The sequence below is a fragment of the Molothrus aeneus genome, chromosome 1 (assembly GCF_037042795.1).
Source record: "Molothrus aeneus isolate 106 chromosome 1, BPBGC_Maene_1.0, whole genome shotgun sequence".
Lineage (NCBI taxonomy): Eukaryota > Metazoa > Chordata > Aves > Passeriformes > Icteridae > Molothrus > Molothrus aeneus.
In genome coordinates, this window is record NC_089646.1 from 115,177,166 (window position 1) to 115,249,254 (window position 72,089).

The following is a 72,089-nucleotide window of genomic DNA, read 5'->3' on the forward strand; positions in this document are numbered from 1 at the left end:
GCAGTGCCTATTTCAGTCTGTTCTGAAACTGAGCAGTCCATTTCCAATTTTGGGAGGGGGTGGGGGAGATTTGGTGTTGCGGCTTATTTTGTGTGTTTTTTTTAAACATCACTTCATACAAACTGACATATAGCTGTTCTTAAAAGTTGAAACTAAGTTGTCTGGCTGTTTTGTTTTAATCAGCAACTGGTAACACGACCTTCTACTAATTACATGGTAGCTCCGGTGACTGGAAATGATATTGGAATTCGCAGAGCAGAAATTAAGCAAGGCATCCGTGAAGCAATTTTGTGTAAAGATCAAGATGGCAAAATTGGACTTCGCCTTAAGTCTGTTGATAATGTAAGTGTAAAAGTTGCTTTTACCTCTAGAGATCTTACTGCTGGACTATATTAGTAGTGAAGTTAGGATGTGGTCACAAAATAGTCTTCTGTAAAACAATTTCTTATCTGTTACCAGAATATTAAAGTCCTTCATTAGACTTGTGATTAGATTTCCAATTAGATTCCCAGCTCTCTGGACTAGAAACTGAATTTACAGCTGCAGTTTAATGCCTTGTGTTTTGTAAGATCTGAAAAATACATAAAATATTTTTTGTTTCACTTTAGAGTGTGAACTTGTCCTTGCATAGTTGCTGTGATACTTATTATCAGCTCAGGACTGCTTGTCTTTACCTTTGTGCAAATACTGTGCAGTACTTAATGTTCAGCAGTATGTACTCACTGCCCACAGTTTAGAACTATCTCCTTTTTTGTAAAAGGTGCTTAAACCATTTAAGCCATTTAATCTGAATGTTTTACAAAATTTGAACTGCAGGTAGCATATAGGGTTAAAATACTTCTCTGTAGTTCTTCTAATGCAGAAAATGGGCTTTTCTTAGAGTAGTATGGGGTGGTGGTTTTTTTTAACACCCCTCTCTCCCAAGGTATTATTTATCATTTGCTTTGATATGCTTTACTTTGTTTTTAGGTGTAGTTTCACTAGAAATAGTTTTGTAACACCTGTTGGAACAGACAAGTATTCAACCCTTTGCTTAAGACTTTAATGTTACGCTCATTTTTTTTTTATATTTTTAATATTTAGAGATCTAGATAGATTTGCTTGTTTTTGAACTTTGTTCTTGCATTAAGTGTCTGTCAGACTTTTAAATACATCTAGAAACAGACTGAAATTTCAAAATTGCCCCTTATAAAGAGATAATTAGCAGGTCCTTTTGTCTTGTCTGTTTGGCTGATATTGTGTAGAATGGGAAACTTTAGGGGCTGTGTGTTCTGTGACTGGTCTTCATCTTTAAGCAAGAACTTCCCTTTCTCCTCCCCTCCCTTTTTTCCCCCTCTTTTGTAGGGTATATTTGTCCAGTTAGTTCAGGCAAACTCTCCAGCATCCCTTGCTGGTCTGCGGTTTGGGGACCAAGTCCTGCAGATCAATGGCGAAAACTGCGCAGGATGGAGTTCTGATAAAGCACACAAAGTTCTGAAACAGGCTTCTGCAGAAAGGATTTCAATGATCATTCGGGACAGGTAAAGCCAGCTGCAGATACGGATTTGCCATAATCCATCACTGAGTAATTCTGAGGGATATGGGTCTCCCCTTGCTTGTGCAGGTTTAACAAAATCTGCTTGTCCATGTGCTTCAGTAGTAAAGATCTTCAGAAATGTTCCCTTTTGTGGGGAGCAATCAAAATGGTTCCTAAATTGTAAACTTCCTGGGCCTGATGAGGCATAACATTTTTCCAAGATAAACTAGTGAGTGAGAGATGGCAAAAGTTAAATTTAAACTCTGAAGAGTTCTGTGCTTTTTTTCAGATACAATTTTTTAAATTTAGTTTAAGTGAAAGTCAACAATAAAAGTAACAAAATGTTTGCTGTATTAATTAATAGATTTGCATTTTATGTAGCATGATAGCTTTTCTTGTGAACTCTGTTGACTACATAGGAATTAATGCCAATTTTACTAAAAGCATGCTTGATGACCCAATATGTTTTTAAATAATGATCTTGTAGCTAACTGTATGTAGTAACCACAGGTCAGATTCAACATAAGGCTTGTAGGATGCAAGAAGACAGATGATATTTCATGTGACTAAGTGTATGCCTCAGCTTTTTCCATGTTCTTCCTGCTTAAGAACCAAGCCTGACTCAGTGGAGGGCAGCTGCTTTGATTGGGGCAGTTACTTCAAACACTGAATTAAAATACTGTGCCAGTAGATTCCCTGATCTGTCTACCACTTCTGTGCCCAGCATGGCACCCTCTTCCTCTGCCTTTTCAAGACACAATTTAAAGGCTTATTGTCCCCAAAGCAGTTGAAATGTTGTTGGGGAAGCCTTGTGCTCTCAGAATCCTGTAGTCTACCTACAGCTGTTAAAACTGCCTGCGCTATTTTATTGACCTTGTAATGTTTGTAGAGAACTTTAGTGGATGTTTGTTTGGTTGGGGTGATGGGTAGATGTTGTATGGGATTTTTGTATTATTATAATCCAGATGGTGAAATATCTGTAGAACAGGGAAAACATGTAAGGTTTATAAACAAGTATATTTTAATACAACAATATTAACAAAATGAAGTTAAACCAAACAAATTTTCATTATAGAAAATATGAGTCCCTTACAGTACAATTACTTTTTATAAGCTAAAGACGCTAAAATAGAATGTGTTTTTTCCTATGGTTTAGTAGACTGAAGATTTTTATTTAAAATGTCTTTTAGACCTTTTGAACGAATTATTACCATGCATAAGGACAGCACAGGACACGTTGGTTTCATATTCAAGAATGGAAAAATAACCTCAATAGTGAAAGACAGTTCTGCTGCAAGAAATGGACTTCTGACAGAGCACAACATCTGTGAAATTAATGGCCAGAATGTAATTGGGTTGAAGGTAAAATAACTACTATGTGTGGGGTGTGGATAGCTGTGAGCTTTTTATGTTTGTATAGTGTGTTTTGGAGAGACAGAAAATGTTATAATATATTGTTCAGTGTTCATAAAATAAAAACTTCAGTCATGATGTAACTTGACTGGAGAGACATAGATGTTTTAGGCCTCTGTGCAGTTTTGTATTGGTTGTTAGGGCAGCTCATTCTCATTCTCTCTGCTTCTACTTGGCAAGGCTGGCCCTCTCTTTTTATCTGTAGTCCAACCTTGCTGGCAAAACAAAGAGGGGTAAACTTCCTCCTTTCAATATGCATCAAATTTTAGCAGGAATTGTGTATGACATCTGTGTCCCTTTTCTAGTCAGTTCATGCAAGATACTCATAACCAAACATCTATGAAGTGGTATTGCAGTATCAGTGATTTGTCCTGAAGGTTGAGTGCTCCAGACAAGGAGTTGGGAGGGTCTCAAAGCCATGTGAAATGGGTCTAGAAAAAGCTCTTGAACTGCTGCTTTCTTAGTCAGCTTGAGTTGTGTTACTCATGTGACTTCTTGTTTACTGACAGGACTCGCAGGTTGCAGACATCTTGGCAACAGCTGGGAACGTAGTGACCATCACTGTCATGCCTTCTAGTATTTATGACTATATAATAAAGAGGTAGGTAATACAAAGCAGCCACAGTGTTATTTATAATCCAGTGGACAGTGACTAGAAAGTGTACTCATGATAAGACCTAATTACAAACTTTACTTAAGACTGGAGGAGGGGTGGGGATGCCTGAAAATTTGTTTAATCTGATGTTTTGGTCAAATTGGTGTGTGTTGGTACTGTTTTTAACCTATTCTACATTTGTGATGATCCTTTGCCTTTTCCTCTCTGGAAAAAGCCTTTTCTAAACTTCTTTTGACTAAGCCTGAATTTCTAAGAACTGAATACTACAAATATTTGTTACCTTTTAACTAAAATGTTGTTTGTACTGCAAGTAATTCTTGTGGCTTAAAAGTGATTCTGGGCAGGCTAGTTTTGGGTTTCTTCCTAATCCTTTGGAAACAATGGCTTTCTACAACTAAATCTGTCCTGCATAAATACTTTTTGAAGTTGGTAGACATTAATAGTGCTTCAGGTGTAACTGAATCTTTTTTTTGGGTAAAGGAAAAGGATATGCCCTTGGCTTGGTATCCTCTTTCTACAAAGCAGTTTTCAGTCTAACAGCCACCTTTCCCTCTGCTCTCCTTCCCTTGTGCTTGTACTCTGCTTGCACACATGCCCATACCCTGAAAGATACCAACCACACAGCTCAGGTGCTAATAGAAGCATTGAGTATTGTGGGCTTCTCTTCAATCTCAGGGTGCAGTTTTGTGCAGCTGTCTGTAGCAACTTACCAAAAATAGTGGAGTGAAAGTCCAGCTTCGGGTTTGCATTGAAGGACTGGTAGTGACAAAGCTACTGTGAGCAGAGGCTTGAGTGGTCTTCTATAGTTGTCTTACAAACCTGAATGCCTTTTCCTTTTCCTTAGGATGGCAACTAGCATCATGAAGAGCCTGATGGATCACTCTGTTCCTGAAGTCTAAACTTGCACCATGGATGTGTGTGTACATATATATAATGATGATTCCACTAAACTTGGGCTATTATACTCAGTGATCTCTTTCTTCTGCACATGAGCCTTTCTGGAGGCTGAGAGAAGATATGCTGCATCAAGCATTTGCATCTATAATGGCTGGGAATGTCACCGTTCAACATATCTCGTGTATTCACACACTGTAAAACTTGCAGCCTTACATGCTTGACAATGTGAAATTCCAATTGTGTTATGACTTCTTTTTGTAGGTCTTTTATTTAGCTTACTACTACTATAAGCCATTGCAACTAAAGGAACCAGGTATCACTTGCAAAGCTACATGTTGTTACCCAGGGCAATGCTGTGCTTTGTATGTCTAAGACAAATGAGTATTTTTACTGCTTTTTGTTTGCAAGAGTAGATTTGAAATAGCATATTAGAAGTAGGGCTAGTACTAGTTAATTTTTTGTTCTAGTAAATACTGTTTACACAAAAATGCCACTTAGCTGAATATAGCTCAAGGCATCAGTAAGCGTTAATTGAAGTAGTGTACAGATACTCAAATCTTTTTATTACTTGTTATATGAATTGTAACGAATATGCTTCTCTCTCGCCTTAACCATGTTATTTTAAGGATTTAGACATAACCAAATAAATGACCAAAACTTTACATCCTGTGTGTGTACCTACTTAAGGTAAAACAGGCTTATTTTGTTGAGGTCAGTTTCAGCCAACAACTAAGATAGGAAATGCAGTGTAAAATATTTTAAAAATCTTACTCCTTTTAACACTGAAATGTTTTAGAAGGGTAACTCTGGACTACTTTAAGTAAGATGTGTTGAATGGAAAAAAATTTTCACTGTGAGGGTGGTGAGGCACTGGAACAGGTTGCTCAGAGAAGCTGTAGATGCCCCATCCCTCAAAGTGTTTAAGGCCAGGCTGGATGTGACCCCAGCAGCCTGGTCAAGTGGAAGGTGTCCCTGCCCATGGCTGGGAGCTGGGAACTAGGTGATCTTTAAATCCCTACTAACCCAAGCCCTCTTATGATTATAACTCTCTTTCCACATTAAGCTTAACATATGGAATAGCAGCCAGCTGTTGTACTAATTGTAGAGTTGCAATTTCACTGTAAAATTGCCTACAGCTCGCTGGGTGTGCTGGGCCTGGCTGCGTTACTAAAGGTAATGAAGTAGGAGTTCAATTTAATTTTCTTGTAGGAGAAGGTGTGGGGCTGTGTTAGAGGCCTGTGACCAAAGCAGGGCTGATAACACTGCAGGGTGTTTCCTGAGTTGTATGGGCACTGAGTTGTATGTGTTATCAGCCAGATTGCTGGAACTACTGGGGCAATCCAGTGGAAAAAACAGTGGTAGACTGTCAGTCTTTTGTCAAGGCTTTTCCTGCTCCTCAGTCTGTCCCCTGTTCCCAGAGGGAGAGAGGGAGCACAGCTGAGGCCACTGATCCAAACTGACCAAAGGAAAATTCAACACCATTATGCTCAGCAATAATTAGGGGGGAATCTTTCCAAGGCAGTTGTTGGTCTGGGCATCAGTCTGCTGTGGGAATAGGGGTATGATTACCTTTGCATCACTTCTTTTTTCTTCCCCACTTTCTATTGTCCCTTTGCTTAGTTCTCCTATCCATTGCAGTCCGTAAATTCTTGTAGCTTTTGCACTTTTGAGTCTCTTGCCCCTCTTGCTGTGGCACGGGGTGAGCGAGAAGCTGATCATTGGGTTCAGCCCACCACAACAGGTCAGGAGTGTGTTCAACTGAGACTTGAAGTTTAATGATTGCCTTTTTACTATTTTTCCCCCTCTGCTCTGTTCCAGGTTACAGCTATGAAATCTAGGATTACTGAACTTCAGTTTCCCTCATAGTTGGCAGCAGCATGAAGTCAAAGCAAAGAACTTGAGTTCAGTAGAGGTATTATTTTGTAAAGATATATTTAGGGAATCACTTTAGCTATTCCTTCAGAATTTACTTGGATCAAGAATTGGTCTGGGGGTGGTGGTGGCATCCCAATTATTTCTTTCTTTGTCCATTTAAGGGACATATGCAAAAGATTGTAAGAGATCACACCAAAAAGAAAAGCAAACATTTCAGAGCTTGGCAGTCTGCAATAAACAAAGTCTTATCTACCACTTCCTCATTAGCATGTGTAGCTAATTGTAGCTTTTCCTGGGTTGGGAGACCTGCTCTTCCAGGAAGGACTGAAGTTCAGCAGTGAAGAAGTGTCTTGGTATGTAGCTTGCTGTTTCTCAAATGAATTTCTCTGTTATGGTAACCCAGAGAAAACCATTACAGCACTTCAGGCTGGAGAGGTGATCAAATTCATCCTGCAAGCCAATTTAATGGTACTGTTTGGTTACTAAATGATGGTCTCTGGAACCACTGTGGCAAGCCTACACTGGCAGTAATTGGTGGCTTCATGTAGCATTGGTATAATTCAGCCTCATGGGCCTAGCCCTGTGCCTGCAGTTATCTCTAAGGGCTTTGCCAAGCTGCTTTGCTTAGCTGTGAAATCTCTGGAGCCCAGACACTGATCTCTGCTTCTAACCAGTTTTAACTTAGGAGCAGATGAGTCAGCAAGGGCTGATTATAGATGTAATTGGGCTTTAAAACTCTGTTTACAGCTTAACAAGTGGCATTTGGTTACTTAAATCTTGTGACTCCCTAATAAACAAATCATGCTAAAACTAAAACTGAAAAAAAAGAGTAAACCAAGACAACAATATGTTAGGGGAATGTAAGATGACAATACTTATATTTTTTGTTATCAGCCAGATTGCTGGAACTACTGGGGCAATCCACTGGAAAAAACAGTGGTAGACTGTCAGTACAAGAACTTCCAGCTATAGCAGATAGCAACCAGAAGTAAAAGGATAATCAAAAAGTTCCTTTTTTAAGGCAGAAATTAGCTAGCACTGAAGAGTAACTTATGATTAAATGCATATACATAAATTCAGAGAAACTGGAAGGAAGTATCCAGTCAACAGGGCTAACTTGATTTTTCCCCTTTAAAAAGCTATGGGTGCTTTAGGCAATGGAGCAGGGTGAGGGCTCTGTTTTGTGAGCATGCTTTACAGCACAAAGCAACCTCAGCTGCACTCAACAGCTATGCATACCATGCATCCCTATTTAATCAAAAGAGTATAATCTCTCAGTGAGTTTTACCCTGAAGCTTCTGCTTCTTTCTCAGTTCTGAGTTATTTTCATCTGGTTTAGCTCAGCAGGAGGCCCCCTAGTGACAAAGGACAATCCTGAATTCACCCAAGCCATTTCCAGGCAAGTGTACAAAAATCACATGTTTGCATACACACAGATATGTTTGGGAAATAAATAAATTTAAAGGTGAAGAAACAGGGCAGACACCAAACATTCTCCTGCAAGATTAAGACTGGTACAGCAGGCATACATGGTATGGCTTAGCCTTTCACCATGTGTGGCTTCACCACACACACTCATTGATTACATAAAAATAGTTATCTGCTATGCTAAGAGAGAGTGAAATAAATACCACTTTGGTTTAATAGCCTTACCTTACTGAAAAATAAGCTCACACTCTGGCATACTAGAATAGAAGACTGGGGGAATGAGAGAACAGCACCTAACCACAAGCTGATTGTTTCACAATACCAAGAAACAGCTGTGTCTTGGATAGGCATTGGGTGTCAAACCCAAGGCAGGGTATCTGACTGAACACAGTTCAGTAGAACTTCCCCTGGACACAGTGCCAGGACACCTCAACAGCAGCAGAGAAATAAATAGATCCTCAGTCATACTCAGGCAGCATTACAAATGCAAATGCTTATTGCTATAAATAAACCATTAAATACTTCATTTAAATAATTTAAATATTTCAAGTCTTTCACTTCAGAACAGCTCCTCCCAGGAAAAGATACCCTGAAGTCCTACAGAGAAAGTAATCCTTGCGCAACACTGCTTTTGTTCCTGGGTTAAGACAGCTGAGGGATTGGATAAACCCAGGAACTTAGCTCTGTTTAAATGCCATACTGAAATTCCATCCCAAAGGAGATTTGAGTTAAAGAAGGCTGGGAACAGTAAACAAAACATGAAAATGCTGAAGATTACTAAAAGAAAAGAATAGTAATAAAAATGAGGAAAAGAAGGAGCGATAGTCTTTTATGCTCCAACTTCAGGCACAGGATTAGAGGAATATTTATCATCTCAACACATGTATGTGTATGTGTATCTGGTCCGTTAGAAGATCAATTTTATGCTTGTCTTCTTTTCAGACCAATACATTAGTGCTGGTTTTGAGTAAGAAAAAGCAAGAGAGAATTTGTTCTTACTGTGCTGTATGCCTTTGCAAATAGCCACAGCTAAGGACTGTCAGGAGCCCAGACTGGGGACAGCTGCTGCAGTGTTCAAAGCAGGATTTACAATCTCATGCATCTCCACTAAGAAGAAATGTTGACTGCACATGACAGACAGCATTAAGCTCCACACACCCTAAAAGGCTTAAATTAAGAATGCAAATGCTTCTTTCAAAGCAGTTTCAACAGCAAGCTATGATACATTCCATGTAAATCCAGCAATGACTGCAAGTTACGACCTCTTTAATTACAGAAAAATAAGTCTTTTATTTCATATCATTTTACACAAGCAATTTCAATATGATAGTCCATGAAAAACAAATGCATACTCTATGGAAGTTAAGAGCTCTCAGTGAAGTCAACATAACATAGAAAGTTGTGGTTGAACAAAGCTTCCTATCTGGTTGAACTTCAGCAGCCATCATTGCACAGATTTAAGTTCCTTTAAAAGGTTTGGTTTAAAATTAGAGTTCATTTAAATGACTGGAGGGAAAGGCACTTAATATTGCAGTTTCCAGAACATGATTTGTTTGTCTTCCCCTCCTGTAATAACACTGTTGCACTGTTCATTCATCCACATGGACATTACAGCACCTGGGAAACAAAATCACAAACAAGTAAATCCAAATGCAAGTAAGTGTGGTACTCGAGATGACAGAACAGATCTTTCTTTGAGAGAGTTTAGCATAGTCTGAGCATTGGATTACACTGACACCATATATGCTAAGAGGAATTTTAGTCAGGTCCTAGGTAGCTGCTCTTATTCATAGTAAGGATCTCATGCTCCATTCCCTCAGCTGACTTTTGGTACTAGAGGGACATCATTGCTATGTAGAATGCAGATGGCAACTATGGAAAGCATTCATGGAGAATGAGCTTTTTCACTGACATTTGGAATTTTCATGGTAAAAGTGTATTCACATCTTGTAGCATATGCCTCAGAAGCCCACTTCTGAAAAATCCCCAACTACAGAATGATCTCTCCACAGGTCAAGTTCCAGTGTAAAACTTACAGTAGGGAAGTTTGAAACAACTGTTCTTAGTTAAATAACCTTAAAAACTTGACTTACTAAAACTTAGGTAGTTTTTCCCCACACATCCTGGTTGCTGATAGATTATATAGATACATTTAATATGCCTATAAATCCCCATCCAAAACAAGGTTACTAGAGAACTTTACCTAACATTGTTAGACTCAGCCTGGACAGACTGTGGCAAAGAATACAGTAAAGTCTATACTATATTTGAGGGCCAAGAGGTAGAAAAATGTTGACTTTTGCAATGTTGTGGTAATTAGAAAAATTGAAAGTCATTTCCCTTTGGCCAGTCTTCTACAAAGCAATATTCCTCCATTCTAACTTGATTTCCTAGGAGGCTTACATGGACCTACTTCTAATTCTGGTGTTTCAGGTAAAGCTGACATCAGGAACAGCAAGCTGGGTGAGCAGATGACTCTCAAACTTTTCAGTACTAGAAGAGCTGGAAAATAGGAATCTCACATTCAGTTTGAGAATAGGAATAGTTCAGGCATACCTGTATGTCCTTTGATTCTTTCAGTAATTTTTCCTCCAAGAAGGTCCCAAACCAGTAATTCGCCAGACTGAGATCCTGATAAGATGGTATTTCCATCCCATTTGAAGCACCTGCAAGTAAATCTGAAATTAGTTCATGTCAGGCTTTTGCATGATGACAGCCAGACATTTCCAAACTAGGTCAAAAAAGAACTGGAAATAAATTATGAAACCAAAGGAAACTACTTTTTAACACAGTCTTTCTTGAAAGATTATTCCCAAATTATTTTAAAGATCCATGGCCCAGACTTGGTTCTGTGACTGCCCTAGACCCAGCCAGGCCTTCCCCTGGCAGAGTGTGAAACAATCCCGTAACAGAAGAGGGCCCAGTCAGCTATGCATGTGTGTGATATCCCAGTGCTCTCATGAGCCACCACTTTCACTTCTGCCACTTCATATTCCTGAAACCATCACTTAAAAAGCAAAGATGACTTTCAGGTAAATAACTAGTGAAAATATATGTGAACATGCATATATAATTATGTATACCCACTAAAAAAATGAAGTGTATTCCATGTATACCTGCTATATTTTTACTCTAGTAACTGAGTAAGCATTCCATCTGTTTATCTGATAAACCATAAATAACTGTATATTTTTCAGTTGGTGGAAAAAGGTGATTGGTCTTTGATTTTAAAAGCCAGTCTTTTTTTAAGACTATCAAAAAAAGAAAACATTGAAACAAAACCTCCACAACAAACCCTAAAAAATCAGTATTAGTGACAGAGATTATTTAAATAAGAAAACTCAACTCGTTAGACATTTCAGTAGCTCAGCTGCTGGAAGAGCTGGTTAGCTACAGCTGTCATCATCTTTAAGGGACCTGACAGTTGTTGAAAAGTTGTTTACTCAGAGAGCTGTTTGATTTTGCCCCAGTTTGGAAAGCTTGATCATAATGCTAGAATGCTAGAATGTCAGTCTTTTCACTCTAAAAAGTGATTCAATAAAACAAAGTTCCCAGTAGTCTGGCCCTTCCCACTCTGCTGTCACCAACCATCTCCACCCAGCTCCATAACCTGCTTATTCTCAGCATTACCTCTGTGGCTCTTCAGTGGTCACAGAAGATACAAGCATTCCAGTTTGTACATCTATTACTTTAAAACAACAGTCCTCCCCTGTGCTCAGTAGATGTCTGCTGTCTGTACAAAAGAAGGAAGCAAATAAAAGAAACAACAAGAAAAATCATGTTCAGACATTCAGTTCCAATTGTCAAAGCACTCTGTGATCAGCATGTTGGATGTGACGTTACCTGACCTACGTATCTATAAATAATTTACTGGAAATTAAGTCTCTAAGCAAGCAAAGATAAACAAGATTGGTTTAGAGTCTAGATCGCTGGTCTACAGCCTAGCATGGCCTTGTGTACAATTAAATTCTTTACAGAGGAGATGAGTGACAATCCAAAACATCTCACCATCCCCCTTAAAGCAGTAATTCCAATAAGAAAGATATATTATATGGTATTAAGAATAAGATTCCCTCTGAAACTCCCAACAGTGCACATTAAAAACTGAAATCCAACGTACCAGGACTAAAAGCAGCATGAAATACAGTCCCAGAATGATGTGGCAACTGATGCAACACTGTTGCTGTAGTAACATCCCAAACACTAATGGTACCCTCTTTGGTTCCAGATGCCAGGATGGTATTTGCAGCATTAAGATCCATTGTATTTACCTAGGAAGTTAAACATCCCATGACTCCTCCTCTTCTTTCATGTGAGCCATCTTGAGACAGGTTTTAAACATACACAAAACAAGCCCATTATCCCTAAGAGGACATTTTATTTATGAAAAGCTTTGAATTTAATTCTCAACATCCTTTATTAGGTACAAGTATGAAAAATCCAAACTATAAGAGGAAAAAATAGGTCACTTTAAAGACCTTTTAAAAAGCTTTTGCTTTGCAGAATCAGAAATGCTAAGTGACATTTCAGATTGCTTTTAGTACCAATATTCTCCATCTAACTGCTAGACTCTACCCTTAAGGGTAAAATTTTTAACTTTTAAAAAACTTCCTACCCATCAGCTGTTTCCAGTTCTCTTGGGTACAGTTCTTAAATGTTATCAGAACCATTTCAGTATTTGCCAACGTTGTGATCTATTAAAAAACTAACTCTTAGGAAGGTTTAGAACATAGTAATTTTAAATATCTTCACAGACTGATATTAGAGGCCATAAACAAAAGTATGCAGTTACACATTTCTGATGCATTGCACACAATGTGTTTGTATATTTACAGTGAAATTCACTAAGATATTTACCATGACAGCATGGTAAACAATTGAGGATTTCTTTTTCATTTGCTTGCCTTACATTAAGAGGAAACTGTAACAATCAAAACACTTGAAAAAAGATTAATCTGTTTTTAAAAGCAAAGAGGCAAACATAACCACCCAATCTTTCCTGCCCCCCATAGGAATTCTGTCCATTCAAGTTGAGCAAGACAAATTAAGAAACCTCTGTTTACACTGGTGCTTCAGTCCCAAGAAATGGACCTTTCAACCCAGGAAGCCTGGGAACACTGGTGCAGAACCATCAGACAGTGAAAACCCCAAACAAAACAAAAAGGCCCTACACACATATCCCAAAATACACCCCTCAGCCCCTAACCCAATCTTTGTGCTTTACCACTAGATCATGATTTAAATCATCAATTAATTTTCTTGTTCTCAGACACTGCATCAACATACTTACACTGACATCATGTTCTAAGTGTGCAAGCAGTTCAAAGTGGTGTTTTTTATTGCTCAAGGTCTCTCCAGGAACACAGTGCCACACCTACAACACAGATAGTTAAGTTTGTTCAAGGAAGCAGTAATATAACCCCAGATGAGTTCCTTCAGTGCTGAACTCTCACATTACAAGGGGGGGCTGCTTGTGTTCACTGTGGGCCTTGCCTACATGGCAGAGTACAGCAATGGCACCTGAACTCCTTTACCCTAAGCACAGCCACATGGTGAACACAAGTCTGCTCTCTCCAGATGGCCTACAGAGCCTACCTAAGAGCGGGTATATCACTGCACTAAATGTGTACTTACCAAAACAATCATACACAGCAGGCTTCAGGAAAGTTTTTCCTGTCTCTAGCTTCCAAATTATCTTTCCACCTAACTGTAGGCATGCTCTTTAGATTAGCAAGTTTCTGCTTCTCTTAGCTGAAGAATGTAAACTACAAAATTATTAAAAACATTTTAGAAATCTATTCCACCCAAGAAACAGAATTGCCAAAGTCACAAAACATTCCAGTTTCTCCAACAAATACAGTTTGTCTTCAGAATCCTCATTTTTTACAGTAAGTTATAATGAATGAAATTTCCCCAAAAAAAACACTTTAGCTTTGAAACAGTTGAGCTAAAGCTAAATGAAGAATAAGCTCTGGAAATAAACTTACTGTGATACTAGCCTGGTTATTCCTCTAGTACAACAGGTACAAACATCTCAAAGCATTTGGCAGGCTGAGTATTACAAACTGCTGGCTGTAAATAGTCATGCAACTCTAACAGTCCCATCTACAAACCTTCACAGTGGAATCCCAAGATGCAGAAAATAAGCGCCCATCACGCCAACAGATCTTACTGACTGCATCATCATGGCCCAACAGGACATCTTGCTGTCTTCCAAATGCAATTGAATAAAAATATCTAACAGAGAAAGGTTATAAAATCATTACATTTTGTAAAACTTAAGGGTTTTTCTTTTAAATAAAGTAACTTTGTTTCTGTGGTTTCTAACAGAAATCTAGTGGGAAAAAACAGAAATACAGACACTGTGTTTTTAAAATGTGATGGTTTTCTGTATCATTATCTAAAACCATAAACATAGCAACCAAGGCACTCCATGAAATTCAATAAAGTCAACAGGAAGTAAATACACACATATGATTGTCCCATGAAGAACTTATGACAGTGGTATCTCCTGGTAAGATTAAACAAGATGATAAAGCCTGCAAGAAAGAAAAAAAAATACTCAATTTCTTACCCCAAATCCAGTTCAAGTACATTAACGTGCTTTTGGAGAACAAGAAGCATTTTAATCTTCTATAAAAATAACATGCAGATGTTATATGAACACTGATCAAGAAAAACCTTAGAGGCTGGACACTGAACATCAAGAATACTTAATCTCTATTAAATAAAGGTAGCAAAAACATTCAGAAATACATGCAGAACTGATAAATCTTTTCAAATAAACTGGTATTTCAAGTACATGTATGTAATTCCTCACTCAGAAGTAAGTGGGTCAGCTCTTCATCTTGTAAGCTGCTCTAAATTCTAGACACAAATAGCTAACAGAAACTAAAAATGCAGATTCTTCTGATGTTTGTTCTCCATCACAGGTACTTATCAGCTCAGGTCTTTCAAAGAAGAAATACAACTGTCTGATTCCTACTACTCTCAACAAGAAACATTATTTACAGGTACCTGCTCAGTTACATTACAGTCACTAGGAATGGCAAGGAAAAAAACAACAATCAGCCCAGTGCTTCTACCTGCTGTCATTACTGGTCATGTTTTAGGTCTGTCTGAAAAACAATAAGCTGCTGGACTGTAACACCACTCCTTTTAGCATTGCTTGAAGTGTTTAGGTCAGCACTAAAACTACAGGGGAAAAGAATAAGAGTATACGAAGCCTCCTCATGAAAAACAGACTTTTGGCTTAGGAGTCAAAGAGCTCCCTTTTCACAGTGCCAAGAGGCAATGTTCCCAAATTTCCCTTTGCTGAAGATTAGGAATTGATGTATATAGATTCACCTGCTCATGTGCCCCATGGCAGACCATAGGGTCTTGATCCTGCAACTTACTTGGGGATCAGTCAGAGCATGTTATGGCTTCTGTCTGGGCAACACATTTGCCATTCTTGTTCCCCCTAGAGATGGTGATAGAGAGAAAACTGATGTATCTTGGTGTCTTGCACCAATAAAAGACTGAATATGGCAACTGGGAGTGTATTTTTATAACCCAGGTCTGGCCTCAGTGCTCAAGCACAGAAAATCAAATTCAGAATCCCTTTCCCAGCTCTTTAAGGAGCAGGGGGAAAGTGTTGTTCACAAGTTGCTGAGATCATTGCTCATGGAAGAAGGATGGCTCATTTTCACCCAGCACATTCCACTCCCTGTGCTTGGTTTTTCTCTGCTGGCTGACTCATAGGCTTCAAACACTTGGGTGCAGTAAGGCAATGCTGGTGTGAGCATGTGGTGGAATTTAAACTTTGAAATTCTGGTCCCAATGGCAGTTCAAGGTTGCTCAGGAAGATATCCCTGCTCATGCCAGACTGTCTACCACAAGCTCTTCCCTGGATAGCAGGGCAACTCAGAACAGAGACAGTGTAACCATTTAATGCTTCTTCCCCATATTTGCAGAATGTGCTCTGTCTCTCTGGTGGCCTGAGAGAGTCTCAATTCACTCTGCTAAATTATTCACACACAATACAACTGAGTAGGCAGGGGAAAGAAAAGATGCATTGATGGATGCTAAGAGCCATCTAACTGAGCAGCTTTCAGAAGATTCCCAAACATCTCATTCTTATTTTGACAGCAGCCTACCATGTTTGAAAAGGACACACTTCTCTGGATGGTTTTCGAGTCTCTGGAAAACATCTTCAAAGTTGAATCTGGGGATAAGGGACAAAATAGAAAATAAAAAGACTATTTTATCTAGAAGCTAATAATTTTGCTCCTGCTTGAATATCTTAGTATGAAAAGCAGACACAGGTTTCTCATAGTCTCTGAAAAACTCTTTATAAGGCTTGTGACTTGGGCCTGGAACTACCCAGTTTTGTACCAGTTACAGATGGACTACCACATGCTCATCAAAGTGTAAGAGAACTCTGGTATGTAAATGGACAAACTTCCATTATTGTTATCACTGAAATTATCTCCCTAGCCTAGATAATATTGAAATGCTTGACTCAAAATCATCTAAAACTGAGCAAATTGATATAGTTAAGCTATTCAATTACATCAGATATATATTTCAGTTTCATGCCATTTTGTTAAAAAAACAACATTAACCTGCATTTACCCTGCAGGTTGTGGTAAATACCTGTGCAATACTTACCCTGGGATGTAGTGAAAACAGAAGACCCATTGCAAGTGACTGCTATTCCAGTAATTGCCCTGTTTAATACAAGTAAGCTTGTGGGTGACTTCATAGATTTTGAAACTGAACCACCATACTGTAAATAGACTACAGCTGAAATCTGTTATTTGAGCTCTGTAAGAGCTAAGACATTCAAGGAGATTAAAAACACTACAGTGGTGTGTTATCTGCCTAGAGACAAAAATATACCTTGACATAAAATGTGAAACACCAGGACAGGATCCCTATAGTGTTCTGTAAGAACTCCATCTTCATCAGAAGGGACTTGCCCGTCTGAGAAGATAAATGGTTTCACATTTAGTTTTTCCAATTCTGGATTAGCTACAAATAATCAGGAAGCTGCCTACAAGCAGATACTGAAAACCTCAAGTGTCGGGAATTGGAACTTGCACATTTTTTTCTCTTTTAATTTGACACTGGCAAAGTCACTATAGGAAGAAATTTAGACAAAGCTTATGTCAGGGAATTAGGAAGCACAGAGCATACTGCACAGCCAAAGTTCTGTTACACAGCTCTGCGTCTCATTATTTCTCAGCAGTCTTCAGGAAAAAAAAGTAATAAAAATAATCTGAAGCTGAAATTTGAGTCTCTTTTCAGGATCAAGATTTTTTTAATGCTAACAATCTGGTAACAGATTTCTCACTACAAATATTACCTTGTTTAAGGGACAGGATAATGTTTTCCTAGATTCAATTACAGTCACCAAGAAAGTAGCTGGATTCAAGGTAGTAAGAAATCCTCCTAACCAGCCCAGTCACTAGGACAAGAGATGGGGGCAAAGGAAAACCTGTTCTTTAACACATAGCTGACGTTGTTCATTATTAGGTATTTTCAAAGTTCACCTGAAAAGAGCCCCTACTGACCCTTGAATCCCTAGGAATCCACCAGAACAGCGGTTTGGTACCCAGATAAACTAAAAACCTATAGCTGGAGACTTGGCAAACTGCTCATGCAGCAACAGCTTGAGGTGTACAGTGGAACAACTTAAGTGTTTAACCTTTCAAATCTGATGGGATGAAGTTGTGTGCTCCTGACATTATAAAAAAAAAATAAATTGGAGTCTTTATCTGGCTGCTATTATCAGTTTTAGAGAAGAGTAATCAATATCTGCTTCAGGTACTAAAATGATAATGAACTTATATAGATCTAGAGCTAAGGAAAAACAATAGCAAAAATCAAGCTGACAAATACCTTCTCTGGATTCATAACCCATCATATACTCAAGTTCATCTTGCATAATCAAATCACTAAGTCATCTCCAAAAGAAAAAGTATTTACCTTAAACCCTAACCCATCATTCAGATTGACACACAGATTTCCCCCCCCCCTCCCAATTCAGTGGAAGAATTTTGACTGGAAAGAATAGTACCTACTCTTTGTGAATTTTACACTGTGTATCTAATTTTAGTTTGGCAATATTGTTCCAGGCAAGTGTTATACTTTCTTCTGTCAAATCTTCAAATGATTCTTCATTTGGAGAAACTGCAATAAAATGCCACAATAAAGTTCCATCACAAATAGAAAATAAAAAGACATATTTCAAATACCTAGGTAGCTGACATAAATATGAAATTACAGAAATCATGCAGAGCTTCAGGAATAAGATTGTTAGACTAATCCAAAGGAAATGGAAAACAAACAAACAAAAAATGGAAACCTAAAAACTCTGCAGCAATGTTTTGATGTCCTTTGAAATGTCAAGGCCTTTCCAGATGGAAAAGAGCTAGAGAAGCCATTTGCTGCTACAATGAAGTATATGCTTTTATTATTCTATTGCATTATGTTAAGAGTGTCACAACTTCATTTCACTTTTGCAAAAGTTAAGGGATTAAAAATGCAACGAAATTGAGATAATTAGATGTCAATTATAAAATGGTCAAACTCAAGAGAAAACATTGATGAATGAAATAATGACTTAGGCAGCAAATCTATTTAATACATGACCATTACTATCACCACATACATCTCTCAAAGCTTCTCTTGCCATTGGATGCTACAGGTTGCCATGCTAAGTAGCACTCATTGTCACTCCTCTGCTTCAAAGTGAAGGCCATCAAATGGTAAGTGAATTGAAGACAATCAAATGAGAAAGATCTTTCCAAGTGATACCTGGGCTGAATCTTCAGCCCAATTTAGAGTTAAATCACTATATAATTTATGAAGACAATAGCATCTTAGGTTTGGAGAAGTGGTTTAAGTCCTGCCTTGAATGGCAACTGTAATGCCTGCGAGGGCATTACAATCCTTTTTTAGAAGAAAGTTACTCAATCAACTCTGTCCCTACAGTATAGGGGGAATATATGGGGAAAAATATGTCCTTTCAGATTTTCATTCAAGTCATGGAAAAGGAGAAAAAATTCAGATGCTTAATTTAAGTTCTTAAGGTTTACTTTGATCAAGCTAATTAACTAATTACCCTCCTAAGACATTCCTGTTAAAAAACCAAACAGATCTTTGCATCATTTAGAATGCCTGCAGATAGGGCCATTGAAACTGCTGTCACATCAGCTTGAATTTAAAGTGCCAGGAAAGGCCAGGGATGATCGCCCTCCCACAGCTTCAGAAGCAGAGGTGCAACAGTTCCAGAGGAGACCACTGGAACAGAAGGCAAAATACAGGGCAACAGCTGTATATTGAAATTTGAAACTGATCTGGTTTTGTTTTTCTTTAAGATTTAGTTCATGGATTTATCTTGAGTTGGCTTACAGGGAAAGTAGCCAAGAGAGTTGTATAATGAGATCCTGTGGGAGAAAGAAACTACTCAAAATTACAAATCTTTCACATTGTTAGTTTATCTATTAAACATTTACCTGGAGACTCAGCTATGGAAGTGCTGTGACTAGATGTTCGAGACAAGCTTTTCAATTTCTGAATTTTCCTTTGAGGATGAGGGGTTGTAAACAACTGTTTTGGCGTCTGTCCAAACTCCAGGATTTGTGTCAGCAGAGCTACTTTTTCATTGGGGTCCATAATACTTTACAAAGCAAGATATATAATTAAGCCATGGAGGCAAGTAGTTTTTTCCCCTCCCCTTCCCCAAAAGCATGGAACTGTGTGTGCAGTTACTACAGCACTGCAGGCCATCACATATTCTTACAGAACTGACTTACTGAAGATTTACAATCACAACAGCTTCATAACTTTGTTTATGTAAAATAACAATATTCTCAATGACTGAAAAAGTGAAGCACTTCCAGAAAAGTCAGACTGAAGAAATGCTTAAGAAACAGTCTTTCAAATGCAAGCTAAAACTGAGAATATGGTGCTGGTTCTCTGCATATTTGGGAGTATAAAATGGAAGAGCAACACCATTCATGTACAGAGCCCTTTTACAGCTGGCAGAGAACCTGGAGAGATACTGAGAAACTTAGCTAACTGCTTTAACAAAAACATTCAGATTCTTGTTAATTACCTGTTTAAATCCACTCCTCCTTCATAAGTTAATGGGTGAAACACTGGAAAAAAAAGTTTATTTGTACAATGTAGATATACAAGGCTCATTTTGTTTGTCTTCCTACAAACAGAGCTGCATTTTTACTCACAAAAAAATAAGCTATTTCAGCAGGCATTAGTTTGAGGTCTTACATTTTAATCCTGTTTTTTTACCTGAAAAAACTTAGGACTTCCAAGAGATTTTCAGAAAGTTTCAGAAAGAATTAGTACTTTCATAGAGGAAGGACTGCTTACTCAAGCTTCATTAAATACCTACCCCCAGTAAATAAATATATAAACAGATAAATAAGAAAGCAAGCACAGTTACATAACTGGATCTTTGGTTAATTTTCAGACAGGGAACAGAAAGTAATAAAGAATGATCAGAAAGATCAGTGTATTCACCTTTCCAGGTGAATTGCCGTGACGCAAATGACTTTGAGACCTCTGCTTAAGAATATTTACTTTGACCAAAGTTCATTCATACCCAAATCCCTTCTGACTCTCTTATCTACTTAAAAGTCTGCAATTCATTATGCTAATAAAAATCCATACTGCATCAGAAGCAGCACATTATGCATAAAAAGTGCTCTCATTAGTGGTCTCTTTTGAGAGGTAAAAATATAGATGCCATAATTTATATGCTGATTTACTGTATTTAAAGTCTGTGGTCCATTGTAATTGACACTTATCCTCACAGTATGACTGAATGCCAAACCCTACAGCTCTAAAATATAGCCAATCATATGTTAAGGACACGTAGAGAAAGTATACTGGAAAGAAATTAACAGCAGGAAAACAACCCGATCCGCCCCCAACCAAACAGCAAAAAAACCCCAAAACCAAACAAACCCCAGCAAAACAATCCTTGCTATCTCAACTATCTTTCCCTGGAATTAGAAATTAGAAACTATCTTTCCCTGGAATTAGTGCCAAGTATCAAAATGTTGCTTATTCCTACTCTCACCACTGTTGTAGGAAGGTTTTCTTTCTAAACTTATTACATCTTTAAATGCAAACTATCTCAACATTTCCTGCTACTAGAAGTCCTTCAAAAGGATCAGGGCTTTTGGAATAAACGCCCTAAAAATCTGATCTGCTACTCTTGTTTTAAAGAGGGCACTTTCTTATTGGGTAGTAACATACACAGCTAAAATACCAGACTGATGAATAAGTTAATCATTGCTAATACTATTAGGTGTAAATAATCACATTTACACAGCAGTAACATAACATCCCCCTTTGTAAGGGCCCATAGTGGCTAGATCCATGTTCAGAGTAAGGTTGCAAACAGCGAAATGTCTCACATGCAGTTATGTGTATGTGTACAAGGACGAACCAACACACACTTTTTCCTTCATTCTTGCTCCAAAGACCTGGAGCCCATCAGCCCATTCTTTCCCTTGCCAATTCTCTCAGGAGGAGGGGGACATTGTATTGAAATTCTCCCACTGAAATTACAGTGGAGGAAGGCTAAATACATGTTTATCTGGAGACCCTGCAGGCTTCCATTTTTAATTGGGAAACACTAATTCCATAATATATTGCCACACCATGATGTGCAAGCAATTCCCAGCAATGCTACAGAATCATCTTGTCCACCCTCTGAAGCACATCTTCAAAGATGCAAATCACCATGAAGGCAATACTGCCTTCATAAGGATCAAGCATTCAAAGCACAGTTATGAACACTCAAAACAAAATAAGCATTACAGATATGTTGTGATTTACCATTCCTGCCTAATTGAAGCATCCTCTATTTTTGCTAGTTCTATAAATGTGTATTTACCATTGTGAGCTGCAACTGCTTCACTTCCTTTCTGCTTGTAGCCAAATATGATGTCAATCCATTCATGAAGATGTTCTGATACATAAGGACTTTCTAAAGCCTCTTGGCACTTCTGAAGAAAGTCATCAGGACCTGATGAGATAAAGGTTAATTAAAGGAGAAAATATCCCTTTCAGTATTGGCATCCATCTCTCTTCCTCCTCATTCTTAAAAAGCCAACAAAACAAAACACCCTACACTAAATGTCAATTTTCTTATAAAAAATTAAAAGCACCTATTAATTATGTTGTGCTTTATAGAAAGAGTTCACTTAGAAGAAACCAGAATGAACATTTTTGAGGAAGAACAATGATTCCAGCAATCTTGAATTAGTTAACAATATAAGAAGTTTGACTATTATTACCTGATGCCCAGGGTGGAAGCTCTACATCTTCAACCATCTTTCCACCTTGCCTTTTTCCCAAGTCCAACTTCAAACTATTTACTAGAAAACTAGAATCATTTTCATAAAATTCTGGAATCAACTGGAATTTTAAAAAACAAACAAACAAAAAAAAAAAACAACCAAGTTTTGATATTAGTTTAGCTTTCATCACTTAAACATATCCAGTGGAAAGAAAGTTATTAAAGTTCATATGTCAAGCCCTAAAGTTGGGCAGGCTTTCCAGGTTTTACCTACAAGACAGTTCTCTGAGCCAAACTGCTAAATTCAAAGTGGCACACATTTTAACAAGTAATGTGTGACATATGAATCCATAACATCTATGAGTATCTTCAGAACTCTTATTGCATAGCTACGTTCTCATTTTTAAGATATCAAGTAAGAGTCAAGACTAAAATCTAGAATAAAACTAAAATTATGACAAATTTCAGAGGTTAAATCAATTATTTAAATATCACCATATCTAACCATTAACTCTAGATTATTTTTTTAAAAGCATCACTGTGTTAATGTTTCTTTGATAAAGGAGTTTAACAGTATTTACTATGTGACAGTTTATTCTTCTCAACACATTCTACAAGTTAAGGTTTCTCAGGGCTCAAAACCCCAAGATACTACTTTACAGTTTCTTCCACAGTTTCTTCATTCTCTGGATGAAGCATTGCAATATAGCCAATCCTTACAACATTCCAGCAGACAATATATAAAATTGTCATTTCAGCCTTAATCTACGCTCTGGTAATTCCCATGTATTTCCATTAACATTCACATTGATACTTCTGTTAAACTAAAAGCCAGAAATCAGGCACAGATGAGCAAACATGGAGTTGATATGGGATTAATATACAGTTAATAAAGGACTCATAAAATGCAGTCAACCAGCCTTACAAAACAACCAAAAAACCAAACCCATACAACTGAAAAGCAGAAACAACAATGAAAAACAACCTAACACACTCCAACCAAACACTCTCAAATCAACAGTACATGAGAAAGTTAAGCACAGATGAGAAGACTTGAATAATTTTCCAGCCATTTATTTACCTCTTTGAAATCTGTTGCACCATCCAAACAGTTTTTCCAGGTTTCTGCAATGCTAGATAAGACAGATCAATCACACATTTGTTAAAAAAAATAAAATTTAAGGCTTTGCACTCCCCATTGATGCATATTTGAAAACAAAACCAGCCTAGTTATAGACAAAATGTAAACAAACCTGTTGAACATTCTGTCAGCATGATCAAACTTTCCATTCTGCAGACAGAGCATGTATTCTGGAGCTAAGGAGAAGGAAAAACAGCATCAGCTTGCTCCAAACCTTGTCTGCTTTGGAGGTGTCTGCTCAGAGAGCATATAAAAGGTGCCTTACCAACTCTAACGAGATAAAACAAAACATAACCCGGAGAAGAATAATGGCTTCCATACATGAACTTGGGCTCTGGCATTTCCTGGTAACGTTTCTGCAGCATAGAAAGAAGAAAGAAACGTCTGTTTCAAATCAGCACTGCTGCTTTCCCTCAATTCTGAATACATACACACCGTTTCTTTTTAAAGGCACAGATTAGGACCACCCACCCTCAATTTTACTTCCAATGATAAAATAAACATTTAAGTTCTAATATCCATGCAGCTTTAATCAGAGCAGTAAATCAATATGGCAAAATAGCTGTCATAACTGATCATCCAGAACTATAGCGTTTTTTTCCTCTCTCACTTTAGCACATAACTGCAGTGACTCAAATTCAAAGAAGTGCAAACAAAGAATTGCTTCCTTTTTGTCTTTCACATAAAGGTTCATGAGAGTACGGAAGAACATAGTGACTTCCATCAACCTGGGAGATTCCTTCCTGTCTGAAGCTCCCATGCATTACTCTAAAATGTAACATAATGCAAACAGAATGACTTTTACTGCAGTAAGCATGAAGCTAATAACAGTTTGAGGGAAGTCAGATCTTAGAAGGGAGACTTTATTTACTGTTACTGTAAACACAATATTGTTCATATTCTCTTGCCTTCCACAATCTTAGGAAACTATATGATTTTGAAATATTTTTATCTTTTTTTTATAAATATAATGGAGTTATTCTGGCAGTATTTTTTTCTTATGTTCCATAAATTATTTTGCAATAATTAACTTTCCATAGAAGACAATAATTTTACACAAATAATTTAAAGCCAAATAACTGAGGACCTTCTAAGTCTCTAAGCTTGTTTGACAGCTTATGAAAGGAAAGCCTGCCTACCTTGAGAAATAGAAAAACTATTATAAATATATAGAATTTTCAAGTTAGTGCTCTGACCTCCATGGATCCAAATTTCCTCCCTTTAAAGTTCTCTCCCTCAAATTCAGTATTTTTCTTAAATGGAAATACTTAAGATTTCTACCACTTTTTCTTATTTCTTTCAAACATGTGTTTTACATTACATACTTAAATCCATGGGTTTTGAAGTTTCATAAATTCATGTATGTTTATAGCATCTCAGTGCCACCATATATACATTAACTGGATTTTGGGATATTATTTTAAAAGTAAGGCAAAATTTTCAAAAGTATATACATATGAAAAGGTAGTAAGAGAGAGGAAATGGATTCAAATAATTTTAAATTAGTACTGACAAAACCAGTTCTGATTAAATTAAGCTGGAAAATAAATGTGGAATGGTTATAGGTATGTTTGCTTCTGTTAAAGTTTATAGCTAACTTTTGATAGAATAACTCCTAAGACATAATTCCCAAAGCTTGCTGGACAAAGCTCCTTTTATTGCCAATATGTACAAGGCACAAAATGTTCAGCATATGAATACCAAGATATACATACCACAAGTCTATCCAGCCTTTCCTTATTCAGGGCACCAATTGGTTTACTAAGGTCACGAAATGTTTCAGGCTTTGTCAGATCTTTAAAAAAAAACCAAACCAAATGCTTGGTTATAGACTCCAAGCATTCTACTAGACTTTAATGTACTCTAATCAATATTTAAAAACAAACCAAAAACCCCCCAGCCTATCCAAGCAGCAACAAAGCAAACAAAAGCCAACACAGAACCCCTCCAGTAGTTTTTTCCCTCCCTACTAACTGCAATCCCATAAAGTCTTACTGTAAATAGCTGCTCATCTTCCTTCCAAGTACGTATAATCTCAAACCTCTTGCTGAAGAACTAATAGTTAATCTATGGGGCACTTATTACAAGTAATACCATCTAATCAAGGTACTGCTACCAAAGGCACAAAAGCAGCTGGTACCATCTTCTTCTACTCACTAGCCACTCTGTCAGGCTACAGTTAAGTCCCACCATACAATCGGATTGAAGTATTTGAGCAGGTGCTGATGAGTACCACAAGATTCCCCTATTCTGGTTCTTGCAGAGGGACACAATCTTCAAAAGGACAAAATCCCAACACAAACTGCACTAAGACCCTTAATCAAGGAGCCTATTCAGGCACAAGCCTTGTCAGCCTCTTGCATTCAATCTGCAATGCTAAGAATCATAAAAGAACACCTGGATTCTACACATCTCAGTGCATCTAACTTGTTAAAAAAAAAAAAGTAATTTTACTGCTTCTTTTCTATTTATAAGAATCACAGTGTCTTTGAATGCTCAGTACTGCTGATCTGCAAAGCAAGCAAGCAGATGTTTGGTACATACTCTGTATCTGAGGAGTGCAATACTTAACAGAAAAAGGTGAGGTATTTTGTCCCCTAAGCTAAAGGGGAAGGGTAAGGCCACAAGAAAACACCCAAGACCACTAATGCCAGGCTCATTTTGATGTAACATGAAGTCTATGCAATGTAAATGCTCCCCCCCCCACAGTTCAGGTTGGTCATGATGCACTAACATGCTTTTTCATATACACATACCTAACACTGAACTAGAGTAGTCTGCTATGATCCAAGGAAATACAGGATACTGGGAGAGATCGTTGCAGCTTCTATCAGCCAGATTGTTGAGATGGAGAAGATACTGGTAATTTGATATATGTCCTCGCTGCCACTGCAACACATAACTTTCAGCTGTGTGCTCTGCAATATGATTTTCTGAAATAAAATAAAACAAAACATTAAGAGTTGGGAGGTTTGGAGTTTAGCCCCCAAGTTATACTGCGATTAACATGATGCAAGAGACTGTAAAACAATTAAGGGCACAGTTTCTTAAAAGAACAAGTCAGAATTAACTGGCAACTTTGTGTTGCCATAGCTACCATACTCCACGCATTTTTTAATATCTCTGCACGTGGGTCTCAATTGCATTTGGCCAAAAAAAAAAATCATAAAGAAGGAGTGCTGAAACCAAACACAGTAAGAATGGATGAATATTTACATAGGAATGGAAAAATATTTGCAGACCATGAACATCTCTCAGCAAGCTGGTAACCTTTAGGATTTCAAATTTCTAGAAGCAGTTCTGCTTGAGTCAAGAAAAAAGTTAAATATATTTTCCTACTGTAACCAAGGACACCCACTATCAGTAACTTGTGGAAAGAAGTCATGTATGTACATGAACAGGATTTAATTTCACATCCACTGAAACAGAGTAGAGGAAAAGAAAATTGGCCCAAACTCAAAAAACTAAGAATTATGCACCTAGAGTTCACTTTGAAGTATAGGCAGGAGCTCAGTACATTCAAACTGCACTACCCTGCTTATTAGCTGTAATGTCAAGGTATGCTGCTGGAAAACTGGGTTATGTATTTACTTTTAAACTTTCTTCCATTGATTCTGTATACAGCACCTGGGCAAGTGCCTGAAATAGAACTGAAGGACTGCATCCATGGCATGATGGAAAGAAAGAAACTTGGATTAGATTATGGCAAGCCTCTATTTTAGCCTCTATTTCAGCATAGGATGGAAAGACATTTTCCCATCTTTCCTTCACTGGAAAGACATAGTCCAATCTTTCCTTCACTTTAGGACTTTAAATTCTAGTAAAGTAAAAAACATTAGCACATTCAAAGAGAGGCTCTTCTGCTGCCAGAGAGATACCGAGGTGCTAAAAACACTTCTAGGGAAAGGGCTCACCATTTTTTAATTCTAAGCTCCAACATCACCAGCATTTTCATCTACATCTTGAAATTTCACCTTAGAAAATTATCCAGAAAAAGTCTGAAGCAGGGTAACAGCATGCAAGTATTTTAACAACAGAGAAAATTATATCAGAATCTATTTCCTTTCCAAAGAAAAATATAAAATACTAAAACAGTTCTAAAATAAAGTTATCATTCCTTTGTGGCCTTTCCATTTTTCTTTGTGAAGCAGGAGGGAAATGTCAACTGATATTTAGGCGAATTCATTGAAACAGAACCAGAGTCCTGGTACAATAATAAAATAGCACAAAATTTACATAAACATTTTCAATATTGGCAGTAAATATATATTTCAATGTTTCAAATTACAGAGAAACTCAGCCTTTTTCTCCCTTTTTTTTCCAGAACACACATGTTTTAGGAAGTTTCTGTTTACAATCTGCAAAAAAATAACCATCACTTTCTAGGAATTAATGTATACAAGATTTAATAGAAATGAGAACTCAACTGTTTCAGAACTGTAATTTTCATCAACCACTCCTAAGACTGAGAAAATTTCAGGTACTTTTGTGTAGACTGGAAATCCACCAGGAAGTTTCTCAATAAGGTCTTAACTGAGTCCTAGGGGGATCCACACACAAGCTAGTCTATATCTTTTCAGCAAAACACAATTTAGCTGAGTGGATCTTATTTATCCCTTACTTTGAAGATAGTGTTTTGTGGGTTTGTTTGTTTCATTTGTTTGATTTTTGGTTTGGTTTGGTTTTTTTTTTGAAGGGGGCAAAGGGGGCTGTTAAATGACAGTGTATATCAAGTTGCAAATTAAAAAAATTAGTTTTGCCTCAATAATGCCTCCTCAGCTTTCACACTCAGCTCTTCAAACACAACCAAACTGGTGCCATTTCACAACATTCATTCTGATCTTTGCTCACTTCTATTAAAACTTGTTACAGCCTATATATCTGTATATTTTTCTCATTCTTCCCACACACCAATAGAGCAAAATCCAGGCAAATTTCCCTTCCCAAGCTACTACAGACTACATTAATAAATAAATACTCCAAACCTATATATTTTGCAATAAGGCGATAGACCTCATCTCGATCCTGACAGTTGTAGAATTTCAAGTAGATGTCAGAACATAGATCATTTTCTGTGCAAAATACTTCAAGTCCCTGAAATGTTAAAGTGGGGGGAAACAAATGAGAGCAATTATTAACAAGCTGTAGTACTTGTAGTTTTTAACAGAATGTTCTATTTACTAATAAGCCTTATGACTCTATACTAGGTAGCAGCTTTGCCCACAAAATCTAACATACTAAATTTTCTATTTCCAGTCATGAGAGCACTCAGTTTACACTGAGCCAGTAGGTAGGTTGTCTCTGTCTGGATTGATTAAGCCTAGTAATAGACATTTAATTCTTTGCATTATTCCATTCACTTAGGTAAAAAAAAAATGTATATTTGGTTTAAATGTGTTTTGAGACAAAAAAATTCTACAAGATTGAAATTTCAGTGCTACCACTGAAAGCACACAACTGAGGCTTCACTGCAGAGCTCTTGACATTCCTCAGTCATGTACAGCAGGAATCATCACTCCACATTAGTCTCAATATGAAGCAGTGACAAAACTTTCTCCATGAATCAATCCAGAGAAAATACACCAAGAGAGAGAAATTCATTCTGTCCCGTGATAGGTGCTTGAGATAAGTGGAATTAATTGCTCCCTAACGGTACTCCCTTCTCCTATGCTGACTGCTTATGAAAGAAGTTTTTCATCCTTGTCAGAATTCATTCTGTTTTCATCTTTTTGACAGCACAGGAAAAGGAAACACTTAAAAAAACCGGAAAGGATCATTGAGTACTGTTCACTATTTAATACAGAGTTTTTAAGAACACATGGCTTTTACCTAATGATGCAGACTGTTACAGCTGGTCTGTTTAAGAAACCATATATACAGCAAGACAATAAAATAAAATAAATACTTGAGCTTACCAGTGGCATCAGCCCATGTCTTCTTTTATAGATGCGACGCACATTTTGCAGTGTAATTTGTACAACTGGTTTCTGTGGAGGGGGAAGAAAAGATGGAGACATTCTAGTAGGTTTATGTTCTTCTACCTAACCCTCCTCAGAAAATCTGAAGTTTTTCTTGACTACAGATATTAGCAATATGAAAATAATACCCATCCATGTTATTGTAGCAGTGGAATAGTGATGCTAAGCAGTTATGTTAGAAAGAGGAAGCTTGTCTTTGCTGTTGGTTTTTGCCTGAGCAGCAGAGCAGTTTAGGAATAGGTAAGCAGCAGCGCATTATCCCGGGTCAGTCCCCAGTAGCAGTGCTCATGCACCAGAGAAGCAGAACAGGACGAACTCTATCCAAGGGAAGCCACTGGGCTGCCGGGCAAACCGTGCCAAGGGTGCCACCTGGCGGGTGGAACCAGAATGGCACCGTTATCCCCCTGAAACTCCTCTCCCTTGCTTGGACTTCCAGCACAGCCGAATCACAGAGTAATTCAGGTAGGAAGGGACCTTTAAAGGCTGCCTAGTCCAACCCCACTGCATTGAGCAGGGACATCTTTAACTAGACCAGGTTACTCTGAGTGTGGTCCCACCTAACCTTGAGTATTTCCAGGGATGGAGCATCCAGCACCTCTCTGGACAACCTGTGCCAGTGTTTTACCACCCCCATTGTAAAAACCTTTTTTTCCCTCTACTTAGTTTAAATCTAGCCTGTTCTAGTTTAAAACTATTAACCTTGGCCTATAGCAAAAGGCCCTGCTATAAAGTCTGTCCCCCAAATTCCTGCTCCTTTGTCAAACATGTTTTCTCCAATCCCCTTTTCCCTTCTCTGTACTAGCTCCAAACATTCCTTCCTCTTGTCACAGACATGATCTTTCTAATTCAGTGTTCCTTTCAGAGCACTCAGAGCTTTCTCTTTATTTTCCCTGTGTCTGAGTCCCCAGACTCTACTGAATCTTCTGCTTGTCTTTTCCTTGTCCTTAGGGCATTCAAATCAGGCAGATTGCTTTCTTTCCCCACAGGGTACCATTGGATGAGAGCACTATAGGAATGCTCCAGCCCTCAGCCCTGGGGAGGGAACTGGCAGTTCAGCATTGGGATTAGAGGATGGATCTAGCTTGGTACATCACCCCTGGCCAGACTGCGCTCCACCAGCCTACAGGCCCAGTCATAGCCAGCTGGAGCAGCACCAGGGCTGCTGATGTAATCTCACATGTTGACAAGCAAATTGGAAAAAAAAATTTAAAAATCTGAGAATTAAAGTTTTCTGGTGATTGTGCTGCTGCCATGTCTACACTAAAGGTATTTCACAATATCATAGCTAAGTCAGTGGCCTGCTGAGACAATCACTTCTGTTTCTATGACAAAGTTCCAAAGCAATAATCCATGTGCAACACACACTCAGTTTTCCTCCAGAGAAAGAAATGGTCAGTTTAATAGAAAACCTAGCTAAGAGCTCCCAAAGTAAACTACATATATATAAAGCTCTCACTAAGTTGGAATGGTATCAGACTAAGATTGAGAAATTTATCTTAAATGAAATGTAACAAATAGTGATCTTCAAATATTAATAGAGAATGAGCAAAGGACATTTTGTGCTTTGTCAGTAGGAGGTAAACTTTAAGCAAGTTAGCACAGAATGAAGCCTCACAGAGAGAGATACACTGAATGCAGCAGAGATCAAAGGAAAACCAATGGCCTTCTAAAAATAATTGAAGATAGTTGCCTTGGAGATGTGCTCTATGTGCATTTGAGAGAAAAAGTACAGAGAATTAAAACTGTCTGCTAGCAGGGCAGCGTGCTCACATTGTAAGCAAGACCATCTATGAGGCACTTACAGGATATCCATTAAGAGGCTGGAAGTACAAGTTAGCATCACTAACGCACACATGCCCTGGATTAGTCACCAGTGGCGTCACCATTTCTGCTTTGCATTCCATATGCAGCGTTTCAGAAATGCTTTGAAATCTACAAGTGAAGAAAAGGAGTAAGTTTACCTCCAGTTCTTACTTTGGTAGAGGCACCCTTAAATTACTTAGAAAGGTTTCAGTCAGTTTATAGCCTTGGGACATCAGAATGGGGACTTCACTAAGCCTATTTTACACAGGAATAAAGTTCTTTTTTGGGACCACCACTTTTACAGACACTCCAGAAAGGAACACTGCTACATTCTGCTCCAGTCTCAGGGCAGTAAGTCAGTTGTCTTCTCTAGAACTATAGTTTTATTTGGCATGAACTGATGCCCAATTGCAACAAATTCACAGAGAAATGAACATTTTTGAGACAAAGTAACACATTCATCTTCTCAACACAGAATTTCCTGCTCTACATTCCAGGCGCTTCAAAATACTGATAAGCTAACTCTCTGAATTAGAGAACTTACACTAACTCAACCAGCCATCTAACTATCAGCGCAGTAGACTAATCAACCAACAAGATGAAAATTATTTCCCAGGAGAAAGTGATTAGAAAAGTACCTGTATTTATCAAATGAAGTTCTAGCCAAGCGTGATTGTAATATAGCAGTTATCTAATGTGGAAGGAAAGAAAAGTTAATATGGTATCTGATTCAAATGCAATGAGAAGTTAATTATTAAACACTGATATCACAATTTCATTATTAAGCAGGGATATTAGAAATAATCAGATACTCACCATGGCAGCTTGATCTCCCATCTTATCTAGACAAGAAGCCCTGTAAAGCTAAACAATGAGCTTTAAGTGAAATTGCACAGAGATGTCCCACACAGCTCAGAAGTCAACAAAACAGGAGGGGCTTTAGCATTCTTGGTGATGGCATACTAAAAGATCTATTACAATTTCTTTTTAAAGTAGGAAATATTTATTCACTTCTACTGCCACGTTACTACTTCGCTTAGCATGACCCTGCATACTGACAGCTACTATGGGACACTTACAACAGCTGTCAGAACTAGATGCTGTGTTCAAGTCCACATTTTAAAAACAGATAATCCAAGGTTTTCACCTTGAGTACAAATAAAACTCTACACTAAAAATCAAAAGATGCTGTCATGAACTATGCAGGGATATCAAATAACCACATACCTGATGTAGAGTTTGCACAACATCTCCTACTTTCCAAGCAACATCCAGTTGGAATAAGTGTTCTGTTCTACCCTAAAATTAAAAGTACATTTACTATGAATTAATTTCAAATAGAACTCAGTGGAAAAAAATAAAATTAAAGTAAACAAAATGAAAGACCCCTAAATAATAAAACTCTAAAACCCAGTAAAACTATGCTATTAAAGATTGTGTTATATGCCAAAGATTGCAAAAGCAGATGTTGATCTTTTTTTCTTTACAAATATATCTTCCCTGGGCAAAGCTCTCTGTGCAGTGTTGTTTAATACAATACACCACAATAGCTCTGAAGTGAATAAGTTAATGTAGTGCAAACATCAATAAATGAAAAGTAGTAGCTGTTTTGCCTATTTTAACATCTATTTTAAACACTTGCAAATATAGAACTAGCAAATGACATGTTACATTTTAAACAGCTACTGTATTTCTTATAGATGAAAGACACCAGCCCATCAAATCTTTAAAGACTAGGCTAAAAAAGTTAGTCACTCTCATCTACATAAGTAGTTTTGAGCTGAAAAGATCCCAAATCCAGTCAACAGTCTATTTTGACTAGTCATTCACAAAAGCCTCACTAACACATCAACCAGCTTATGTGGCACACTCATTTTTCTCCTACGAAGTTTTCCCAGCTTTCTTAAGAGTAGTTTTATAGGAGACATTCCTGCTTTTACTTAAGTATATTAAAAGTGTATGGATCAAGTGGCACTAGCTTTACTCACAACTCATATTTAGCAAAGGTTGTTGAATACTTTCATGACCCCTGAATGCAGTATAAAATTGTATCAACATGTTTCTGTAGCATTTTGTGATTTCTCAGGCTAGACTTTAAAAAAAAGCAGCAAAGTGATCAGTAAGACTAAAGCAAGACATCAGTCAGTAGATACAACTGGATTAATTTTAACTGAAGGAAGGACGACATGAAAATCTAGATGATCTTCAGTGTAATGTATGTGATCTGAGCTGAACTGACAGCAATGCAAGAGGAAAGCATGCTTCGAAAAGCAAATGGAACTGGATTATAGGGAGACATTAAATTGAGCAGTAATTTAGATAAAAGCCCTGCAACATTTCACCCAGAGCATTGTTTTTCTTCAACACGAAAAAAACACAGCTCTAAGAAATCCTAGTGAATGGTCTACAAGTATTGCTTACAGCCAACAATGTGACAGTTTATGTGAGCAGTTTCTGTAGCTCTCCAGCCATATTCAAATACAAGAGCTCAGTATTTTATAATTGATCTGAAACAATCAAAGAAAGACATGGAAGATAAAAAGTATTACTCAATTCCAGCACTCAGTGACATATGGAACTGGCAACAATTCAAGTAGAAGATATCTAGTAGCAACAGAAAAAAAATCAGAAAAGATTGAAGGTGAATTAGATTTCTTGTTTCAAAATGCAGAGAAAAAGCTGCACTTCAGTGGAGTAAATTGTGATGGTTAACTGTCAGAAATGTTTTAGCTGTGGATGAACCATAACTTAGAAGAAAATGGAGAGCTTTCCAAACAACCCTTCTGATTCTTTCCTTTTCCACTGTGTTGGCAATAAGGTATTTGTGTTGGAGATAAGGTATTTGTCTGATACTTAATAAATCTTGCACATGTCTGCAAAGCAGATCATAGAAGGACTACAAGACAAAATAGTTTCAACACATGAAGAATTATCAGAATTACAAAAACAAAGAAAAAAACCTTTTAAGTCCTAGTTCAGAGGCAGATCTAATCACAAAACCAACCCAAAGCCCTTGTTGAGAGAACAGAGATCCTCTCTTGTCCCTTTGCTGTCCACTACAGTAATACGGATTTATAGACTCCATCGTTCTTGAAGTTTCCTACTTAAACAAAAACATTGAGAAATATAATTCTATCTTTTTCAACTCTTGGGCAAAAAGTGAATTAACTCTGAAAAATAAAAGTTTTGCATTTGTGTCTAATCTCACAATTTAAGCAAAGAACCTTTACTTGTATGCCTTGAATCCTCCAGGCTCAGAATTGGAGCAGACCGACCCTCTCAGCAGAAAGCAGCCAGGAGCAAGCTCCAATTTCTGCCGTGAGCAGCCTTATCCACCATTTCTTTGAATTGAGAAACACTCAGCTGGGAAATATCAATTAGCAATCTCTCATCTGAGCAGAATCTCAGCAATCTCAGTCTGAGCAGAACTGAGGAGAAGCCACTTAGCCAGGATGCAGTGTCCACTGTACATGAGCACTCAGCTGACAGCTCTGACTGTTGAGCCCATAGAGCTGCACATCAAGATAAATAGCAAGTGTCAAGTCTGCAGCATGTCCTCCAAGAAGTATCAGAAAGCCATCACAGAAGAATTCAGACATGCTTTTTCAATATTTTTTTTAAATATTTTTTTAAAAATATTTTTTTAAAAGCTTCACTGTTGTATTTCTCAAATGATAATTATCTTAACTCTTTCAGAAATGACAACATAAATCCTTACAAAACTCCAGTTTGCTAAAAGCGGTGAAAAAATATATACTTACTCTTACTGTTTTATAGGGTGCAATAACATTTCTTTCTTTAATGAGAAAAACCTGAAAGAATAACAGACATTACAGATTCACACCTTAAAAAAAAATATAATTAATCAGAAGTACTGGTAAATACTAAGAACACTGTTTAAGCAAGCAAAACACTGAGTTGTAATATTCTGCTTTAACTACCCCAGATAAACTGCAGAAAAACAATGAGCTTTTACATCAGCTAACTGCAAGGAGGGCAAAAGTCCAATTTTGTTCAGAGGCTTACTTATACAGTTCATTAGTGAGCTTTTATCCTAATCATATGATCTTCAAGGAGCTACATTCAGAGGGGCAGATCCTTCCCCTCTTTTAGTGGCTCAAGGTTCTGCCCAAACAGGAATTACTCCAGACTGGCAACACGCAACACACCCTGTGCAAACTTTCTCAAATGAATGCCTTTCTTCTGCTGCTAAACATTTCACTTCCAGCTCCAACCACAACGAACACCAGATTTTCTCCCTCATCCAATACCATGCTTTTGAACAGTTTTATTTCTCTGGTGCTAGCCTCATCTCTGAGAATGTCTTTCCTCTCCAAAACCCACATAAAACTACTCTCCTTCTTCAGAACAGTCTCACAATTCTTATAAAAAGACCTGACTGGTAACACACTAATTTGTACGCTGTGCCTTACTATCCACCATCTAAAAGGCAACAAGCCAGAAATAAGTTATGGTTTTGCTGCCTGTACAGAAGGCTCAAATTTGCTAAATCTCAGGCCTAAGCTCAGGACTGGTTCTGAACTAAACAAAATACACTGGACTGCTGTCCTGGGGTGACAACTGCATAACCTACTGTGTTCTACTCCTGGCCCAAGAAACTTGGATGATCACAGGTCCCTTCCCAGTGCCTCAGTTTCCTTCCTATAGGTAGCACACCTGCGGTTCTACACTCCCAGATTCATTCAGAATCCTTCTGGCTGCTACAGCCAGCCTTCCCCATTCCCATCAGCTGACAACAGAGCCAACCTTCAGCCCATGACCGCTCCAAGAAACATCCAGCTAGAACAAAGCAAGTGGCAGGCTTGGAAGCCCATAGGTTCAGCATGCCTCTATAAGTGCTACATTAAAAACAATGGCAATTAGTGCCTTTCATCTGACATCATCATGTACAGACCTGAATCAGGCCATGGGAGAATCAGAATGAGAAATCTGCTTCACATTCATTGCTCTTCTGCAGGATAACTATACTGAGTACTCTACATTACATAAGAAGTAGACATAATAGTTTGGTTTTCTTTACTTGTAAGCTGAGCAAAAACCTAAGCATACTGTATTAATTTCCTATCTCTGGAGGATTTCCCTCAGTTATATCTCAAGAAAAAAATACTGAAATAATACCAAATTATTATTCCTGTTTACTATATTTTAAAGCCATTAGTTCTAAGTTGTCTGTTACATAAGGAAAAGCTGCTTATCCAGCTATGTACTACCAATTTTTTCTGATTCTAAAAGGCAAAGATGTTTAAGATTTTCCAAGTACTCCCTACGTGTGGTTTCCTACAAGGCTAAAATTCTACTTAAAAAACCCATATTTTTAATTACATCATGATCTGCCATAATTTCAACTAGTGACTACTTGACACTTGGAAGTCCATATGCCTTTTATACAAAATACCAGCATTTATGATGCCATTCAAGTATTTCAGAACGTTTCCTCAGAGATAGGAAGATGACTGGCAAGCTACAAATGGAGGAGTGGGGGGTGCTAACCACACTTGCCATCTTAAAACTTAATTCCTCTTTCCTATAAGATGGTTTTTTATAATCCCTTGTTCTTCAAAACATAGAGTAATGATGTATGTTGGAAGCATTGCCTAGAGGAGTTAGAAATACGTTTTTAAAAAATCACTCAGTACATAGAAATCTGCCGACTCAAAAAATAGATTACACAGTATTTTTCACAGAAGCAGTTTCAAAATGAAATTAAATATACTGGTTACTACAACACAAACCACAAACTTCTCTGGCATAGACAGTATTAAATGCTTGAGTTTGTTTTTGACTGCAACAGGACATAACAAAGTAAGGCTATCAATTTTGGGCATTGGTAAAGACAGATTTTAGAAATAAACGAGGATATTTAAAATTGTATTCCCTGCCTCAACTCTGTTCTATCCTGAAAGAACACATGAACTTTTTTTTTTCTTTTAACTTTTGCAGCTTTGGAACACTTATCAACTGAAACTTACAAAAATTTAAAGTGTATCCCCTTGGTTAACTCTAAGATTGAATACATCCACAATCACAACTCTTGACTGAAACTTTAATATTTCAGGACACCTTCTGAAAACTATTTGGTGGACACACAGCACAGTCCAGAGTTTTCACAAAGGTGAACTGCAGGGACCGAGATGGCTTTGCCATTACCCCAAAATGCTGCAGAAAGTAGATGAAAGCAGTGCAAGAAAATCAAACTAAAGATGATCAATAAAGTTTTATTACAGTCTATTCTCCTTTTTCATTCAATTCCAAGGTTTCCCTAAGCTCCATTATAAAATGCACAGGGCAAAAATGTTCAGTTTATTAAATTAATGAATAAATTAAGTCATTAACAGTTCGCAATTTCCAGCATCAACAGATTCACATTAATGCTAAGTTTTTGACACTAATTAGTTTTGTTTTCAGTTAAATTCCCACTCTTAGATTATAGCTTTGAGGAAAAATACCATTAAGGAACATAAGCTTGCTCATTTATGTAACCTCACCCATTTATACATCAAGAATCTATTATATGCATGTCTTACCTGGCTACATACAACAGAAATTCCCCCAGGTGTATTCCTGAAATGTAAATAAGATATTTGAAATTATGGAAATTTGGGCTTTAAAGGAAGTTAAATACATAGAGTATTCCAGATTTGCCTACCTTGTGAAAGGGTTATTTGCTTCATTATCTTCTGGGGCTTTTATACTACTGCAATCCCGCAATGGTATCTGCAGCAAGTCATAAAAATACATGGTATTTCTTAAAAGCTTTTTAAAGAGAATCTTTAGTTACCAAGAAATTTAAGTTTGCACTGCTTACCTTGATAATAGGCTGGATATTGTCATCTGGTTCAAAAATAATTGACTTAGAACAGATTTTTAGGGAGCCTCTGAATTTTCTAAAAGGAACAACAAAAATAAAAAAAAAGTTGTGCATATGTTCAAGATTCATGAGCCTAGAATCACTCCAAAAGGTGAAAGTATGCAAGACTTTTGTACCTTTCATCTTTGGAATCTTTATTTATAATATGATTAGCTGTGTGCTGCTCAAAGTAATATTCTTCCAAGTTCAGAAGAAGCAGCGAAAACCTACAAATTAAAAATAAAAATATTTTATTCTAAGAGAAAATACCATAACAGTTAGTACTCTTAATAAAACATTTCGGGTGTTCGGAAAGTTTTCTCTGATCTCTTTGCTGCGCTCCACACCCCAATAATGAATTAATTTAACTTTTTAAAATAACAACCTATATGGAAATTTGTGTACATGTGAAGATCAACAAATTCTCTTCCAACATATATAAGGTTAGATATTTGATTCTGATGTCTTAGATGGAAACTATTCTAATATAACCAGGCTTTCTGCTTTAGCCCTGATCAATGTATGCCAGGCAAAATATGCAATGACACAAAAAGGAAGGGCAGGAATTAATCACTTAGAACAGATGGAATTAGATTGTTTTGAAGCAAAGCCAAATTAAACTGGTCTAAAATGTTAAGTGAAAACACTGGCACAGATTTTACAACATGAGTGCGTCACTCAATGGATGCCCTCTGAGGAAGCATTACCCTCCTCACCAACCACATTTTGTACTTCCTCCACACCTCTGTTCAGCCCCCAGGAAGCCTTTTTATGGACTAATGTGATTAACAACAGACCTCATCAACAACAAAACAAAAATAGGAAACTGAAGTCTTTGAAAATATTTAATTGCAGGATCATAGTAATGCCAGTGTTGGTACCAAACAAATGCAAATAGGCCAGATTAGGGGGAACATGGAAATGCCTTCTCTACCAACTTAAGTAAAACCACTGCAAGTGATCAAAACTCAACAATTTTCTAACAGGGTGAACACTCAGTCACTGAGTGTTTCAGTGTAGAGAATGCCAGTGGATATTGGCACAGCAGGAGAAGCAAAAACAACCTCAGTTGGAAGTACAACTTGTTTGTGTGCAGTGCTGATCTGAACTGCACAAGTACTTAGTATTTATTTACACCCATATTTTGAGCTTTTTGTACTTCATTCATAATGTGCTTCACTAGAAATGCCTGTGAAGACACTAATAAACACCAAGTATCCCCAGAGTAGTATTCAAACAGCAGTAAATGTCAGGAGTTCACAAAATGAACTGAGTGAATCAAATAGCCTGTTCATTAAAAAAGCATATTTCACAATGGAAAAAATAACATTATTCAAAATATATCTTGTACACTTAAAGATTGTGTTGTGGTTGTTATCTTAAACAGAACATAACAATACAGGTTTTACTGCAACTACAAGTAACAGTGGCTCTATATACGCAAAACTGTGTTTCCAAGATACCTTGTCTTACCGCTCTGCTGCTTTTTTAAAATGGCCTTATCTTAACTTTCCTTTCTTGAAAACAGTTTTTTTATTATCCCATTTTGCTGGTCTTGGCTTGGTTTTCTTTGCAGTATCTACTACGGGGCTTTGTTTTGGATTTGTGCTGAAAACTGTTGATAATTCAATGATTTAAGCACTGAGTGTGTTTAAACAGAGTCAAGGCCTTTTCTGCTTCATCCCACTCTGCCAGCGAGGAAGGTGAAGGTGCACAAGGAGTTGGCAGGGGACACAGCCAGGACAGCTGACCCCAACTGATCATGGGTTATTCTCTGCCATATGGAATTATACTCAGTAACTGTGGGGAAGCTACTATGTTTCATATCCTATTATATCCCATTTTCCAACATATTATCCAGTTGAAATCATCCAGGACAAACTCAGAACTTCCAATTTTACAAACGCAGATCTTGCAAGTTCTATCATAGATGGATGTATAAAGAGCAATTCACCAGTAAAATGCTCTTCTTTCTAGTATGTATAAGCACACTACATATACTATACATATAAATATTATTATTATTTAAGTAATAAAAGTATAAAAGTCAAGAATAAAGTTAGCACCCAGGTTTGTTTGAAAAAATCTATTCTCCTTCATCAGGAAACAGCCACTATTGACATAGAGAACATGAGCTTCAGAGAAATGGCATTTATGGTCCCACAATTAATTTTTTTCCAAGAAAACTATAATGCCTGCTCAATAGAATTAATTTCTGAAATTATTCATGCTTGAGCTCTTTCTTTTATCTCCACCAATTCTTTTAACAAACTCCTCACATGTTTATATTCTTTCCAAATTCACCTGATGACAGCACTGGTATTTACTAGATTTTTAAGATTTTAGGTAATGCAGGCATCCCTCATGTATTCAAGACAAGCTACGTTTTTGTATCAAAACATTGGCTATTATTCTCAGTAACTATAATATACTCAACATAAGCCAAAATACATAAAACAAGAGTTCTCTTTGAAATTTTTCATTATAACCACCTCTATGAAACTATTGTATCTTTGTGTGCTTGTCACTTTATAAATCAATTCACCTTTCCAAAACCAGAAGCTGTAGGCAAAGATTTGAGGTATTCTTTCCCCAGCATAACACTTAACTGCTGCTGAACCAGATGGTGTCATGAAGGAAAAAAAAAAGAAAAAGTAAATATATGCACAAAAACTCAAGATAAACTCTTTATATAGCTAAATAGGTAGTGTGGGGAAACTGTAGGTTTACTCCTTTTTAAATACCATGTTTGCTAGCAGTATCCAGTTTATCCTTCTGCTATTCTGTGTCTCTTCCACATGAGCACTCATTCTCCAGGCTTACAGAGACAGCAGTGCTGTAGAGCTTCTTGCTAGAGACCAGCAACCTCCTGTGCAATGATCTCCTGCTCGCTGACCTCAGCTTTGCTGTCTGGAAAATGCGTTGTAAGGCTAAGGCTGTGCTGGAAGCTATTAAAGCATTTTTCCTCAAAAACTGTCCATCATATAGGATAAGTACATTTTGCATATTTATCTTCCCCTCCCACTCTCTGCAGAGCCTTCCATGTAGTTCTGAAGCCTCTTGCTAGCATTTCTACGCTTGTTGCTACTCTACTTGCAAGTTCACTTACTCCAACTGCATTTTCCTGTATTTTCAGGCTGCAACAAGTCACTTCTGCAGGCAGACCGAGCCCAGATATCAAATCTCCACAAATGTCACAAAAACTGCTCCTTTTTAAATTAATATGATACCATAAGTGAAAGCAAAATTTTCAGACTTGCATCTCACTACTGGCTAACAAATCTAGACCAGTTCAAGTTACTGCTAATAATGAACTCTGAAGATTATGATGCGTGATCTCTGGAATAACCTTCTGGAATTTCTCAACTCATCTTAGTCTTTATTGCTCAAGTATTTAAATTTAATTTGCCTGTGTTAATGATCCATAGAGTTGTCAAAGAAAAGTCAAATTTCATCACGTGTTACTAGAGTACAGCCAGCTTTTTATCTTCACAGAAGTAGTATCTTTCACATAAATAAACAGAGCCTCTGATAGTTACTGTATTAACAGGGTCCCTCTGGAGAACCATCACTGCACATAATGATGCTTCAGGCTTGCTGGGAGGTTTAACAAGTATCTACAGATAGCAAGGGCACAGATCAGCCTCTGGCATGCTGCATAAGTAGGCAAACAGTACTGTGAAGGCCTGAAAAAACCAGGATATCAATCATAATAGCTATAAAATTACAGCAATGGGGATCTTCAAAGTGCAACTAAGCAGTTGGGCTTTGGGCTGACTGCCTTCCAAAGAGCTAAAGGAAGTATGCCAAAGACACTTGTGATACCAAGATGACCGGCACACCAAATTTATATACTATCAAAACTGCTGTGTGGTTCTACAACAAGAATTGGTATGCATACATTTAAAATTAAAATTTAGCATACTTTTAAAATAGTAACTTAATTCTGCACATGACAGGAAGACTTAAAAAAAAATCAACAAGTAACAGTAGGCAGAGAATGCATGAGGTACCCTGTATAAGAAACTGGTTAAACCTGTAAGAGTTGAAAACTATTTTGGTTTTCAGCCACTGAGCAGCTGTACTGTTCCCAGTGCTGTGTAATTAACAGCACACACTGTAAGCCTATGACTTTATCACACTGACCTGCAATAGCAACCTGGATCAAAAAAATCAATGCCAACACAAGTAACAATAAGTAAGTCTGTGCCCAGTCTACCCTTCCTTGCCTTCAAGTCTGATCCCAAGATGTAAAAAACCCCTCAATCTAAGCAGTTAGTCACGCAAATCAAAAGTTTTAACTGGTAAGGTACAAAAATGCTTTGGTATCTAAAATGAAAAAGGGTTTTGATTTTTTTTCCGCTTTTAAATTATCTGCAAGAAGCAGCATCTAAAAAAACCCCCACCAAATAAATCAATAAACAACCAAAGCTCAGTTCTGGTTCTTACATATTTCGTAGGAGATCCCTTCAAGTTTCTATTAAACACCTTTGCCTGGTGCTCTAAAACTTTGTATTCCTGTAATACAGTAACAAACAAATATCACAAACAGAAAAGGAAACAGTTTGAGACATTTTTCTTATTACCAGCAAGTGGTAATTTTGATTCATTTTCAAAATTAATAGCCCAGTTGTTAATCAAAACTTCCCAAATATAAATAATTAATGAGTTTTTATTAAAAATCTACTTAGAGAAAGGTAATGCTACAGCTTGGAAAGCAACTCAAATACCTGTTGACAAAAAATCCTTTGAAATCCAGCAATAAAACTCACACCTTAAAGTTTATTACAGGATGTTTTTATGCTTACGCCCTAATAAAGGCAGGTTTATGCCCACAAATGTTGTTGCCACTATGCTATTCAATGGTTTGCAACACACTGATTAAGTCAGTAAGCCACAGGCATGTCTTCAGGGATCATTGACCATTTTTTTTTTCTTCTACAATGAACTTGACATACTAGGCCATCCAAAAAAAAAAAAAAAAAGCCAACATGTTCTGAAAATGACACAGAGACAAATTAGACAAGATTTTCAAAAAAGTTGAAACCCCATGAAGGTAGCTGTAAGGGTTGAGAGTCTGCAAGATGTTCAATGCCTTATACTATAGCCTCTTAACAGTCCAGCCTTTATCCTCAACGTCTCACCAACAGCAAACAAAGCTTCAGAGAACTTCCAAGATGACTGTATTTTCTTACTACATGTAATATTTGAAAAATAGAAATTGAAGGAAAAAAAAAAGCGGCTTCAGTAGCTTTGCTGGTCCCACACTCTTGTAATGCTTTAAAAACTACTTCCAGTTGTGGAGAACAGCCAATTTTGACTTAAAAAGTTATCACACTAGCAGACAGGCCATAATACAAGCTTCTATTCAGAACTGCGGAGTTTTCCCAGGATAGTTTTGTACATGGAAGGGTACATGGAACACCAGAAACAGTATCAGGAGAATGGGTCAGGCACAAGAACAAGGTGGTCAGGAAGAAGACTTTACTTAGGGAATGTAGCAAACCCACATAGCCTATCTTCTTGCTATCAAGAGATGCTAGGAAAGAGGCAGTTTCACTTTCCAGTGTAAAATACATCAGTAGCCACCTCTACACTATGGCAAAGCCTTGAGCTTTAGAGTGGGTGGAAAGGCACTTGCATTAAACCTGAGGTGTAACACTGTAAGTTCTGCGTCCAAAAATCAACAGCAGCAGCATCTTGGAGAGGGAAGAAAGAAGAACATGCTAGATAAGGGAATATCTTTTATTATAACAACTCACACAGCTGGAAAAACCAACACCACCAACTTAAATAACACAAGGAGTCTCCCAGATCCAAAATGGAAAAAAGATTTTCAGCCATAGTTGTGCCTGTCTGTCCGAGGGTGTATGTTGGGGCAGTGGGAGCTACAGCAAGGGATGATCACACATCACACACATCTCTACATCCCCTCAGGCAACTTTAATGGAGGCTTTAAGAGCTTTTGTGCTGGAACACCTTCAATCCCCACACAGTGTTAAAAGTATACAGAATTTGGTAAAGAGTTAATCTTTTAACAGTCTATAAGGAGCTGTTTGAGCTTAAAAGATAAGCACCTATACTTAAGGGAAGAGGCAAATTAAAGCATGCCAACATAATTTAGCTTGAAGACCTATTTCAAATTCCTGTCTTTGTATAGTCCCAGAAAGATTATATTAAGAATAACTGAAAAATTCATATGCCAGTCAGTGGGAAGGTATTTTCTTATGAAGGGAATCAGTATTCCTTTGAGAAGCAGCTCCAGGTAAAAAAAAAGAAAAAGGTAACCATCTTGCCAAGAAAAACAGAACTCACTTCCTTTTTCAAAGAACTGGCATATAATTGTCACTCAGAAAAGGTCTGAGGAATATGAGTCAAGAACACACCCAAGATGCATAAGAAAACTCGGCACTAAGTAGCAAGAAAACACTTGCAAGACTTCAGCTTGTATGATGTCATTCCCAATACACAAGGTTTGGGAACCCAAAGGCACCCACACATTCCTAGCATTGTTCTGAGTATGCAGCCAAGAAGCCAATCACCCTTTACAAACTACAACCTGGGGTTTCTAACTCCTGCCAAGATGCTACAAAATATCCTCCAAACAAAAGTGTGCTGCATCAGGCTTAGTCTACTTGAGAATTTTACTGTTCCTCTGCTTGATGTGCATGTCCCTCTATACTTCAGTCTGCAAAACACTCAGACATTCGACAACATCTGGGGGAAAAAAAAAGAAAACAAAACAAGTCCACAGTTTTTTCATATACCAGTTTCACCTACCAGCTGAAGCACTGGACTTATTCAAACTGGATACAGGAATGAACATGCAGGGACCAGTGCCTTGGCAAAATCCTGTTTATAGCACCCAGGAAAGGTATCCATTGATCCTGCTTTAAATTCATAATCTGTGATTGAAGCCTTACTATTTTTGTCCTTTCATCAGAAAAGCACATGCTGGCAATCTACTTGGACACGGGTTTCAAGTGGCTGATCCAACACACCTTGCACAATCACTTAACCTGAAACTAGAAGTACAGTCCTGATAACAGAAGGAAATTGTCAGGGCTGAAAAAGCAGGGTAGCCCAATCTAGCAGCAGCACACAGCTATGCAAAACCAACTCTAAAATTAAACCTCCTCCCAACAAGAACAAATTATCTGTAAGCCAGCTGTAGGACTCATTTGCTGATCTTTGGATAAAAGCCTTCATTATACATATTTTATCTCAAGAGAGTAAGATAAGGCTACTGACTAAAAAAAAAAAAAAAAAAATATATATAAATCCAATGCCCAAGCAACCATCACACCAAAGATCCATCTGCAGCACCTACATGCTGCCAGGAGGTTGCTTCATGTGAGTGATGTTTCCAGCAAAGAGATGAACCCCTCACAGAGGAAGCCAAGCAGGGTGCAAGACAAACCATCAGCACTGCATTGAGAGTCCCCATACCAAGTGTTTACACTTGTCTGCATTTGGGCATACTGCCAGCAGAAGTGAGAAATCAGTTTATAAAGAAAGCAACAACCTGAGCAAAACACCACATCATCTAATTTGATGTTTTGTAACTAAATTGCTTGAAAAAAAGGATTGCTGTTCATGAAGGATGAATATTTGGGGGATTAAATAAACTGTCCTGGACAGAGAACATTTCAGCATTTTCTTGTTTTCTTCTAGAAAATGGCATATAGTCAGAAAAGAAGGTTTATGTAACTAGATATTAAAGTGGACTAATTAGTTAAGAAGAAATATTTTTTTCAGATCACTTAAAACTAATCTGATCTGCCTTCCCTCCAAAGCAACTGCATAAGAAGATTAACTTCTTACTTACCAAGTTTCACACTACTCTTAACTGGAACTTTTACAGCATAAAGTTTTGTAGAAAGCAACGTTCAAGTAACAAAAAACCAAAAAAAAATCCCAACAAACCCCAAACCAAAACACACATCAAATGCAGTTGCCACAAAATTTTAGAAGTCCTGTTCATTTCACTAGGAAATATCTTCCCCAAGGATACAAAGATCAAGCAAAGCTTTCAAGCAGAAGTTGGTGTCTCTAACAGCTACCCAGTTCCTAGGGAAAAAATTCTCAGAACCTGTCCCTTCAATTAAGTCATAACACTGTTTTTTTCTGTTTTAAGATAGAACTATAAGGACAACACACAACAAAAATACAGTGTTTCTGATAATTCTAAGCTCAAAATATTTTAAATCGCTTAAATGCTTTTAAGATTTCCTACTTGAGAAAAGCACAGGAAAACAGGGAGAGGGAGGGACCTGATATAGGGTACAAAACATGTAAATTTACTTAGATTTTGCACTAATATCAATTGTTAGGTAAGGGGAAGAAACAGAGAAATGGGTTTGCAGATACAGGAAAAGCTGCCAGTGCAAATGAGAATAAGACTGACCTTTCATAAACTGCTCAAATTACAAGCTCAAATAATAAGATCCTGATATGCTTTCAAGTAGGAGTAAAGAAAAAAGTTCTCATCAACAACAGTAGATCAGTAATACTGACATTGATATGCTGAGTTTGTTCTCAGGGCTTTTTAGAAGAGATTTGGACCCTATTTAGGTTCTCTGGGACAAGTCTGATTTTTGGCCATTTTTAGCTTTCAAAAAAAAAGGCTATTTACATTAAATCCATAACGCAGCTCACACAGTCATTTTACTTAGTTTTCCTACAATTACAATAAAAAATATTTATCTTTTCCTTCGATACTGGAAGTTTGTCCTTTCTGCCTGCAGTCCCTTACACACACCTGATACCACAGCAGAGCCCCAAAGGAACAAGATATACAAGAAGACAAAACGTGATCCAGAACACATCTGTACTTAAAAAAAAAACCAAACAAAAAACCAAAAAAACCAAAACACTTCAGAGGATGTGGTAGCTTCATAGGCTGTATAGCTATGAATCAGAATTTATATGGGCAGAGTGAGTCCAGCTCTCCATCATGTGGTTTTCTCATCAACAATAAACAGTGCTGTGTAACCAGCAGAGACTTGCAGCAGGAATTTGCGCAGGGCTCACACGGGACCAGCCTGCTGTTTCCCTGGTTCCCGCAGCAGGAGACACCTGGGGATCCCTGTTCCCCCCAGAGAAGGGGGTGTCCTACTGTGTAACCCATGCCGACCTACTGCTCCCACAGAGATCTCCTATGTGGAAATGTTAGGCTTGCAAAAGATTTTGAAACTTTTTGACAAGACAGATACAGTGAAGCCAGGCAAAAGGAAGTGGGACACTACCTAAAAATAAGAGAGTAAATTCAGGATACACTCAAGCACGTATGATAAGCCTTTGTTGTACGTTCAGAAACAAAACAAAGATTACAGTCAGCAAACAGGAGCGCGTAAATTGAATTTAACGCTTTAAAGAGACAACACAGAGTCTGTAATTTAAGGGCTGACAGTACACTGACTATAGTGTTCAGGAAAAAAAAAAGGAAAAAATATCACAACAAACTACAACGAACAACAGTGAAGCACAGCTCCATGCCACAAGCGCAACTGAGAACAAACTAATAAACAAAAATTTACAAGACGCTATTTTTCATGCAATTTATGCAAGGCAAGCAGCATTCCTGTTTTTCCAGGTCCTTTCTACACCCTTTTCAGCCTTAACTCAGGGGACCCATCAGCCACCTGACGTCCACAGTGACAACAGCGAGGGCAGCACAGCGCCCGCGCTCTCCTCCCTGCGCCGCGGCCTCTCTGGAGGCCCCGCCGCCCGCAGCTCCGCCGGGCCCTCCGAGGGGCCGGGGCCGAGGGGGAGCGGCCGGGGCCGGTGGGGCAGTGCCGCTCACCTCTCCTTGGAGTACAGCTCCCGCTCCAGCCGCCGCCTGCGGATGAAAGCCATGGAGCCGAGCCGCCGGTGCCGCCGCCACAGCAGGCCGGGCCGGGCCAGGCCGCGCCTCAGGGAGGCGGGGAGAGCGGGCCGGCCGCGGCCGTAGCCGGGCTGGGGAGCCCGGCCCGCCCCATTTGTGCCGCCGGAGAGGCGGGGGGAGGCGGCACAGGGAGAAGGCCGGGGAAGCGGAGACAGTCGGCGCCGAGGGTTCTGCGCCCTCGCCCGGGCTGCGGTGTCTCTGCGGGCCTTCGGGGCCTCCGCGGCGCACACGGAGGGAAGGGCACGGTGTATTGCATTGCGAAACAACTGCCTTACGTGGACTAAAATAAAAGTTTTGAATGTAGTGCCACTGCAGTGAGATCATTGTGCCCGTAATGCGTGCGACAGAAGCTGTCCAGGCAGGAGGTGTTCAAAGCCCGGAATCACAGAACGCGCGGAGCTGGAAGGGATCCAACTCCCTGCCCTGCACGGGGCATCCCCAGGAGTCACAGCCTGCACTGAGAGCATTGTCCGAACGCCTCTGGAACTCTGTCAGGCTTGGGACTGTGACCGCTTCCTTGGGGAGCCTGTTCCAGTGCCCAACCACCCCCTGGCTAAACAACCTTTTCCTCATACTCAACCTAAACCTCCCCTGACTCAGCTTCATGCCGTTTGTTCAAGTCCTATCACTGTCTAGAAAGACCTCTATGGAAAGAGGAGTGTGAAAAACGCCAATCACTTGTTTTTAAAATTTTAAAAATTTAATAGTAATAAATGGTTATAAAAATAGTAATACAATTAGAGTAATAATAATTTGGACAATTTGAATTAGGACAATATGAGACGATAGAAACAAAGAGTTATGGACATCCTGGTGCCTTTTTCTGGGCAGCACAAGCCCAAAAAAGACACCTGTTAACAAAGAATTAACCCTTAAAAACAATAGCTTGTTGCATATTCATACACCTCATACATGAGGCATAAATTCCATCCAAACACAGGATTCTGTCTGGTCATCGTCAACTTCTTCCTCTGAATCCTAACAGTGCCTTCGAGGCGGGAAAAAGTTAATTTCTTCGGATAAGAGGGCAATAAATTCTTTTTCTCTGAAAGATTTAGGTGTCCTGTGGCTATCTCACTGCGAGTCCTTTCTTAAAAAAAATGTATCGTACATAGCATAGTTTCTATTTTAACATTTCTTATAACCTAAAACTATATTTAACACACTACTTAAGAGAATTAATACAGCATCACTTTCTAACACAACACATATAATATTCATTTCAATATTTGCAAACAGCCAATCGTGAAATACGCATTTTTCACAAGGAGTTAAGTAAAATCTCTTAGTTAATGTAAAACCCCTTCAATTTATAAAACTGCCACTGTATCTGAACAATTTATTATGCATTTACAGACACGATATCTTGTGCAGTAGAAAAATCTTGCTTTTTGCATAAGTTAGAAAGAATGGATTCATGGAGAGGATATAATTTTTCACATAGGAATTAAAAGAATTATTGGCTTCTAGACCTCAAGAGATTGTCTGATGTACTCTCTGCACTCAGATGGATTCAGGTATATGTTGATCAGTGTTACTCAAATATTTTCAATTTGTGGGCATAAATATGAGAACTGTTGTATTTACAGAAGGCAGGTTTACTTTGGCTAATTGTGTTTCAGGGTTCTCTTCAGGAGTACTTCACAGAATCTAAGGAGGCAACAGATCACAGTTTGAAAACCACTTCTATCATCTGCATGAACTATTTCTCTGATCAATTTGTAAAAGCACCTGTTTGAAGAAAATCTGCAACATTTGTGTGTAGCCTGTACAAACTTCCAAAGGCATCTGTGGATATATATTTGTCCAACCTGATTTTTCCTTACTGCATTCCTTGTCATATATCCAGTGGAAATCATGGAATCACAGAATCATGGAGGGGCTTGGGTTGAGAAAGGGTTGAAAGGGACCTTAAAAATCATCTAGTTCCACCCCCCTGCCATGGACATGAACATCTTCCGCAAGACCAGATGGCTCAGGGCCCCACCCAGTCTGGCCTCGAACACTTCCAGGGATGGGGTATCTACCACTTCTCTGGGAAACCTGTTCCAGTGCCTCACCACCCTCACAGTAAAGAATTTCTTCCTCACATCTAATCTAAACTTTTTCTCTTTTAGTTTGACATCATTACCCCTTGTCCTTGTTGCTACATACTCTTGTAAATAGTCTCTGTCTTTCTTGTAGGCTTCATTCGGGTACTGGAAGGACACAATTAGGTCACCCTGAAGCTTTCTCTTTTCCAGACTGAAGAATCCCAGTTCTCTCAGCCTTTCTTCAGAGCAGCGGTGCTCAATTCCCACAATAATCTTGGTGGCCTCCTCTGGACTAGCTCCAGAGGCTGATATCCTTCCTGTGTTGAGGACCCCAGAGCTGAATGCAGTACTTGAAGGTCAAAGGTATTTATGTGCCTCACATATGTTTTAATAAATATTTTTGGATAAATGTATACTTATTCATATAATTGTTTATATGTGAAGATATGTATATCATCCTCTCATAGACTAAACATTTTTTTTCACTTTTATAGACTACACTCATAAATTATTTATTTTTCCAGCTTTATTCTTCCAAAAAGTCACATTCCAGTATGACTTTTGCCTTTATCTTAGGATATAAGGCATCAGCATCAACTGGGGTGCAGTAATTATGCCCCATGTGTTACATATAAGAGGAACATTCATAAATACATCCCAGTAAGAACTTGCTTGTCTTATTGTGACAGAAATTTCTGCTCAAAACTGATTCTAACATAATGGCATCTATTTCTCCACTTTTTCTCCTATATATAGAAGTTCTTCTCAGGTATAATATTTTGCCTTAGCCATGAGGATTTAATCTTGCTAACTTTAGACATTTGTCCTAGTAAAGAAACTAGTTTTGAAATTTGATACTGTCTTCTAGCTCTCACAGTGGTGAGAAGGAGGTTTTTTAACATTCTGTTGCATCTTGCAAATCACTAATGAAAATACTGAATAGAACTGAAATGACAGCAGATCCTTATGGGTTCTCATTACAGGTCCTCTCCAAGTCTGATTTTTGTAAACAGCATGCCAATTGCTTGATGCTTTCATCAAAATTATGTTTCTTTTGCTTTTTGTTTTAATGGAGCTGTCATGGGACAGTGTCTAAATGATACTAAACTCAAGACCGATGATGTACTGTTTCTCTTTTTCTACAGAATCAGTGAAATTGATTGTAAAAAAGGGCATTAGAGCAATATGAGAGCATCTGTTCCTGACAACCTTATGGTAACTTCTTAATTGTGAAACTTATTCTAGATTATTCCTTGACATGAAAATAAATCTGGATTGCTTTAGACCAGCTTTCCTTAGATAGATGAATTTTAACCTTCTCTTGTCTCTTTAAACCTATATAGTCTTTTAGTAATTCAGAGATTGTTTTTGTTAAGTAAATTTCTTTAGGCCCTATTAACTTGATTACATAAAATTTATATAGTTTTTAGCTCATTCCTTCTTTAAGCTGGGTGGTAAGATAAATTAAACTAAGTATCTGGGCACTTCTAATGTATTTCCAAAATTTTTTTTTCCAGAATATTTTATTGTTGCATTTTATACTCCTTTTTACCTGTCACTCATTTTGTACTGTAGGCTTTGTAATTTTATTCTTTTATTCATATTCTTTTATGTTACCCTTCAGTTATGTCCCCTTATTGTGACTTCTTTCTTCAAATCTTTGAAGAGCTTTTAATGTGATGTTAATACAGTCTACTTAAGCTCCCTTTCCTTCCTTTTGTTCACATCAAGATAGCTTGCTATTGTATGTTTAATTAAAAATGAGTCTATTGTTCTCTGTAGAAAATCTAGGTTAGCTTTAAATGACTGAGCTCAGGCCTAGACTGCACCGAAAGGAGGTTAATTAACTCATATGGAATGGCATGCTGTTATGATGAGCCTGCTTTTAGTACCTAGACTAGCTTGATTAAAGCTAGCTTAACTATTTCTACATAACAATGCAATCCATAGTTGGCAGTGCTGACATGCTTTTTCTTCCTCTTTTTCGCAGAGCAGGGAAGTCTATTTTGGTCAAATGTGTCATGATCACTTTCACTCAGTTTACTTTCTGCCTTTAAAATCAAAGTGAGCTCCTCTCTACTTGTCATGCAGTTCCAGCTGGTAATACCTCCTGTAACTTCCTCTGTACTGTGAAGCAAAAATTCATCCCTACAATACTACAAGAACTTGATGAACATTTTGTGTCCTGCCATATTGTTCTTCAAACTGATATTCAAGTGATTGAAATCCATTGTTATCTCATGGGCAAGCTTCTTGAATACCTTCATTAGTTGCTCAGAATACATCAGAAAAAACCACCAACTTCCTCCTTTTGAGTACAGCTGTAGTCTATTATGAAAAATAGACCTGAATCATAATGTAATTTTGCTTCCTCCTTTTAATTTTCAGCAGGAAAGGTATCTTTTTGTCTCTTCCTGAATTCAATACACATTGAATCATCATCCCCTGATTTACTGTGCCCTTTTTCCCTAGCATTCCTATATACAGCTATCACTCATGATATGCTACCATATCTCTGGGGTACTACTAAAACTTTATTTTTTCCATAGTCTCACTGGATCCATGGCATTTGACTTCAAATTTTCCATGTTGTTTTTAATTTTTTTTTTTCATTTTTGGTTTCTGGCAGGTATTTCCCATGGTATTTAACCACTAAAGCTTTGTCTTTCAGGTATCTAAAGAGCTTCATTAAATACAATCTTCAAGTGTTTCTTGTCAATCCATTCCATTCTATTGGGCATTTTTAAACATGTTCAGAGTAGGCTTAAACTCAGCTGTTGAAGTCAGTGGTGAAGTTCCTGTTGGGAGTGTATAAAAGACTCCCGAGTGTAGTTCAAGGATTCATCCAGTAATATATTTATTCTGAAAGATATGTCAGTAGCCAACCTATGACACATTAATCAAAGGCAAAACTATTAAAGAGTACTTTAGCTTATTGTTAGTAGAACTAGTCAGAAAAGAAAAACACCATTTTTTTCATGGCTAAAAAAACCAACCTTGTTACCTCTCATTGCAATGACATTTAAACTATTTAATATAAGTTTGCACTTTTGTAAAGAAAGCATTTTTTGAAAGATATGAATGAATAGTTTTGCTTTCAGGAGAAGTTTAGGACAGAATAACTTCTGCAAGAGAAGCACTGGCCCTAGTTTTCTGTGACACACAAAGTCTTTTCTCTGTGTGTGCACTCAGAGCCTAGAATAATACATAAATCCTTATCTGGTACATCTTGCTTCTACTACAGTAACGATAATAAAATCAACAGCAATTAGACGTGTCATGGTTTACTTTTTGCCCTGATCTGAGTGACATCCTGGAGGTACATGCAGAAACTTCACTAGATTAAAAACCATCATGTAAAGTTTACCCTCATGATGGAATTGCCAGCTACATTCTGAACACATTTAAACTAGTTTGTAATCATCTTTCTTGTACTAAATTCTGCTAAGATTTTTTGAGCAAGTTGTAAGTCAATTTATATGTGTACACAATGTGTGTTGGATTTAAAATCAATTTTAATTAAACCAATTTTTATCAATAAACAAATGTGTAATTCACCATTTTCCATGGAGAAAAAAATAATCCTAGAGGCAGATTTAAAGTGTCAACATTTAAAGATGTTGTATAAGTCAGATTGGAAAGGCAAGGATGACAGAAACTTGTACAATTATTTTACATGTCAATTTAAATTTAAGATTTTATGTAAAATAAATGTTTCTAGTGAAATCCTTCTAAACCACATCCATTCTGAAATACAGTACTTGATTATAAATTGGTTTGGTTTTAGTACTCCTTGAAGGATTACATCTCCTTTAGGTCTCTGTACTCCTTTGCTAACATTACTAAGCTCATTTTCATACGTTAATCTCTCTAGAATTTGAGGGCTGGATTTTCAGCCACTGATTTGGTACACACTGTGTATACAGATCCCTGCACTTCATTTTGGAAGCATCCTGAAGAGGACTCATAAAATAAGGCAGAGTGCATGGTAATCCAGAAATAATCTGGTACACTGTTATATATCTGCACTGCCGAGAAAGAAAATAATACTAATTTAGTCTCTTTAAAGGCATGTAAATTTTAAAGATCAGAGACAAATTTGTAACAGAAAAGAATATATTTACTTTATTAAAACAGATTTGAAACACATGTGAACGATATGGAAAAAACAGCCGAATGTGTTCATCGAGTAAGATACTCCCACACCTCTTCAGTGTTCCAGCTACTTTATGGAGCTGATGACTTGGCTTCCCTCCAACACCCATACATACTTCAAGTCATTAGATGCATGAGTCACTCTGCTCTGCTGTAGAGCTGCTAAATGTGGTGCCACAAATGTTCATTTGAAAAATGGATGAGCCCTTGAGTCATATTTCAGTATAGCTGGTGTTTTAAGGAAAGGCCTTTTAGTAAACTTGCTACATATAGTTCACAGGACAATGGAGCTGTAATTTATATCATAGTAATGAAAATAAACATGGATGATGGTGGTGAGAGAAAACCTGAAAAGTCTTAGGGAAGGAGGAAGCATCTATTAAGGATAGATATTCTCTGCAAAAGAAGTATTCAAAAAACCTTACAGGCTAAACGGCAGTTTCCATTTTATCCACCACTACAACATGTCATTTAAATGTAAATTTAAAAGTGACTTGTAATGTCATTGGGTTTTCCCTCACTTTGAATGGGCACAGTTAAGTTGTTGGCAGAACATTAGTTAGCTGATGAATTCATGGTTTCATTCCTTTGCTCATGAGCAAGGGCATGTGACTAGATGTTGATGAGTATATGTGTATAAAACTCAAAGGGATGTTTAAATCCTACTTGGTAAATGGTAAAACCACAAGTTTCACTTTTTTTGGTCTACGGGTTCAGTGTTCTGGCAGAGAGTGTTTTTCTTGGATATAAGGGAGGGAAAATAAAGCAGAAGAATTGAGATGCAGAACTATACTCTTTAATTTGCTTACGTAGTTGGCCTTTAGAACTCTTAAAATGTTTCAGCTAAGAATATTTAAAATGCCTGTACTTTTTGCATAGGTAAGAGTCCCAGATGTGTTAGGACATTTATGTAGTAGCTACTTCAACTCCGTGTCCAACAGCATTCTTGCTGCAAAGAAGAACTAAAGAATAATATTCATGCTTCCATTTTAAATCAGTAAAACAAATGCATAATTTAGATTAATTTTTAGACATGCATACAAATGAATTATTTTTTTGACATATCTTCTTGTGTATTGGTTGACTTTATCCCGCTTTCCCTAAACCTAAAAAGATAAAGAGCAAACCTATGTTATCATAAATCCTGTCTAAAAGCTAAGACTTGTGATCAACTGGGGATATACAAGATCAGCACAGCTAAGACCTGCATAAAGAAATTAGACTGTTTTTCATATATTGGAGAACATACAACAAATATATAAAGGCCTTTCTTTCTTCTTTCCCATCTAGAAAACTTGACATGCTTTGTGTGATGTATAGTAGAGAAGTCCTATGACTATATTTCTGAATATAAGACTAGATTTTTTTTCTAGAGTGGAAAATGCTTTCACCTCTGTCACCAGTCAATAGAGTTATATTTATATATATGTTTATAGCAGCTGGATAAGTGACAAATGAATACAAACAATGCTTCTTTTCAGAGCAGTTGTTTAGAACAGAACTTCTTCAGGAAATAATTGCACTTAAAGCACTAAGGATGAGTTTTTCTCATCTAAATTTAGCCAATATGCAAGTTAAGCCTTTAGTCTAAGGTAGTGTCCCATGCTTCTGCTGTGCATCATGGAGAGAGATGAGTGATTCACTGTTCTTACTTGGACATCACATCTAAGGGGAATGGATTGTTTCCTATAGGATCTCTGCTCACTCTGGGGAGAGTCCAGATGACTGTCTTAGGTTAGACATTCAGTTTTAAGGTACTACAGCTGAGTGAAATGAGCTGTCTGCATTATTTGCTAACAGCAACCCCAAATTTGCCCTGAAGATTAAACTTACCCATTGCCATATTCACACATATGCAAGAGCAACTTTAGCACATTTTCAGCATTTCAAAATCTCTATGACCGTGTCGATCTCATAGTAATCAGACATTCCTGGACAGGCTGGACACCGGGCAGCATTGTGGAGGAAAAGTTCCCTGGACATGAAGCGCACTGCTCATATAGCTGTTTTGTAAGTTGTGCTTTTAATTGTGGTGGAAACATATCTGCTATCAGCTGACTGGTTGGAAGGAGAGAGGAAAAGCAGTCTTTTGCATTTTAAGAGGAGCAGAGGTGAAATTTTGGGGTTTTGTGTGTTCTGAAAAATTTCCAAAACCAAGGCTTCGAGCTTCTGTTCAGTACTCATAAGCATATGGTAGTTTTTACAGGATCACATTTAGAATTCCTACTTGGTATGATACGAAAGAGAAAAATTCAGTATTTGATATTGCTGCCTCATTATAATAGCTTGACTTCAATAGCCTTTTGTTCAAAGAATTGGAACAGAATAGGGTGTGAGAAACTACTTAGGACTGCATCACTCAGCAATATGCAGAAAATAAATTGAACAGCTCCTCATGCTGTATGCCTTCTGATACTTACATTTTTTTGAAACTCCTAAAGCAAAAGACCATTAATGAAAGAAGTTCAAGTTACCTGATCTCTTCTTTTAAAAGGATATTGGAAAGATGGTTTAGACAATGAAGGAGTATTTGGCTTGTCACTTTAATGGATGGGCATTAAAGAGGTTAAAGACATTAAAGAGTCCACCTGCTGCAAAGACATACTTCAAGTACCCAAGAATTTTTAGAAATCTAAAGCAAAAGGCACCTACTCTTCCTCTGAGATTTTGAACCTGAAATCTATGCTCCAAGCATGTATGCTCAGCATCTATAATGGTTAGGCATTAAAGGATACAGCGCTCTGGTTGACAACTTAAGCAATGAGTTTGGTGGTTTGGGAAGACAGGAACAGATGGAAAAAGACAGAAGTATGGTTTTTTATCACTGTATGGATCACCATATCTATGTCCTACACATGGCTGCATTCTTTTAGCCAGTTGTACCTGTGTGTTGGATGGTTTTGACTCTGGTTATTTTCCTTCATCTGACTGTAAGGATTTGTTAACTCTTTATGTAAGAAAAAAGTTATTTCTTTGGGAGAAGGAGCATCTCTTGGTTGTATTTGTATAATATGCGACAGGATATTGTGGCCCATGACACTAAACCAATTACAGCAGTAGAGCTACATTAGTCACTGGTGATGGCACCTGGATGATAAGAAAGTCAAGGAAACCAGCAAGACTCCAGAAGTCTAAATTAAGTGATGAGAGCATAAGCAAATGCCATTACTGAAAGGAAATATTATGATGGACAGGGTAAGATTCTACTAGTCAATTACTGACAGAATTTGATTGACATTCAAGTTTTCCTCTACTCTGACCAGTGTTTTTCAATCAATCACAGTACCAAAACTTTTCTACAGTTTGAAATTTTATCATTTAGGAGTGATGTTTAAAGGAATTGTATTTAAAAAAATATACTTCAATTTTTTTCACCAGAAAATGCATATATCTTTACAGCAGGTGTTTCTTTGGTCTGTGCTGTTATCTGTGCTCTTGTCATGTGTCTCCAGATACTGGACAACTTTTTTCTCCCCCATCTTTTTCTCAAGATATTTAGAAAGTCTTAACTTATAAATTAGTTTAGTTATGACTTAGTTTTTAACTTATAATTTTTATAATTTGATAGGAAAGTCAGAAACAAACCCTGAGGAAGTACAATGAATAGATAGGAAGTTATCACATATTTAAATATGCTGCAGTATCTAAATATATCAATACTGATTGCACAGCTCTCCTGCACTTAGGACACTGCCACCCAACACATGAAATACTGCCACCCAACACATGAAATACTGCCACCCAACACATGAAATACTCTAGAGCTTTCAATTTTTGCAGGGTATTTCTAACTGTAAACCACAAGCTCTTGTGAAATAGCAACGCCACAAAGGTTTGTTCTTACTTATATTTCACCAGAAGCTGTAACCACAAGTGCCAACTGTCTACAGATGATACAGGAATTAATTTGTAAAGGAGGAGATGCAACAAACTATCAAGAAAATACTTTTACAAAATCACCTGTGGTGCTATTTCTGCTATTGGGACTACAAATAACAAATATGATTTGTAGTGATATTTTGCTCTGCTCTCAACCACAGCAAGCCCTGACAGGCCAGTTACCTTGAAGCTTGTTTATTGCACACCAAGGCATGAGCTGGGACTTTTAAAACACTTCTATTTACTGTCGTGTCTGTGGAAACTCTGCCAACTTCTCCCTTCACTCTCTAGTGTGTTTAGTAAAGTGTTTGCATTTCTTTTCTTCCAATTCTAGGCCTTAAGTTTACCTGGTGGCTGATACACATCTCTGTCTTCTGGTGGGAAATCAGTGTGATAAGACAAGATAAAACAAACTCACTCCACCTTAAATTGATGCTTCTAAGATTGTTTCCATCCTAATAAATCAGAAATATACTATGTATTCATCTTCTACATTGATGAGTGTTTGAAATTTATTTACATTTATTTTAGACAGACAAAATTGGGAAAAATAATTTCCAGAAATATTTTCTTAGAAGTTTACATTACCTGTGCTTGTTTGTGCAAAGTTTGATTGCACAATAAGTGGATATATTAAAACCTAAACATTTTCCTTGGTCCATCCATTTCAATCCATTTAAGATTTTTGTTTCTGTTAGAGATAGCTACTGCATTTCAGAAAACAAAATAAAGATTGATACACACAGTTTATGATGTCCTTCATTAAAAAACCCTCTATCCAAGCCTTTGGATACCACCGTACAATAAAAAACTCTTATGAGTTTTCACCTTGGAGAGATCTTCTATTGAGTTCTATACAGCAAAGATTTCAGCCAGAGGTGAGTGAAGTGCTTCAGACCTCATAAACTGTGAAAACAGAGGAGACCTTGAGGTATCAATGTGTGGAGGAAATTTTGAAACTAACTTTAGAATTTTTACTTGAAAATTTCATTCTTGAAATGCCCTAAATGTAGATGATAAACTGCTTGTTTATCTATTTGCATGTGTTTATATCAAAAGGATAACATATTAGCTTTCTTTAGATTAAAAATAAAACAAAACAAAAAACCTGGAAAAAATAGGAGTGCTGTTTCATATTTTTGGTCACTTGATGGCACTAAACTAACACTGTATACATATTAATCACCAACAGCATAAGAATATTTCTGTGCCAGTGTTTTGTTTTCTTTTTTTAAGACTTGGCCCGATCAAAGTGCTTTGTTTTGTTGAGGGCAGATTTCAGACACAATGAAGATTAAAATAAACAAACATAAACCCAAGAAGCAGTAGTGAAATCTGGCTGGCTGTGTTCCGTCTGTCTTGTTAAAGTTCATGACATACTACAAATACCATGATGGAATGAAATATGTAGCATTTCCAAGAGAAAAAAAAAAGTCAGTTTTTCAAAGTAGTACACCAAAGACCAAACCAAGCTTTCCAATGTAAAATCTGAGAGAAGTATGTGCAAACTTTGGACAGTGACATTTACACCAAAGTCTGTGGCCATCAGGTGGCCACCCACATGAGACAGAACATGTGGGCACCCTGGACTTTTTCATATCTCAGTGTCTTTGGGGAAATTGCAAATATTTCAAGGCTAAATGTTGGGTTTATTGTGTGAATTGGAAGTGAAGCAGAGAGAACTTTGCTTGGATGGTCACAGTCATGGAATACAAAGCCTCTGCTGTGATACATGTGTGAAGAAGGGATTGCAGGACCATTCTGTCTCCTAACAAAGGCATGTCCTCACAGACTGTCCAGCAAACTGTCTGTATTGTATTTATTTGTACTGAAATCTGAGAAATCCTCAGTTAAATGGATACTTTTGGGGGGACTTTTCAGGATCTAATAGAGTAGCAAGGGAGCATTTTTATTTAATTGTTGAAAGTTTTGCTCTTTCAACGTATTTTCCTGTTCTACAAACCCACATTTTTCAACAATCTTCACAGATCAGCAACCAGAAATGCTTTTTTTGGCTCAAGGAACATATTTCCTCCTCATAATGCTTTTTCTCTGGATGTTTTTAACTTCTTTTTCAACACAAAGTTACTTGCATTTCAAAATCCAACTTCAGTCCTACCTGGACTTTGGCCCTTCTAATTTTCTCCCTGCAGAACGTCATAATATCCTTGTAGTCCTCCTGAGTTGCCTCCCCTTCTTCCAAAGATCATACAGCCTAATTTTTTTCCTCAGTTGCAGCCAAAGCTCTCTGTTCAGTCAGGCTGATCTTTTCCCCCGCCATCTTGTCTTTTGTCCTGTGGGGACAGCCTGCTCCCTTGATTTCCTTCTTGAAGAATTGATCCCTAGATTTCCTTCTTGAAGAATGTCCAGCCTTCCTGAGCTTCTTCTTCAGGACTGCCTTTCAACCTCAAGTCTCTTATACAGGCCAAAATCTGCCTGCTGGAAGTCCAAGGTGGCAGTTCTGCTGGCCACTTTCCTTATTTTGAGAACTGAAAACTTAATCATTTTGTGATAGCTGTGCCCCAGATGGCCTCCAACCATCACATCACCCAGCAGTCCTTCTGTGTTCACAACCATAGGTTCAGTGAGTGTGTTCCCTAGTTGGCTCCCTCATCAGCTCTGCCAGGAACTTTTCTTCCACCCACTCCAGGACATTCTGGACTGTTTCATCTCTGCTGTGTTTTATTTCCATCTGGTAAGTTGAATTTGCCTATGAGAACAAGGCCTAGCGATTGTGAGACTTCCCCCAGCTGCTTATAGAATATTTATTCTGCCTCTTCATCCTGATTAGCTTGTCTGTAACACAGTCCCACAAGGATATCTGCCTTGTTGGTCTTCCCTCTGGTTCTTATCCACAAACACTCAACCCTGTCAGCACCATCATTAAGCTCTAGACAATCAAAACCTATGCTATGTGTTTCCGTTCTTATTACCTATTACATTTTCATCTATGTGCAGTATGGGAAACTTGGATGGAACTCATCGTGAAAGGGAAAGTATCCATGATTTCACCACTTCTGGAATAGTGAAGCATTTATCTGCAGGGTTTTTTTCACTGTGTTGTGGTTTAACTGCTGAAGAGATAAGGCCATGATGGGCTTCACTTTCTCATGTACTCATAAGCTCCTATCTTCAATTATTCTGCAACTACGGAGAAATAGATCACAAATCAAAGAATATTCTGAGTTGAATGAGGACCCACAGGGATCAAGTCCAACTGTGAAGGAGCTGAACCAACAACCTTTGTGCTATTAGCACCCTGCTCTAGCCAACTGAGCTAAATAAATATGGTATTTTCTGGGAGTTTTTTGACCTTACAAAGAGTTCAATTAAATTGAAGATTTTCAATTTAATTGAACTCTTTGTAATGAATCCATTTGTGAATGAAATTTAATGGATTCTAGCCAATGAATCCATTGTCAAAATTTTGGTTGCATTTGTTATCTCATATGGTCTAAACCATGATAAGCTTAAGGAAAGGAGTTGCAAAGCAATGAAGCGATTTCCACAGTATGCAAAACCAATTTCAGCTCTCCTTTCTACTCATGAAAGTTAATGGCTTTCCACAGGAGGTAAATGAGGACAAATTTGGCTATCTTGGTTTAAAAAATACCTTGTTTTCATGGCTATCTGCACTAAATTTAATCCAACTACAACAAATGAATCTGTTCACAAAGTTGGATAAATGCAAGCTAAGCTAATATAAGCCATGTGAAAAGTCACCCTGTTCTATGCAGTATCAGTCAAATAGTATTTTAACTTCATATGAAAGTATAGAAATATACATTAAAATCTTCTCAAAAATAGTAGATGAAAGTGTAGTTTTTAGATGATGTAATTTTTACATGATAAATAAAATCATAAGATCTCAAATTTGAATTTGCAAGCTTGCTGCCAGAAAAGCAAAGAAGAGAAATGAGGAAAAGCTCAAGAAAATGTCCTTTCAATATCACACTCTGTCATATAAGTTTTTCATTGTTGCATTTCTTAGTCTCTTGTGCTTCATATACATGTGCTGGAATCACATAGAATAGGGATTGGGATGTGGAATCACAAATCCAAATTTTTTATATGGCAAAAAATCATCATAATTTTAATTGCATGTGAAGGTTTGATTATACTTGTAAGTATGCAGCTCAGAAACTGCCCTCTCCTTATGTTGTTTTCAAATCATCTTTTGTTCATGCAGCATACAGTTGGTTCTACATCTATAAATTTCTAAAGGGTTTTAAAAACATTGCAAACTTAATCAGTCTGTAAAAATTTTAATCAAAAATCTAGCATTCAATGGAAGAGCTGCTAGAGGGACTTTCAGGAAGACAGACACAGGGAAACTGAGTAGCTCTGCCTGGTGGAGGGGTGAATGTGCTGCCTGAATGGCATGAGCACTGCTGCCTTGCCTCTCTGTGTCTTCATGGAACCTTCTGATCCCTATTCAAACAATTTGGATACCATTTCTACCTGAATAAAAAGGGATAAAATGCAGAAATGACTGTGACTCAACCAGAAACATTCCTGGAAGCTCCTAGGAAGACTTCCCATGTCCACTAACTCCATTGCTTATCCCTTTTAGCCCTGATCAGCCATTAGCTACCTAACAGGGCAGGCCCACAGTTCTGCTGCATTCAGTTCTGTCTTATAATTATGTACACACAGATACACTAAGATACATGCATCTGATAGATCTATAGCCTGACTAACTCTTTAGGTATAGGCCATCCTTTTTGGACAATGTCCAAATGAAAAGATAAACCTTCCTTTCACAAAGCCTACTAATTTCCAAAAATTCACAAGTCATATTTTAAATTATAAAATTTTTTTTTAAAGGTATCAAGTTACAGACTACAGACAAATTATTAGTTCGTGAATACTGAAGGCTAAGTTGAGTACAAAGAGAAGAAAATGTTGGGAAGCCAGATGCTAAGCTAATGCAACTTGACGTAGTTCCCTTAACATCAGTGGAGTTCTTCTGATTTACACTAAATGAGAATCTGGCCCATTAAAATATAAAAATAAATATGCAAGTGGCTACTAAATTTGAGCTTTGTACTTTGAAATATAAAGCAGACTTTTTATCCACAGGTCTGTGCAGTCCTTGGTTAAAATCCACTGGGATTAAGACATATAATTTTTGGGCACTGGAAAGTGCTAATATTGTTCACTGTAATAAACAGAAATATGTTGTGAATTCAAAAGAAAAATTAATAGAATTTTAAAAAGTCATTATAATAACGAAGCCTATGGAGTTCAAATGAATCACATTTCTTCAACCCAAATTAATAGTTGTGTGCATGAAGATCTGCTCAAGAAATCAGACTTAATTTATCTGGCTTCCCTTCGCACTTAAGTCTGGTAGAAGGAGCAAAGATTTTCTTTCCCCTCATTGGTAACTGCTCATGCCTCTCTTAGTCTCTCAATTCCAGTCCTGAATAATGTGTGAAATTTTGGAAAGACTTAGTCTTTGACAAAGAACTGCAATTGTAGTTGGGTGCATTGCTGGTGCAGTACCTTGATGATGGCCACCCTCTCTCCAAAGGAAGCCTTTGCAGCTTCTGTGCCTGCCTGTGTCCTGCAGCCCCTCCTACAAGCTGCCTGGGAGGCTGTGGGGTCCTAGAGGACACCATGGCAGAGGGCAGAGGGCAGGGGGCAGACAGGGCAGACAGGCACAAAGCCTCTGTAAAGAATAGAATCATTTAGGTTGGAACAGACTCTTCAGATTGTTGAGTGCAATCATGTAACCCACTTCTGTCAAGCCCACCACCACTAAACCATGTCCTTGAGAGTCCTACCTTGAGTGTCCTGTCTACTTTCAAGTCTTTTAAATAACTCCAGGGATGGAAACTCAAGTATAGCCTAGCAAATGTTATACAGACAAAAAGAACTGACTTTCCAGATCAATGATCACAGATTGGCCATGTTTATGAAACCAAGTAGAGCCCCAGAATTCAGAGCTGAAAATAGGTGTGGCTTTCTAATTATCATGGGTCAAACTTGACAAAATGGAAGTTTTGACTTTCAGTCACCAGTGGAAATCAGGAATAATTAGATCGAAATCAAAAATCAAAATTAATGGCCTAATTTGGAAAACTGATCAGAGGATGTTCTCACCCAAATAAATGCACACACCCGAATTCTGCACTCTCAAATCACTTCAAGCCAGGGAAGTGTGTAACACACACCTACCCAGGTACATAGCAGGAGTCATAGAGAAATTCACACTCTGCTCAGCCAGTAATCTGCATGATTACTCAGTAGCCTGCTGGCATGATTTTTTCCTGTGCCAACTGGCATGCTCTACCATAAGATCAGAGTCATATTTGGGGTTTGGAGTCATTAAAGACCATTCTCAAAAGGGCAGTGTCAACAAGAGTGACGCAACTTGGCTCCCTCCACCCTCACCCTCCTCCCTCAACAGTTCTCCCAAACTGTGCTAGCAGCTAGCAGCTTTTAAACTTCAAACATATCAGCATATCATATCCAAATTGTGTAACCCTAATTTTATTTTCATGCAGCAAAAGCATTGTTTTGGTAAGTTTCAGTGCCTTCTGTATTACAGTGAACAGTGTGAGCACTCACAAATACGATGATAATTGTATGTTAGAGCCTCAGAGGTACCACACTGGCCTGAAGGAGACCTGAAGGACAGGAGATACCTGGTGTAGACAGGATTAGGCCAGGAGATACCTGGTGTAGATAGGATCAGGCCAGGCCATCTCACTTCAGAGCTAGAGAATAGTCCCTGAACCGGTGTTGCTTGGCAGTTCATCCACAGTCACAACCACTGCAGTATCAGGGACAAATAATGGATGTTGGTGTTGCCAAGTAACATCCCTGTGAACTGAAATGCCACCTGACAGAACACAGCAGGTACAAACATAGGAAAGCCCTTTTTCCTACGCATGGTTTAGGTAACCACATAATGTAAAGACATAAAAATAAGCCATGATATCAAAGTATAGATCTGGCATGTACTTTTCATTACAGTAATTCTTAAAAAAATATCCTTTTTAAAATAAAATCCTAAATATTTAACAAGCACATCTCATTGGTATGCTGTATTATGCCTAGCAAACCAGAGCCCAACAGTAATAAAACCCAATGTTTTATGTGACAGAATGCATAATGCAAACTTTTCCATCTAGAGAGGTTCCTTTTTTTCTCACTGGGATGAAGTAAGTATATGAATAATAAACTAGGTGGTATCTGTAAGAGACCAGTGTTCTTTCTTTCTTATATAAGTTAGAAAGGCAGAAAAAGAAAACAACAAACAAACCAGGAAAAGCATCTACTAACCAAGAGATGGCTATTTTTTGAAAACATTAGGTAGGAGCACATTTAAGTCCAGGTAGTCATTACTCAGCTATGCTCACACAATTCTTATTGCCTTAAATGTGTATTTAGTGCTGATCTGTGCACTACAGCTTCTAAATATTTATGTTCAGTTATTGAGAGTAAATATTCTTGAGACAGAAAGCTCAAGGCCCACTGTAGAAAATCCACTTCAAGCATAGCTAGAAAAACATTACAAATCCTGGGCCGGGAGAGACAGAAAACATCTCAGCAATGAAGAAATCTATATTCAGAATGACCTTTAAATTAGTATCCATTGTGATGGACATTCACAAAAAGGATCAGATTTTCTTAGGAATTTGGAATCAATCTGACTATGGGCCTGATCCTCATGGGACAATTTAGTTGAAGTGGTGTTGACATTAATACAGAGTGAAACTCACATTTTGTCAGTGTAAGGACCAAAGCAAAGACTCACTAAATCTATTAGATGACTGGTTTGGGCAATAGTTTGGCTACTTGCTACATGTATATGTGTAAATGTGCTTAGAAAATAATGAAATTCTGTTTGACATTTTATTTAAGATCTTCTGCCATATTGCACAAAAACTTTCTTAGGACTTCTGTCTACTCTCTCCATCTGCAACCTGCAAACAGCATGGAATGTACACAGAAAAGTGCATAGGGAAATTAAACTTCCTGATACACTTTTTCCTCTCAGGGATAGATAAATAGGTCAATTTTTAAAAAATATTAGCTCCTAAATTTAGGCACCTGAGTTGCCTACTTTTAAGATTCTTAGTCCTGGTCTCCCCAGTCAATTTGAGAAGAATCAGTGATACTGTCTAAGGATTAGATGACTGGTCCTTTATTTACTGGGTTTTTAAAAATGCAGACATGTTTCTCCACTGCAAGATGGCTCACTGTTTTGCAGATTAAGTATTCATAGCAGATTGTGCATTCCTAGCAGATTGCATTTGGCCCTCAGTTATCGATTACAAAAGCACGAAAGCAAGTAAGTTTACATATATAGGTTTAGCAAAAATAACAACAACAACAAAAAATCTTTCTTAATCCTGTATAAGGCAGTAAATGTTAACTTAAATAATTTCCATTTGCCATATGGTCTTCAGGTGATTTGATGTAATTCAAAACAGGCATTCAGTAGCCTAATGGTTTTAGTGTACCACAGATGTGTCATTGCCTTGAAATGTATTTTTAGTTTGCTTCTCAGGCCTTGATTCTGCTGGCATTAGAAGTCCAATTACAGAAGCAAAGCAAATTCCAAATTCAGTCCACAAGGCTACATTATCAAAACTCTCTCCACTGGAAAAATATTCATGTCAGGCTTGAAATACCTTAATCATATTTCTCTTCATTACCCAACACAGTATATGAGGATATGATGTAGAAGAGCTAGAAGCTACTCAGGAAAAACTCTTCCCTGTTTTGTCCAAGTCATTTCAGAGAGCTGTGATTTGAGCCTGAGCTTAGGCTCATGGGGTCGCAGTTTTAACATGATTATGCACATGCATGACTAGCACCCATACTTGAGTGCACATACTGCAGATTTTAAGTCAGTGGTTCCAAACACATCTTAGTTTGTTTTGTTGCTGTGTCTAAAGCAGTAATGATAGCTCTGCTATCATTAAAAAACTGCTTTCTGTGAGAGGCTTTAGGGAAGAGGTTTTTTTTTTCCCTTTGCTGTCATTATTTCTCACAATAACAGAAGTATTAGAAACATTTGAGCTCAGATGGGAAAATTCTTAAACCAAATTGTAAACTTCATCATAGATACCTGTGAAATATGTGCATGAACCCTTGGGTGAGTAAGTCCACTTCACTTTGTTCTCATTCAACCATATGGATCAAAGGTTGGTGTAGCAGACATCAATAGATGGCAATCCCCTTAGAAAGCATGTATTTTCATTCAGTTGCTTTTCTCAGCATTATATCTGTTACATCTAGTATATACTTCAGGTGATTTTGTTTTAAATTACTGGGATTACTTCAAATGACTGGAGCAATGATGGAGTCACTGGCTCTTTAAAAGATTTTCAGATTCCTTCTCAAAAGCTTCCAGATCTACCATTAGGAAAGTGAGACTTCACACACACATCTCACCAGTGGCAGCAGTATATACTAAAGCAACTGCAATGAAACTGAACACTGTTTCTAACCTTTCATTAATGAGATCACAGTTGCTAGTTCAAAGAAGGTGAAACAATAAATATGTAGTTTGAACAGAGAAAGTTAAATGGTACACAGAACTACTTATTACATAAAAAGCAAAAAATTGTATCGCAGACATGTTGCTTCTTGCCAAGCTCTTGTTGATGTTCCAAGAAAATTAATAACTGACCTACTATAAAATGCTATTCTTTTATTACTTTCTTGAAGCTTTCATCAAAAATAGATATCTCGAGTGTCTTGGATATTTCTGGTTCTTTTGAGGATTTGCTGCAACGTTAATCTTCACAGTGCGGTTGTGTTAACACCTTCCTGCTGTTAAACCAAATTTCACCTTCAGACACAGGGGGACTGAATTTTTAGACAGGGATAATCCAGGACTCAGCAGCAGTGGGTTTTGGAAAAGAGAGTGAAATATAACCCAAGCTGGGCTGACTCGGTTGGCAGGCTGAAGCTGAGACAGTTTAACAAGAAATGAGTCTTTAAAGATCCTGTGTGTTGATACTTCAGGAGTATGTTACTTTTTCTGAAACTTCCAAGGGGCTTTATGAGGACTAGAAAATGTTATTTCATAGAATCAGAGTAACAGGTTTTTTTCCTTACAAACAAGGGATGTCCATCGCAATCAATTATGCCTCATCAGCTGCTTTGACAGGAATAATCATTGGACCTATTAAAATGTCTGCAGATTCCTCTTTCTTCATGAGTACATAGAAACTAGAGTTGAATGTTTGCTCATGTATTACAAGTTACAGACATTACAGCGCTATGCACTGTATAAGATTGATAGATCGATAGGCAGGCTGATAAACGTGGAAATGTTCTCAAAAGTTGATGCCATCAGTATGTGATGACATCAATTAGATGCAGGTGAACCTCTCCTCAGGCTGCAGTCTGGGTAAGGGATTGCTTGGATGACGCCCGACTATCAGAGCTGCAGGTTGTTCACTAGATAAGAACAATTCCTGAAGGACACAATGGAGGTGAAATCAGAATTCAGGTATTTCTATAGCTATTGCAAATGAGGGGGGAATTTTGTCCAGTTACTGGTACCTCAGCTCTGGTTACAGGAATAAACTGCTATGGTGGTCCATTGGCATGGGAGTGTAACTTTTCCATTCAGCTCTTAGAACAGCTCATTATGCTCATACACAGAATCACAGAACAAGCTGAGGTACCCACAAGGATCATCAAATCCAGCTCCTGGCCCTGCACAGGACCATATATTTATATACACATATATACATATACATAATACATAGCAATGTGTTCTGTGTCAGCCTCTACTTGGCAAAAAAGTCTAAGCAGAAACTCCAACTACCAAGTTTATTTTGTGTACCTTGTTTGTGCAAAAAGAGTTCTTCCATTCATTTAGTTTTTGAAATAACAGATTGTCAATTAACTTGAAAAGCTCTTTGGCTATGCCTACCTTAGCAAATATGCAGATTAATCCAGCAGTGGCTCTGCAGACATTTTAATTATATACATTTCAGGAGGTGTTACTTTGGGCTTATTCTATTCTGGTCATATAGGCTGAATGCCTGTCAGTGACTGAAGTGCACTAGGTGTGCTGTGGGAGGGGGTCTCTTTGGTTTTTTGTTTGCTTGTTTTGGTTTTTTGTTGTTATTGTTGTTTTAATAAATTTGAGAAGTATCCACAGTTCTCAGTGTCTAACCATTATCATTTGAACATTTGATGGGTGGATCTCAAGGAGCTTTGTAAATCTTTGCAGCTTCAGAGTGGTTAAGTGCTGTTATCACATTACAGCCAGGGAAAGCAACATACAGAACTATTGCATAACTTGCCACCACAGAAAGTCTTTGTTTGAACCAGGTGTACATGCCATGTCTGTTGACTACCAGCTAATTTTTAAACCTCTCCTCAGTTTTTAAGTACAGCTTCTTTCAGAGCAACAAGCCACTATAGATTTGTACTTCAGCCTGTGCAAAACACTACTGCTCATCACCTAATGAACAAAATGGGCAAGAAATAGCTAGGCTGTATATCAGATTTGTTCTTTGTGATGATATGATGTGAAAGCAAATGCCAAACACAGCCAAAATAGAATGGTATTTCAGTCAAACCACATTTACCTTGTGTACTTTGAATATCTATGCAATGGGCAGGGTTATATAAATCAGGCATGCAACTTGAAAGCAAAGCTATTCACCAGCAATATGTAGCAAGTGTCATATCTAAAATGAATGAATAAAAAAGAACCAGGCTGGGCAATAAAATAACACAGATTTTCAACCTCAAAAGCAGCAGTGATGTACCTCTGATTTGCACTTTTTTATAAAGAAAAAAAAAAAAACCTTTTAAATCTTGTCAGTGTTAAAACTATACATGCAGTAACTTTTTGTCTTCTGCCAAAAGCCTGCCCTCTATTAGATCAATGACATTTCCTTTGAAAAGCACCTGGCTTCTGAGACTACAGTGTCCATCAATGAAATTCCTGGTTGTGAAAAAGCAACAAGGAGGTGATATAGCAGGTAAGGTTACTGACATATCTCCAAATAGGATTTCCTCTGTGGCAATTCTGAATAGTCAATTTTGAACATTTATAAAGAGTTTCACAAATAGACAGTGAAACTTCATTATCTTCAACTGGTGAGGAGATAGAGTATTTTAGAGTAAAATAGATGGCTACCCCATTCAATCTATCATCCTGCCTACAATGTGTTTATTGTCTGATTCTGAAAGTGTAAAAAAAAGGTCTGCACAACAAAACCAAAATACACCTGGTCAGTTGTGAAATGCTGATTTCCTAAAACGTATTGCTTTCTGACTTATATAAGTAATGTGTTTATATCAAGAAGCATGATGTTTCATTACACTTAATTATCTTAGCATAATTATAAATGCTAATGGTCACATAATTATCTAGATCTTTTTAAAATCCAATCACTCAACTCACTATTTCACTCGAAAAGTCTCTTGGGGCTGTAAATCCCATGCTTTGCATGAAATAATATTTCCCTTAATTCGTTCTTCATTTAACTGCCATTAATTACATCATATAACATCTTCTCATATTTTGGAGCACAGAAAGACTGGGTGCTTATCATAGTTTTATATTAATAACACTACATTTCAGTGCTTGTTTTATAAGTTAGAACCATAAAAGAATACATAAAAACCTAGTGAATGAGATGATGACAATAACAGAAAATAACAAACTTTATGAGCTCTGTTACAACCTCTACCTTAAATCATCCTACAAGCATTCCTGTTCAAAAATATGTCAGGTCTGCCGTCAGCCCAAAGTCGAAGTGTATAGGTGAATACTGAAGAGATGAGTCCAGACTTCAGGAATGTATGACAAGCTTGTTCTGCAAAAGGCACTATAGAGGTCCTGCATAGTCTGAAACTGTCAGGTCTCACAGACCCCAAGACCCCAGACCATCATAATCACAAGTTGATAGTTGGGAAGTTTTACTCACTCCTCCATTTTAATGTCTCAGTTCTGACAGTCCTCCTCTGGCACCATTGCAGATAACAGTGATGCCTTTCCTTCCCCCCCCCCGGTGGCTCCATGACACCACTGCTGTCACCACACAAACTGTTTCATCCTCACAGGTCATTGAAATCATGACTTTTTTTCACTTCAGAAATCTGACCCTTACCTTACAGGCCACTATAGGGTCTCTTCTTTAAAACTAGCAGTACAGGGGCCTGCACCAAGCAGAGCAGGGAAGTCTGCATGCTGTCCTGAGATCATTTTTGCAGCCTGTGAATGCCATCCCTGCTCTCCACTCATAATAACTACATCACCTCGCCTCTTCTTTCCTGCATTTGTACATGTCAGCAGGCAGAATCCTTGTCATCTCATCCTTCAGTGAGGCAGGGTTCTCAGAAGGCAGTTCTGAAGACTGTCAAGGCTGAACTCCCATGTTCAAGTAGTCTTGACTAGAATAGACTGCCTAAGACCTTGCCCAGATGGGTTTTAAATGTCTTCTCTCTGCTCTGTTCTCCTATCTTCTAGAAAGAGAGATCCCATTCAGAAGTTGATAGTCTATGAGGCATCTGGATGCAAAATCTAAGTGTGAATGCAACAGACGAAATATGTTAGCACAGATTTCATTTATGATGGTTTATTGTTATTTTAAATATGATAAAATGTTTGTGAATGGTTGTGGAATCCATGATGTCAGCTGTAGATCTTGAAGCTTCTGTTTTAAGAAGAATTTGCCTATCTTTTTCTTTGTTTTCATGTAAAGTTGTAACAGAGGAATAAGGAATGTGTTAATAAACGCATTATACAATAATGTGTTTATTATTATATATGTGGGAATAACATCTTCCCACTGTGTTCCAAATGTATTTATATGTGTATACACATATCCATATCCACATGCACATTTCTATATACACACACATATATGAATATAAAAGGCATTTGTTTTGTGTACATGTGAAAAATACTGTTAAAACCAATTTTACTGCTTTCTCCCTTTCATCAGAAAAAAAATAATATTGTTGCTGTGTACACAAAAGCACAGAAAAAAACACAAACCACAAAATATGCCCAAGCTGCAAATGTTGAACCAGATAAACTTTGAAATAAATTTCATTGCTGTGCTTTGAATAGCACAAAGAAAAAAGTAACCTTCTCCTGATGTCAAGGAGATTTCAGAAGAGGTATGTAAGCTAAAAATGCAGGTTATGTGGTTAAAATGGGACTAAACAAAATCATATAAACAGCATGAGAAGAGCTATTAAAAATGTTGTTGATACAATGTCAATATTGTCTCACTCATAAGTACTTCCTTTTGCATTTCTGTATTCTGTAGGTTGATCA

At 37.6% G+C, this 72,089-nt stretch overlaps 2 protein-coding genes across 3 annotated transcripts in view; one reads left to right on the plus strand and one right to left on the minus strand.

Annotated features, from left to right (window-relative positions):
* Positions 1–5,104, plus strand: part of SDCBP (syndecan binding protein) — a 15,346-nt gene extending 10,242 nt beyond the window's left edge. The window contains exons 5-9 of the mRNA XM_066546850.1: positions 184–342; positions 1,345–1,520; positions 2,707–2,878; positions 3,439–3,530; positions 4,390–5,104. Coding sequence (XP_066402947.1) covers positions 184–342; positions 1,345–1,520; positions 2,707–2,878; positions 3,439–3,530; positions 4,390–4,444 — 654 coding nt within the window. The 3' untranslated portion in view covers positions 4,445–5,104. The remainder of the gene's footprint in view (positions 1–183; positions 343–1,344; positions 1,521–2,706; positions 2,879–3,438; positions 3,531–4,389) is intronic.
* Positions 5,105–9,010: 3,906 nt separating this feature from the next.
* Positions 9,011–47,741, minus strand: NSMAF (neutral sphingomyelinase activation associated factor). 2 transcript variants are annotated; one of them, XM_066563378.1, is made up of 31 exons: positions 47,661–47,741; positions 37,993–38,082; positions 37,814–37,892; positions 37,655–37,722; positions 37,533–37,569; positions 34,749–34,799; positions 32,215–32,286; positions 31,804–31,851; positions 31,626–31,678; positions 30,987–31,116; positions 29,122–29,193; positions 28,192–28,300; positions 25,963–26,139; positions 24,922–25,001; positions 23,472–23,562; positions 23,319–23,382; positions 23,147–23,198; positions 22,064–22,184; positions 21,661–21,792; positions 19,852–19,894; positions 19,250–19,413; positions 17,813–17,921; positions 16,398–16,456; positions 15,884–15,951; positions 14,217–14,284; positions 13,859–13,982; positions 13,036–13,119; positions 11,866–12,016; positions 11,376–11,478; positions 10,302–10,411; positions 9,011–9,362 (listed from the first exon to the last, which is right to left on the minus strand). In XM_066563378.1, exons 1-31 carry the CDS (start codon positions 47,711–47,713, stop codon positions 9,268–9,270), a joined length of 2,757 nt encoding a protein of 918 aa, XP_066419475.1. In that variant the 5' UTR covers positions 47,714–47,741; the 3' UTR covers positions 9,011–9,267. The 2 variants fall into 2 exon arrangements, with proteins under 2 accessions (XP_066419475.1, XP_066419483.1); XM_066563386.1 differs by lacking the exons at positions 30,987–31,116; positions 31,626–31,678.
* Between the last annotated feature and the right edge of the window lie 24,348 nt (positions 47,742–72,089).

Coding starts and splice junctions, on each gene's coding strand:
- NSMAF (XM_066563378.1), bottom strand. CDS start 47,713: ATGGCTTTCATCCGCAGGCGGCGGCTGGAGCGGGAGCTGTACTCCAAG. Junction 23,563..24,921: donor AAAGGCTGGATAGACTTGTG/GTATGTATATCT, acceptor TCTATGCTGCAG/AAACGTTACCAGGAAATGCC. Junction 12,017..13,035: donor ACTTAGAACATGATGTCAGT/GTAAGTATGTTG, acceptor TTAACTTCCTAG/GTAAATACAATGGATCTTAA.